This window comes from Dromiciops gliroides, chromosome 4 (genome assembly GCF_019393635.1).
Source record: "Dromiciops gliroides isolate mDroGli1 chromosome 4, mDroGli1.pri, whole genome shotgun sequence".
Lineage (NCBI taxonomy): Eukaryota > Metazoa > Chordata > Mammalia > Microbiotheria > Microbiotheriidae > Dromiciops > Dromiciops gliroides.
In genome coordinates, this window is record NC_057864.1 from 241,510,817 (window position 1) to 241,574,188 (window position 63,372).

General features: G+C 43.2%; 3 protein-coding genes across 6 annotated transcripts; all 3 read right to left on the reverse strand.

Moving 5' to 3' along the window:
* Nucleotides 1-23,162: 23,162 nt before the first annotated feature.
* Nucleotides 23,163-27,188, reverse strand: LOC122754007 (class I histocompatibility antigen, Non-RT1.A alpha-1 chain-like). Of its 3 annotated transcripts, none has more exons than XM_044001953.1 (7): nt 27,035-27,134; nt 25,844-26,113; nt 25,314-25,592; nt 24,823-25,098; nt 24,573-24,671; nt 23,783-23,826; nt 23,163-23,623 (listed from the first exon to the last, which is right to left on the reverse strand). In XM_044001953.1, exons 1-7 carry the CDS (start codon nt 27,096-27,098, stop codon nt 23,516-23,518), a joined length of 1,140 nt encoding a protein of 379 aa, XP_043857888.1. In that variant the 5' UTR covers nt 27,099-27,134; the 3' UTR covers nt 23,163-23,515. The 3 variants fall into 3 exon arrangements, with proteins under 3 accessions (XP_043857888.1, XP_043857886.1, XP_043857887.1); XM_044001951.1 differs by having other exon boundaries at nt 23,164-23,623; nt 25,314-25,478; nt 27,035-27,188; XM_044001952.1 differs by having other exon boundaries at nt 23,165-23,623; nt 25,844-26,001.
* An 8,889-nt stretch (nt 27,189-36,077) lies between these two features.
* LOC122754005 (antigen peptide transporter 1-like) lies at nt 36,078-46,393 on the reverse strand. 2 transcript variants are annotated; one of them, XM_044001949.1, is made up of 11 exons: nt 45,564-46,393; nt 44,417-44,531; nt 44,124-44,254; nt 42,731-42,936; nt 41,342-41,539; nt 40,604-40,732; nt 40,275-40,463; nt 39,621-39,794; nt 39,240-39,402; nt 37,840-37,976; nt 36,078-37,058 (listed from the first exon to the last, which is right to left on the reverse strand). In XM_044001949.1, the coding sequence occupies exons 1-11, from the start codon at nt 46,135-46,137 to the stop codon at nt 36,843-36,845; spliced, it is 2,232 nt and encodes a 743-aa protein (XP_043857884.1). In that variant the 5' UTR covers nt 46,138-46,393; the 3' UTR covers nt 36,078-36,842. The 2 variants fall into 2 exon arrangements, with proteins under 2 accessions (XP_043857884.1, XP_043857883.1); XM_044001948.1 differs by having other exon boundaries at nt 40,604-40,756.
* A 10,614-nt stretch (nt 46,394-57,007) lies between these two features.
* On the reverse strand, nt 57,008-60,126 carry LOC122754006 (patr class I histocompatibility antigen, A-2 alpha chain-like). Its single transcript, XM_044001950.1, has 8 exons — nt 60,063-60,126; nt 59,602-59,871; nt 59,101-59,379; nt 58,473-58,748; nt 58,210-58,311; nt 57,722-57,754; nt 57,336-57,380; nt 57,008-57,134 (listed from the first exon to the last, which is right to left on the reverse strand). Exons 1-8 carry the CDS (start codon nt 60,124-60,126, stop codon nt 57,130-57,132), a joined length of 1,074 nt encoding a protein of 357 aa, XP_043857885.1. The 3' UTR covers nt 57,008-57,129.
* Nucleotides 60,127-63,372: the final 3,246 nt, after the last annotated feature.

A 63,372-nucleotide genomic window follows, 5' to 3' on the forward strand; every position in this document is an offset into this window, starting at 1 on the left:
TACCAGCAGTTACCAACATGTTCCAGTCATTTTATCAGAGACAGCTGAGAAAAAAAAAAAAAACACCTTTACTGTTTATGAAAGAGCTGGGACTTGGACTCATTGACAAACTCTCTTCATATCTGGAATATGTCAGACTGAACTTCCCTTGAGAAGTTGTTCCTATCAGCAGGAAGGTAGATAGTGTAGCTCTGGTTGTCTAGATCCACCACATATCTGAAATGTCAACTCCACTGGAACCCAATTTAGTCTATTAAAAATGGAGTTAATAAAAATATTTGTAAAAAAAAGGGGGTCACAAGTGGATAAAGTACTGGCCTTGGATTCAGGAGTACCTGAGTTCAAAGCCGGCCTCAGACATTTGACACTTACTAGCTGTGTGGCCCTGGGCAAGTCACTTAACCCTCATTGCCCTGCAAAAATTCCCAAAAAACAAAAAACTAGGTCACAGGATAAAGCACTAGCCCTGGATTCAAGAGGACCTGAGTTCAAATCTGGCCTCAGACACTAGCTTTGTGACCCTCGAAAAGTTACTTAACCCTCATTGCCCCACAAAACAAAACAAAACAAATAAACAAACAAACAAACAAAAAAGTCACAGACCCCTGGTTAAAAACCCCTGTGCTGGAGGATCTGTGCCTTTTCCCTCTTTTAGCTGGGGAGGAGGCCTATAACTGGAGGGCAGGGGTAGGGTCTCCAAGGGCCTGTTTCAGGAGTGGCCTCAGCAGAGACTTCTTCATTGGCTATGTCCAAAAATATTAATAAAAATAGAGAAAAGAAAATATGCTTCAATCCTCATTCTGAGTACACTAGTTTCCTATCTGGAAGTGGACAGCATGCTTCATCTTTGACCCCTTTGGAATTATGGTTGGTCGCTGTGTTGATCGGAGTTATTAAGTCTTTCAATATTGATTATCTTTTTTAATCATAAAAGTATTTTATTATTTTCCAGTTACATGTAAAGATAGTTTTCAAAATTTCTTTTTGTAAGATTATTAGTTCCAAATTTTTCTCCCTCCTTCCCTTCCCTCCTCCCTCCCCAAGACAGAAAGCAATTTGATATAGATTGTATATATACAACCACATTAAACATATTATGAAAGAAGAATCAGAGCACAAGGGAAAAACTTCCCAAAAAAGCAGCCAAAAAGTACAAACAGTATATGGTTCAATCTGCATTCACTATCTCCAGTTCTTTTTTCTGAATGTGGAGAACATTTTCTATCATGAGTTTTGTGGAATTGTGTTGGATCATTGCACTGCTAAGAAGAGCCAAGTCTATCACAGTTGATCATCACACAATGTTGCTGTTACTGAGTACAATGTTCCCCTGGTTCTGCTCACTTCACTCAGCATCAGTCAACTTAATTCTTTCCAGGTTTTTCTGAAACCTGCCTGTTCATTTCTTACAGCACAATAGTATTCCATTACATTTATATACCACAACTTGTTTAGCCATTCCCCAATTGATGGACATTCCCTCGATTTCCAATTCTTTGCCACCACAAAGAGAGGTGCTATAAATATTTTTGTACATGTGGGTCCTTTTGCCCTTTCCATGATCTCTTTGGGATACAGACTCAGCAGTTGTACCACTGGGTCTAAGGGCATGCACAGTCCCATAGCCATTTGGGCACAGGTCCAAATTTCTCTCCAGAATGGTTATATCAGGTCACAATTCCACCAAAAATGCATTAGTGTTCCAATTTTCCCATTGCTTCTCCAACATTTATTATTTTCTTTTTTTGTCATATTACCCAATCTGATAGGTGTGAGGTGGTAGCTCAGAGTTGTTTTGATTTGCATCTCTCTAATCAATAGTGATTTAGAGCATTTTTTCATATGACAATAGCTTTGATTTCTTCATCTGAAAACTTCCTGTTCATATCCTTTGACCATTTCTCAACTGAGGAATGACTTGCATTCCTATAAAATTGATTTAGTTCCCCAATTATTTTAGAAATGAGGCCTTTATCAGAAACACTGGCTGTAAAAATTGTTTCTCAGTTTTCTGCCTCCCTTCTAATTTTGACCTCATTGCTTCTGTTTATACAAAAACTTTTTAATTTTATGTAATCAAAATCATCCATTTGCATTTCATAATATTCTCTATCTCTTGTTTGGTCATAAATTGTTCTCCTCTCCATAGGTCTAAGAGGTAAACTATTCCTTCCTCTCCTAATTTACCTTTATGTCTAAATCATGTACCCATTTTGACCTTATTTTGGTATATGATGTAAAATGTTGGTCTATGCCTAGTTTCTGCCATACTATCTTCCAGTTTTCCCAGCAGTTTTGGTCAAATACTAAGTTCCTATCCCAGAAGCTGGAGTTTTTGTGTTTATCAAATAGTAGATTACTATAGTCATTTACTACTGTGTCTAACCTATTCCATTGATCCACTACTCCATTTCTTAGCCAGTACCAAATAGTTTTGATGACTGCTGCTTTATAGTATAGCTTCAGATTTGGTATGGCTAACCCACCTTCCTGTGCATTTTTTTCCCTTAGTACCCTTGATATTTAGTTTCCTTGAACCTTTTGTTCTTCCAGATAAATTTTGTTATTATTCCTGGTCCCTGCTTCCTTCACTCCTTAGTGAGGCCTGGAGAGGCAGTAAGAATTACTAGATGGACCCACAGAGGCTCTAGTAGTAGGAGAGGGGACAAGACCAGGGTCATGATGAGCAAATGGAAATAGCTGGACAGACTAGAAGGAAAGTGGTCAGAGAGAGGCCCCTGGATGAGCCCTCCCTTCCTGTCTCTCAGGAAATGAGCCATTGAAAACACAGGACCAGAGCCTGGCCTGGCCCATTTTTCTAGAGATCTTCCATTAGTCTCCATTTTTCAAAGTAAGAGAAAGGGTAGAAACTTGCTCCAGGTTACACAGGGATGCAGAGATAAGATAGGAGAAGAATCACAAGATTTCAGAGTTAGAAGGCACAACAGTAGCCATTTAGTCTGGTCCATAGCTGGAAAGGTAGCTGGTAGCCCAGTGGATAGTGCACTGTGACTGAGGTCAGGAAGTTGTTGTTCAGTCATGTCTGACTCTCCTGACCCCATTTGGGGTTTTCTTGGCAAAGATTTGCCTTTTCCTTCTGCAGCCCATTTTACAGATGAGGAAACTGAGGAAGAAAATAGGGTTAAATGATTTGCCCAGGCTCAGAGTCTGAGGCCAGATTTGAACTCATGAAGAAGAGTCTTCCTGACTCCAGGCCAGGTACTCTATATACTGCACCAACTAGCTGCCCCAAAGTCAGGAAGACCTGAGTTCAAATCCAGTATCAGCCACTTCCAACCTGTGTGACCCTTAACTTAATGAGAAAATGGTTTCACTGCATCCAGTGGAGAAGGAAATGGCAATCTACTTCAGTATCTTTGTGAAGAAAAGTCCAAGGACAGCCATTGTCCATGGGGTCAGGAAGAGTCATCTATGACTGAACAATTGAACAATATACCTGAAAAAGGTCTCTCTTCTATAACAAGCAAAAAGTTATCTAGCCTTTGAAGACCAGCAATTATGGGAAACCTCTGATTTCCTGAGGTTTACCACTTTGGGAAAGGTGACAATTTTCAGGAAATGACAAACTTCAACTGACATCTTTGTGAAACCTACACTCTGCTCTTAGTTCTACTCCCTGAGGACAAACAGAACAACCCCTCTCCCAGTGCTCTGGGCCAGGCCTGACTCTGACTGGGCCATTGGTCAGGCTGGAGATGACAATGGAATGAGAAACTTGTAGAACAGAGAACAATTAATGAGAGGAAATTTGATCGACAATGGCATTGAAATGATTGTCAACAGAAACCCAGCATTGGAGCCGTGGGCTGTAGAGGCACCATCTCCAAACCTGAGCACACCTACTCAGAGAGATGTGGGGCCTCCCTCAGCACTGGGAGTTCCATCAATTCTCAGGGACACCAACTACTCATGGTTGGGCTTCTATGCCTCAGGTGACCAAGAAGCTAGAGCAGCTACGCCAACCTTCATTCCCTGAACCAATGAAGTTCTAAGGATCATTTCTGCAATCCAGCCATTCGTTCTGGGGTTGAGAGGAAATAGAGGGAAGACCACAGGATACTGGACCAATGGAGTAATGTGGAAGGACAACCCAACAGCCCTTCAAATATCTGAAGAGAGCAATCATGACCCTTCTTCTTGGTGTTTTCTTCTAAACATTTCTTTCATCCAGGCCTCACATGGCATGAGCTCACTGACTTTTGCCATCCTGGTTGCCCTTGGCTGGATCATCTCCAGTGCTCACATGTCTCTAGTAAATGTGGTACCTAGAGCTGGATATAATAAGACAGATGTGGTCCCGTAAGAGGACAACAGAACCCTTCCCCCCCTTCCTGAAGGCTTTGTCCTTGTGAGCTCAGCCCAAGTTTGCATCAGCTTTTCTGGCTGCTCTAGCACACAAGTATCTCATCTTAAGCAGGAAGTCAGTCCACTAAGACCTCCAGATATATTTTCAGATGAACTGCTATCCAGACAGGTCTCTTCATCTTATGCTTTTAAAATTAATTCCCTGAACTTACATGTTTTAGCCAATCAAGATGTTTTTTAATTCTAAATCTGTCATCCATGGCATAAATTATCCCTTGTTTTCCCCTAAAATCTGCTAACATGCCACTGATGATACTCATTGTTTCCCCTATTAAGTTATCATCTCCCTGAGGGCAAGGGCTCAATATTTCAATGACTGATTAACTTTTTTTTTTTTTGGTGAGGCAATTGGGGTTAAGTGACTTGCCCAGGGTCATACAGCTAGTAAGTGTCAAGGGTCTGAGGCTGGATTTGAACTCAGGTCCTCCTGAATCCAGGGCTGGTGCTCTATCCACTGTGCCACCTAGCTGCCCCAACTGATTAACTTATAAAACAGAAATTGACAGAACTTCATATTTGAGAACTACCAAGAAAAGAAGAGCAGTCTGACAGAAATTAGCCTTAGACCAGCATCCTATACCATGATCCATAATGAAGTTCAAAATGGGTATGTGACCTGAAGACTAAAGATCATATCATTTTCTTTTCTATTAGAAGAGAAATCATATTCATTTCAAAGCCTCCAGTAAGTGATGAATTATTTTTAAAAAAACATTTTCGTATAATATTTTGATTTCCAAATTCTAATTCTCCCTCCTTCCCTTCCTCTATCTCTTCCCCTCTCCCTAAGTCAATAAGCAATCAGATATAGGTTATACATGTGTAATTATGTAAAATCTTTCCATAGAAGTCATGTTGCTTAAATATGAGAAAAATGAAAGAAAGGAAAGGAAAAGTAGCATGCTTCAGTCTGTATTCAACGAATATCAGTTCTTTCTCTGGATGCGGATAGTATGCTTCATCATTAGTCCTTTAGATCGTCTTGAATCATTGTATTGCTGAGAACGGCTAAGTTATTCACAGTTCTTTATGAAACAATATTGCTGTTACTCTATAAAACATTCTCCTGCTTTGGTTCTCTTCACTATGCACCAGTTCATGTAAATCTTTCCAGGCCTTTCTGAAGTCATCATGCTTGTCACTTCTTATGGTACAATAATATTCCATTACAATCATTTACCACAGTTTCCAACTAATGGTCATCCCTTTGATTTCCAATTCTTAGCCACCATAAAAAGAGCTGCTATAGGGGCAGCTAGATGGCGCAGTGGTTAAAGCACCGGCCCTGGATTCAGGAGTACCTGAGTTCAAATCCGGCCTCAGACACTTGACACTTACTAGCTATGTGACCGTAGGCAAGTCACTTAACCCCCATTGCCTAAAAAAACAAACAAACAAAAAAAACAGCTGCTATAAATATTTTTGTACAAATAGGACATTTCCCCCTTTTTGGAATATCTTTGAGATATAAACCTAGTAGTGGCATTACTGGATCAAAGGGTATGCACAGTTCTGTAGCCCTTTGGTCATAGTTCCAAATTGCCCTCCAGAATGGTTAGATCATTTCACAACTCCACCACATCTCCTCCAATATCCAACATTTTCCTTTATTTAATCATATTAACCATTCTTATAGGTGTGAGGTGGTACCTCAGAATTGTTTTAATTTGCATTTCCCTGATCAATACTGATTTAGAGCATTTTTTTCATATTACTACAGATAGCTTTGATTGCTTTGTCTGAAAACTGTCTCTTCATATCCTTTGACCATTTTTCAATATTGAAATGGTTCGTATTTTTTATAAATGTGACTCAGTTCTCTATATATTTGAGAAATGGGACCTTTATGAGAGAGACTTGTTGCAAAAATTCTTTCCCAGTTTTCTGCTTCCCTATAAATTTGGTTTCATTGGTTTTGTTTTGCAAAAGCTTTTTAATTTTATATAATCAAAATTATCTACTTTATATTTTGTAATGTTCGCTTTATCTTCTTTGGTCCTAAATTCTTTCCCTGTCCATAAATCTAACAAATGAACTATTCCATTCTCTCTTAATTTGCTTATGGTATCGCACTTTATGTGTAAATCATATATCTATTTGGACCTTATTTTAGTATATGGCATGAGATATTGGTCTATACCTAGTTTCTGCTATACTGTTTTCCAGTTTTCCCAGAAGTTTTTTGTCAAATAATGGTTTTTTTTGTTCCAAAGGCTTGGATATTTGGGTTTATCAGATACTTGAATACTAAGGTCATTTACTATAGTGTAATTCATACCTATTCTATTCCACTGATCCACCACTCTATTCCTTAGCCAATACCAGATTGTTTTAATAATTGCCACTTCATTACACAGTTTGAGATCTGCTGCGACTAGAAAGAGAAGAATTCTTAACCAAACAAGGCAGAGAGGCAGTTACCAAAGATAAAATTGATAAAATAGGATGCATGAAATTGAAAAACTCACAAGCAAAACACATGCACAAAGTATAAGGAAGGAAGCACTGGTGGTTCCCCATCTCCGCCTCTGGAAACGGAGTTCCAAAGATCCCCTTTCATAGACAGGACTTTGTACAAAGGATGAGGTCATAACCGAAGATTGCCTTTAGCCAGCAGAGGGCACCAAAGACAAGCAATTGTAAGCTAAAGTAGCCTTAAACTTGTCAACATTCAGTGAGGGGTGGACTGATCATTTTAGCTTTCCTCTTCCAACTTTTGTTTCTTCTCGGAAGGGGAAGTTCTGTAAAATCCGGATTCAGTTCATTCTCCTCACCTCCCAAGCTCCTTCATCTAACTGAAAAGGCTCCCTCCTATAACATAAAAATGGCAGCTTAGGGGTGAAGGGAATTAGAGGAACACACAGTGTACCTTCATTGCTGTGTGACCTCGGACGGGTTACTTTCTCTCTCTGAACCTCAGTTCCCTCCTCTGTAAAACACGGTCTAACAGGCTGTGATTCTGAACGTGAGGCAGGATCGGGAAAATAAAGGGAGGCTGAAAGGAGAGAAGAGAAGAAAACTGCAGGGGAAAGAAGTCCTATCTGGAAAGATGAAGGGAATCTCAAGGGAAATCGGGATCATTGACTTCATAGCACGCAGCTTCCCTGCATCCTTCCGAAAACTTTGTTCCAGAAAACGCTCTGACTCGGGGAAGTGAAAGGAAAGAAGACAGGTTGAGGAAAGCGGGAAGGGGAGAGGAAAGGAGGATATAGAAACATTAATCCTGCCAGAAATTTTGGGTTTTTTGTTTTGTTTTGTTTTGTTTTGTTTTGTTTTGTTTTGTTTTGTTTTGTTTTGTTTTTGTGGGACAAAGAGGGTTAAGCGACTTGCCCAGGGTCACACAGCTAGTAAGTGTCAAGTGTCTGAAGCAGGATTTGAACTCAGGTCCTCCTGAATCCTGGGCCGTTGCTTCCTGCCTGAAATGTTGATAAATTTTTTACTTCCTCCATGTTCCAGGGACTGGCTTCCTGCCAGGATCTTAACACAGACTCAGGAAGGTCCAGAATCCTCGATAAATTGGCTGCATCTGCACCCCACATGCATAAATCCATAAACACGAGTTTACAGCAGCTCCGGAGGTATCAAAGCCACTGCTTCCACACTTGGCTTCCGAGGCTAGTTCCATTCCTGCTAAGGCCCAGGAGCCTTTTCACAGACCCCTTCCCAGGACCACCTGGCTCGACCTCTTAAGGTTGAACACCGGGCTAGGATTATTATAATTGTGCAGATGAGGATGGGGAGGGTAGGGTTAGACTTCCCGAGATACAGACCTTAAAAGTCATTGGGGGGACAGCTAGGTGGGGCACAGTGGATAATGCACTGGCCCTGGAGTCAGGAGGACCTGAGTTTGAATCTGACCTCAAAACACTTGACACTTACTAGCTGTGTGACCTGGGCAAGTCACTTAACCCTCATTTCCCTACAGAAGAAGAAAAAGAAGAAAAAGAAGTCAATGAGGGCCCCCAGTACCAGGAGCCAGTTGGAGTTTCACAGGTACTTATCTACTACAAGTCCCTGGGGTCCAAGACCCATCCCTCCTTCACCTGAGGGATCCAAGGATGGATATCAGGGGTTCTATGAACTTGGATGGATTGATGGTGCAGGGAATCTTATCTTTATTTCCGTGTAATTGACTTTTTTGTCATCCTATGTGTTTTATTGATGTATTTAAAAGAATTATTCCCAGAAAGGGTCCCCCCAAAAAACGGTTAAGCATCCCTCTAAATAAAGCTTACCTCCTAGTCCTGCTTCCTCTAACTTGGGGCTAAGAAAATTCCCAGGCCCACAGGTTTTCAGGTCAGAGTATTATCCCAGGATTTGGCCATGGGCTGGGAAGTCCCCGGCTTGAAGAGAAAGCCTGAGTTGATTTTTTCTAGAATAGGAACCTTCCCTAACCAGACCTGGTAGTAAGCTGTGATACTTCAGCATCTTACAGTGTTATTGGCTGGGATGGGACAAACTCTAGATTAAACAAATATTCTGGAAAATTAGGAATGCCTTCTTTCTCCACTCCTGGATCTCAGCTCTGCCTCCTGGTAAAGCAAAAGAAAGGGGAGAAAGCTGGAGTCTCGTTCCCTTTCTGACACCTTGTTGTGGAACAAGCGAGCAAGGTCACCTTAGGCCTAAATTTTCTCAAATATCATAAATGTTTTTTGATACATTGTAATTAGATTGCTTATGTAGACACTTATGAAGACGATGTCATTCTAAAAATGGTCTCTAAGTTCCTTTCATATCTCTCCTTTGCTCTGCCAGCCTCATTTCCAACGGCAGAAGCCAACTGTTTGCCTGGCCTTCATGAGGCTGGAACACCCAGGGCTTTGTCCAAGGTGGGTGCTTGGGATGAGACACCCTGTTGATCTCCTGCCAGCAATCCCCCTGCCTAGAGCCTCATATTTCCTAGATCTGGATGGAAAAAATACAGCAGGCTCCCTGAGACAGCTAAGTGAAGAAGCCCCATGGAAACTTAAAACCTCTGACAGGGAAGTGGAGTCACCCTATCAGTGTGAGACCAGCAGTAACACCCAAAGCTCTTTTTCTGCCAACAGGGAGTGTGAATATCAACTGGCCACCAGTTACCCACTAGCATGAATCAGCAGCAGCCTACAGGCTCCTTGGTCCTTGTTACACCCAAAAAACTCTTTAAAAACACACCATATATCCCTGGTTTAAGAAGAGGTACCCTGTTCCTACAGGGAGCCCACTGTGATGCCCATTTCCACCCAGGAGCTCAGCAGACCTGTTTCTCCATCTCCTCTCCATCCTTCTCTCTCACTGTTCTTCATTTTGTGACTTTCTTCCCTCAATAAAGCTGAAATACTTTAATATCTTGGGAATTCTGTATCTTTGCACTAGGTCCTTGGGATTCTGGGCCTTCCTTAATTTGTGTTAAGATCTTGGCAGGAAGAGAGTCTCTGGACATGGGGGAAGTCCAACGAGACAGCAGGTTCATTATGAACAGAGGTCAGGGAGGAGGAGAGAATGTCCACTTCACAGCTGCATTCCACATTGGGCTGTCTTTGATGGGCCCACTTGCCTTCTCAACCTTCCCTATCCTGTTTCATCCTTTTCTGCCCAAAATCCCTCACAGTTTTCAGGCTTCCCACTGTCTCCTTCACCACCTGTCCTGTGACTGCCACTACATCCTGCATCTGAGAGAACACTCCCTGGGGAGAAAGGAAAGTGAGGAAAGTTGAGTAAGGCCAAAGGACAGGAGACTCTTCCAGTATCTCATGTCCCACCTCAATCCCACCTCTCTCCTCTGACCTCTCCCTTGTGGCTCCTCCTACAGCCACCCACCATCTGCGGGTGGTGATGGTGACAGTAGTGGCAGTAGAAGTGGTTGCAGTTGGCTCTGACTTTTACTTCAGTTTGGCATGTGCACTATCTTCTTCTGTCCTCACAAGAACTCTGGGGTATACAAGCATTACCCTCTTTTTACAGAGGAAGCTCATGAGATTTAGAGCTTAAGAGGGCCCAGACATCATCTAGCCCAACCCACTCATTTTACAGGGGAAGAAGTTAAGGCCCAGGGAGGAGGAAAGTACCCTGAAACCTAATCCAGTGATCTTTCCACTATAACTCCATTGAACATGCCCTTTTCCACTCTTAATAGTATTTTATTTTTCCCAGTTACATGTAAAGATAGTTTTCAACATTTGTTTTCATGTTTACTTCCAAATTTTTCTCCCTCGCTCCCTTCCCTCCCTGCTCCTCAAGACAGAAAGCAATCTAATATAGTTTATATATGTACAATCACATTAAACATATTTCCACATTAGTCATGTTGTGAAATAAGAATCAGAACAAAAGGGAAAAACCTCAAGAAAGAAAAAAAGTAAATTAGTATGGTTCAATCTGCATTCAGATTCCACAGTTCGGGGGCAGCTAGGTGGTGCAGTGGACAAAGCACTGGCCCTGGATTCAGGAGTACCTGAGTTCAAATCCGGCCTCAGACCCTTGACACTTACTAGCTGTGTGACCCTGGGCAAGTCATTTAACCCTCATTGCCCCACAAAAACAAAACAAAACAAAAAAATAAACAGATTCCACAGTTCTTTTTTCTGGATGGGGAGAGCATTTTCCATCATGAGTTCTTTGGAACTGTCTTGGATCATTGTATTGCCGAGAAGAGCTAAATCTATCACAGTGGGCTGAGGATACAAAAACGAATATGAAAAATGGTTCCTGCCTACAGGAAGCTGACATTTAAGTGCAGAACGCAGCTTGTAAACAAGTGAGCACAAGATGATTTGAGGAGGGTGAGAATAGTAACAAGCAGGGCCAGCAGGGAGTGCCCCAGAAAAGAAGACACCTGAGGTGAATGTTTAAAGAAGCTAAAAGGGTTAGAGGGTGGAGAGGGAGCATTTCAAACATGGAAGACAGCTTATACAGAGGGATGGAGGTGGGAGACTGAGTGTCAAGGTCAGGAAACAGCAAGGAGGTCAGTCTGGCTAAAAGGACTCTGAATGGAGTATTGTTGCTTTTATGTCTTTTAATCACATATGACTCTTCATGACCCCATTTTTAAGGGGTTTTCTTGGCAAAGATATTATAGTGGTTTGTCATTTCCTTCTCCTTTTACAGTTGAGGAGACTGGGGGCAGGAAACAGAGGTTAACTGACTTGCCCAGGGTCATACAGTTAGTAAGTGTTTGAGTCTGAATTTGAACTCAGTTCCTCCTGATTCCAGACCCAGAACTCTATCCCGTTTACCACCTAGATGCCCCCATCAATGGAGTTTAGTCAAATGAAATGTCTTGGGGCAGCTAGGTGGTGCAGTGGATAAAGCACCAGCCTTTAATTCAGGAGGACCTGAGTTCAAATACAGGCTCAGACACTTGACACTTACTGACTGTGTAACTCTGAGCAAGTCACTTAACACTCATTTCCCTGCAAAAAAAAGAAAATCAAAACAAATGAAATGTCTGGAAAAGTTGGTGCTTTAAATGTCAAACATGGAAGTTTGCATTTTATAGTAGAATGAACAGGGGGCCATTGAAGAGGATATTACGGGCATGATCATGGCAATGGCAGATTTTTGCTTTCTTTTTTTAGGAGGAATGTTTTGGCAGTTGTGTGAAGGGTGGATGACAGAGCAGAGAGATTAAAAGCAAGGAGAAGGAAATGGAAGATAATCACACTCGTCCAGGCAAGAAGTGATGATAGCATAAATAGTCCTCTGGGTGGAGTGGAGATAGATACTAGAGATGCTATGGAGGTAGACTTGGTTAATGATTGGTTAAGGAAGAGTAGTAGGGAGAGCAGAGATGGAAAGATGACTCTAAATATGTGAACCTGTGTAAGTCAGAAATTTTGTTGTCCTCAACAGAAACTGGTTGCTTACCAACTAATGGGGGAGGCAACAAACAAACATATATATATACAAAACCAGCTATAAAAAATAAATGATAAATAATTAACAGAGGGAAGACATTAGAATTAAGAGGGATTGGGGAAGACTTCTGGTAAATGATAGGATCAATTTGGTGCTTAAAGGAAGCCAGGGAAGTGAATATAGATGGAGTGGAGAAGGGAGAATATTCCAGAGGCATGGGAATAACCTGTGAAAATGCCCAGAGCTGAAAGATGAAGTGGCGGAAGCAGCAGCAACAACAACAACAACAACAACACTAGTATAGCAGTAAGAGTAGTAATAGTAACAGGAGGAAGAGAAGTGCTGGTGGGAAGGAAGTGGAGGGTGGTTTTTCAGTGGAAAAATAATAATTTGGTTAAGTCCAGGTGAGACTTGGACACTTAGTTATGTAGGAGAAAGGTGTCAGTGGAGAGTCACTAAGGATGTACCAATTAGCTAGAGGGGATCCCTTTGGAAGTGTTCAGGAGGCCATTCATGATTTGGGCATTAAGATGAGGAAAGAAACCAGGGCTAGATATAGTAATCAGAGAAGTATGAAGGTGGGGTGGGCGAGTCTGACTGGGCATTATTTTCTAGAAGAAGAGGCTCCCAAACCATTTCTCTTTTGCTCTACTTGGGAGTGATGGGACCACTGAAAAGGGAGGTTGAGGTAGGAGTGAAGGGAAGCTATCTCTAGGGAGGAATCTTGCATGGGCAGGGGAAAACTGAGCCTGCAGTATTGGTGTCCTGGGTAAGTTAGATCTCATAATGGAGCGGGGCCAGATGTCTCAGGATCATCAGTCATCACACTGACTGCTTCCCAGGACACTTGTGAGAAAGAGAGCTCTGGGGGCAAATGGAGGAATTTCCCTGGGCTACTGGTGCTCTGCATACATGCTTTTCCCATGGGACCTGTGCTTGAGGGGCGTGGCTTTGTCCATGGAGTGAGGGCCTGGGAAGAGGAGCAGGAAGAAGCAGGGTGGCCACCAGCACCTGCACTCACTGCCACCATTCAAGGACTGGGGCAGGGGAAGCTCTGGGGCTCCCCAAGGACCCAGAGGAGGGAACTCCTCCTAGTCCCTAGCAGCTCTCTGCACGATCAGGTTAACCCAGGCTTTCCATAGAGTGCAGTGTCAGAAGCAATGAAGTGAGTACATGGGCCCTGCCCGGGTGGAGCTCCCAGTCTTGTCAGAGTCAATCACTCTAGACTACAAACAACTGTGATAACAGCCCACAGAAGCTTCCACAGAGGGCTACTACAGCCCTGTGGATAGAATAATCATTTCCAACTGAGGGGATCTGGGAAGCCTTCTTGGAAGAGGGCATCTTTGTTGTGCAGGGGCTAATAGGATGAGTAGGATTTTTACTAATTTAGTGATGGAAAGGCATTCAGGGCATAGGGAATAGTATGGACAAGGTACAGATGTAGGAAAGTATAGGACATGGACTCATAGGATAAAAATTGATTTTTTTCATGGAGGGATACTCCCCATTTAATAACAGCTTGGGTTGAGAGAAGATATTCAGGTTAGAGAACGTTTTTAAAGAAGAAATAATTTTAAAAATTTTTTAAAAGAAGAAATAAGTCTCTTTCCTACCTCTGGGGGCAGTGAAGGGGTCTCAGCCCATTGCCCCCAGGGAGGACCTGTCCCCTTTTAGAAGAAAAGTCACTGAATTCGTCTTCCCAGGATGCCCTGGTGATCACACAGGAGAAGAACCAGTTAAAGGGACTGTAGAGATAGCACCCTTTTCTGCAGTTAGAAAGATGAGGTCCAGAGAAGTGACATAATTTGCTAATATCCAAACATTAGTAGAAGAAGGAGATTCAACCTTGGCTCCTCTGCTTGCTGTTGGAGGGATAGTGAATAGAACAGCTTGGCTGAGGTAGAGAGAATTTGAGTAGTAGAAAATGAGGCTGGGAAGGCAGGTTGCTGCCAGATTGTGGATAGAGTCCCCAACTGGACAAAGTGTCACTGGGACAACAACATGGACTGGTTCTCTTGAGCTCAGCAGTAAAGTCTTTACCATAGTCAGCTGGAAGAATAATAGCAACAGCTCACAATAGAGAAAATCTAGGGGAGGAGACACAGTGTCTACCTTTGTTTTCTTTGGGCTAAGGCCTGGATTCTAGCCCTCTTTGGAATGAGGCCTCCACTCCAGGCCACCAGAGAAGAGGGTTTTCCTCCTGGTGAAAATGTTCTTAGCTAAACATCTTCATTCTTTTAAAACTGCCCTTCTCATTTCCCTCTTCTTTGCCTCTAGGCCCAGTGTCTGACAACTGGCTCCAAACTACCACCACCACTCCCCCATCCCGTTGTGTACACCAAATGAGCTATCTAGTCTCTTCTGGGGGAACCAAGAAACATTTCCTGCTTATCATATTCACAGTCAGCTCCCTGATTAGTACTGTAAGTGATCACTCAACTAATTAACAAGTACTTGCTACCTGCCAGGCTTTGTATATCAGGATCCCTGGTCTGAATATTGGCTTAGAAAAATACATATTAACATTATTTATGTTTTAATGTATCTTTGTTTATTTTGTTAAATATTTACCAATTACATTTTAATATGATTCCAGCCACGTATTTGACACCTGTGGTCTACATTATTAAGATGTGAGACTCATTGGCTAAACTGACAGAATAGGAAAATGACAAATGTTGGAGGGGATGTGGGAAAATAAAGACATTAATGCATTGTTGGTGGAGTTGTAAACTGATTCATCTATTCTGGAGGGCAGTTGGGAACTATGACTAAATGACTAAAATAACATAGATTTTTTGACCCAGCAATACCACTACTAGGTCATAGATGAGAGAAAAAGGATAAGGACCTATATGTACAAAATATTTATAAACAGTTTTTTGTGTGATAGCAAAGAAATGGAAATTGAGGGCATGCCCATGAGTTGGGAAATAGCTGAACAAGTTGTATATAATTGTGATGGAATACTAGTGTACTATAAGAAATATGATGTAAACAAGATATTTTCAGAAAACCCTAGAAAGACTTACATGAAATGATAAAAAATGAAGTGAGCAGAATCAGGGGAACATTGTACACAGTAACAGCAATATTGTATGATGATCACCTGTGAATGATTTGACCATTCTCAGCAATACAAAAATCCAAAATTATTCTTAAGGACATATGATAAAAAATGCTATCCATCTCCATAGTAGGAACTAATGGACTTCCCCAATTGATAAATGACCAAAGGATATGAACATGAAGTTTTCAGACTAAGAAATCAGTTATCCATAGTCATAGGAAAAACTGCACTAAATCACCATCGATCAGAGAAATGCAAGTTAAAACAACCCTGAGGTACCACCTCACATTTATCAGAATGGGAAATATAACCAAAAAAGGAAAATGTTGGGTGTTGAAGGGGCTGTTGGAAAATTGGAACACATCATCTGTTGGTGGAGTTGTGAACTGATCCAACAATTCTGGAGAGCAATTTGGAACTATGTCCAAAGGGCTATCAAACTGTGCAAACCCTTTTATCCAGCAATACCACTGCTAGTTTTATATCCCAAAGACAGTGCAAAAAAGAGGAAAATACCTATTTCTTAAAAATATTTATAGCAGTTCTTTTTGTGGTGACTAAGAATTAGAGATCAAAAGAATGCCCATCAATTCAGGAATGACTAAACAAGTTTTCATACCTGATTGTCATGGAATATTATCGTGGAATAAGAAATGACAAACAGAATGATTTCAGAAAGGTCTGAAAAAACTTATATGAACTGATATATAGTGAAGTGAGCAGAACCAGGAGAACATTGGTGCACAGTGACAGCAATATTATTCATTGAAGAACTGTGAATGACAACTATTTTCAGCAATATAATGATCCAAGACAATCTCAAAGGACTAATGATGTAGCATATTAACCACCTCCAAAGAAAGAACTGCTCTCTCTCTCTCTCTCTCTCTCTCTCTCTCTCTCTCTCTCTCTCTCTCTCTCTCTCTCTCTCTCTCTCTCCCTCTCTCTCTCATTCAGAGGGCAATGAGGGTTAAGTGCCTTGCCCAGGGTCACTCAGTTAGTAAGTGTTAAGTGTCTGAGATCAGATTTGAAATCAGGTCCTCCTGAATCCAGGGCTGGTTCTTTATCCATTATGCCACCTAGCTGCTCCCAAAGAACCGATCTTAATTGAACATAGACTGAGGCATGCAATTTTTCACTTTCTTTCTTTCATTTAAGTTGTTTACTGCCTCAGGGAGGGGAAAGGAAAGGGAGGGGAAGAGGGATAGAATTTGGAACTCAAAACTTTAATTAAAAATGTTTATTATGGTGGGAAAGAATATGGAATTCAAAACTTTAAATAAAAATGTTTATTATAGAGTCTGAATACAGATTGAAGTATAATTTTTTAAACTTTAAAAATTTTTCTTGGTGTTTTTTGTTTGCCTTTTCTTTTGTAACATGGCTACTCTAGAAATGTTTTGCATGATTGCACATGTATAATTTATGTCACATTGTTTGCCTTCTAAGTGAAGGTGGAGAAGAGCAAGAAAGAGAGATAATTTGGAACTAAAAAATTTTTAAAAACAAATGTGGAAAAAAATGTGGGGACAGCTAGGTGGCACAGTGAATAAAGCATCAGCCCTGGATTCAGGAGGACCTGAGTTCAAATCTGGTCTCAGACACTTGACATCGACTAGCTGTGTGACCCTGGGCAAGTCACTTAACCCTTATTGTCCTGCAAAAAAAAAGAAGACAAAAAATAGAAAAGAAATGTGGACATTTTTTACATGTTATTGAGGAAAAAAATAAACATAATTTTTTTAAGTTCCTGGGGTGGGCTTAAATCATCCAAAGGAAAGAGAAACATGTTAGGATTTCTGACATTTTCTTTTTTTTAAAGACTATTTTTATTTATTTTTTGGGGGGGGAGCAGGGCAATGAGGGTTAAGTGACTTGCGTAGGGTCACACAGCTAGTAAGTGTCAAGTGTCTGAGTCCAGATTTGAACTCAGGTCCTCCTGAATCCCGGGCCAGTGCTTTATCCACTGGGCCACCTAGCTGCCCCCGATTTCAGGCATTTTCAATCCTCCAAATTTTTTTTTCTTTTTCTTTTGGTTACTTTTCTGTGACACATAATAGTTTTTCTTTACTTCTTATATTATCTGGGGAAGGACAATTATCCAATAACGTTTTGGAAATATTGAAATATTGGAAGGTCCTTTAGAAGATCCATGGGTCTTTGGGGTGGTATGTGATGGGATCATGATTCCTCGTTTCCCAAAACAAGGATTGGTTTTTCTTAAAGGGCAACAAAGCTGTTCTTAGGATTCGATTGGTTCTTGTCTTCCTTAAAGTAGCTTCTTGGTAACCTAAAGGCACCAAAAGTCCCATCCACATGGAGCTGTGACTCCTCCGACTTGGTGGCTTTCCAGTCACCATCTCCTGCCCTGTTGAACAGACAAGTTTCCATAGGGAGATGAAAGGGGCCATTTCCAGAAAAGCTAAGTGTCACTGTGTCCTTGTTCCATATCCTTGCTGTGTTAGGGTAAAGTAAACCTCTTTCTTTTAAGTGTTCAGTGATGTGTGAGTGTCTCATTCCATCCAACTTTGACCTCAAAATAACAGATAGATCTTGGTAGGTAAGTCCCTAACATAAAGAGGGGACAAAATCCTGAATATCTTGTGAAGAATAAGGACTCCAGCATGGTACAGGGAATCACTGGAAAGAATGAAAAGACCATAGAGAGGCCTTTCACCCCATCCCTTTCCTCTATTATCTCCTCCCTTCCTCCTCACTCAGAGTGGTCCCAGACAACTGGGCTCTTGACAAGCTGACCAACCCAATCCCCACCAAGCTATGGCCTAGTGTCTGGTTTAGTCACTGGTTCCCAGCCTGTAGCTGACATGGAACAGGTGTAGCTTGATGGGAGTTAGACCAAACCAGTGTTGGCACTTCTCACTCTGCTCTCTTCACAGGCCCTTCCTATCCTCATGTAGAGTTGGGGGATTGTGTGTGTGTGGCGGGGAGTTAGAAAATCAGAGGAGATTGTGACAGTGATTACACATGGGGTTGGGTAGTTAGCATCCTTCAATAGAAACTGTTGAGGGAGAGGGGTGTGAAAAATCAGAAGCTTCAGGAAGCAATGGAACTTTGGCCTGGGAAGAAAAGTGGAATTTGGACTATTGTAGATACAAGGCTTTAGGTGTGCTTTGGCAAGAGTGATTGGAGAGGCAGAAGATCTGCACTTCAGGAAAGGGGAAAGGGATAACCATTTATTAAGTGCCTACTATGAGTCATGTGTAGGAGACTATTTCAATGTCCATTTTACTTTTGAGGAAACTGAGGCAAATATTGGTTAAGAGATTTAGCCAGGGTGATACAATTAATGAATGTCTGAGGATGGGTTTCTTATCTGTGTGGCACTGAAAAATTCATTTTATCTGTTTATCTCAGTTTCCTTGAAATGTGTGTATGCGAAATAATATCAGGATTGTTGTGAGAATCAAGTGAAATAATAATTTTAAGCACTTACCGCAGTGCCTGACACATAGTAAGCTTAAATGGGGATCCAGAGGGAAGATTTCAGTCAGATCTGCAGAGTTCTATCCATGTCATGCCTCAACCAGGGCTGCTGCTGGGATCTGGAGTGTTTGGGCATGAGAAACACTATGGGGAAGTGGAAGACCTGAGGTCAAGTCCTAACTCTGGCTTTCACGGGGTGTGAGGCTCTGAGCCCCTCACTGAACTCTCTGTACCTCGGTTTCTTCATATGTAAAATGATAATAACACTGGCAGCATCAGTGATACTAAGGCTAATAAGAAGCAAGATCTTTTACTTTGAACCTGTGAGCTACAGGGAGACTGTTAGGAAAGGAAGAAGAAGACAAAGCATAGATCCTTATAGGGCAAACTAATATCTGGCATTAGAAGCCCTTTGCTTGCCTGACCCTGGCCCCAGCACCCAAATACATGACTCTCTAGAATGATGTTGCCCCAACAATTGTTCACAATGGTCAGCCTCAATATCTTTACATGGTCCCATGTGTGTTGAGTGGGGAATAGCAAAGGGTCAGAGAACCCCTTGATATTAACCAGCCATAAGTGATTGGGAAATCAGAATCACAGAATTTGAGATTTGGTAGACCCCCCAGAGGTCAGCTAGTCTAACCATTGATGTCAAACTCAAATGGAAACTTCTGTTGCTATTAAGTCATGTCTGACACTTTGTGACCAAATTTGAGATTTTCTTGACAAATCGTGGAGTGGTTTGCCATTTCCTTCTCCAGTTCATATGACAGATGAAGAAACTGAGTGAAACAGGGTTAAGTGACTGGCCCAGCGTCTTATATCTAGTAAGCATCTGAACTCATATTTGAACTCAAGAGGTTGAATATTCCTGACTCCAGGCCCAGCACTCTATCCACTGTGCCACCTAGCTGCCCCCAAATAGAAATGGGATTCAAAAGTCTGTACATAAGGATCCCTGAAGACAATATATCAACTTAGTTTTAAAAGGAAATGTTACCTGCTTCGTTGTAATTTAGCTTCTTTTTAAAATATTTCCCAACTTTGCTTTCATCTTCTTCCAAAACACTCAAGAGCCTTGCAGCCAGTCAACAGGCTGTGTGCCTGACCCCTCTGGCCAATCCTCTACCTGCATGGAATCCATATGGTAATAAAGCCCATAAGATCTAGTCACTCAGTTTCTCCAAGGAGGGGCCTCCTGAAGCCTCCCCTCCTGCTCATAGGCATCTGTAACTGTTGAGAACGGATATGTGGAAAGGTGGACTCTGGGGGTCACAGGGTTTAGGGATCAGGGTCAGAAAAGCTGCTCCAGTTCTGTGAGAGGTTTCCTATTTCAGTGAACTAAGTATGCATCAGATACAAAAGAAAGATTTCTGTCCTGCTACTTTTTTTTTTTTTAGTGAGGCAATTGGGGTTAAGTGACTTACCCAGGGTCACACAGCTAGTAAGTGTTAAGTGTCTGAAGCCGGATTTGAACTCAGGTACTCCTGACTCCAGGGCTGGTGCTCTATCCATTGCGCCACCTAGCTGCCCCTGACCTGCTACTTTTAAGCCATAGGGGCACAGGGAGTCTTGTGGAGAGAGAGAAGGCAAGTCCCTCAAGCACACCCCTCTACAATGGGATGGCTTAGAGAAGAGGAAGCTTCTGGACTCAGAGAGGAATATAATTCCTCTAAGCTCTTTCCCCACTTAAACCATAGGGTCCCAAACTCATGTTTGGCCATAGTATAAGATGGCTTACACAGGATGATTTCAGAAAGACCTGGAAAGACTTGTATAAGCTGATGTATAGTGAAGTGAGCAGAACCAAGAGAATATTTTGTACTGAGACAGCAATATTGTCTGATGAAGAACAGTGAATGAAAATTATTCTAAGGAATACAATGATCCAAGACAATCTGAAAGGACCATTGATGAAACATACTATCCACCTCTAAAGAAAGAACTGATTGAACACAAAGTAAATGCATGCTATTTTTCACTCTTTCATTGGTTTTTTCCTTTTCTTCAAGTTTTATTGTGCAAAATGACTAATATGGTCATATTTTACATAATTGCACATGTAAAACCCATATTGGATTGCTTATTGGCTCAGAAAGAGGAGAAGGGAGTGAGGGAAGAAGGAATAAAATTTGGAACTCAAGACTATAAATAAAAATATTTATTATTTTTTAAACAGCAGAGAGGAAGATGTATCTTCAAATCTCTTCTTTCTAAATAATCTCAGGCATTAGCGTTTTATAGCAGTTGGTTTTAATTATTATTTTTGTTGTTTTCCTTTATTTTTTACATGTTTGTAATCATTATATATACAGAGTGGTCCAAAAGTCTTAGCTAAAAGAACACTAAGACATTTGGGACGCCCTATATCATTTTCTGGATTATGCATAATTTATTTTTGTCATGTGAATTGTTTAAAAGTAAATGCATTTATTATTTTTAAAATTTGTTTTCCTTTATGAGTTCATGCTCTTTAAAACTAAGATCCTCATGTAATAATGTCTCTAATAATGTAGAGCTAGCCATATTCATGTGTTTTGGATATCAAAGATAAGCATTTCTAAGTAAATATAATAAATGTGATGAAGCAAAAAAAAAAAAAAAAGATGGCTTACATGGTGGGGGGGGTGCACATCATCCACCTACTTATTATTACAAAATCCCTGACCTCCTTGGGAGATTGAACAGAAGCCTAGAGAGAGCCCTTTAACCTTCTGGTGCAAAAACTATGTGCTATCACTCAAAGTGTGGTATGAGCAACAAATGCCCCTCCATGACCCCAGGATCTGACGTATTTTTAGCATATGTTTTCTCTTAATTATTACATATCATTGAGGAGATAGTAAGGCCTAAGTCTCTGCCTGCTTCTACCACTTTATGACCACCTCCCTTAGATCAATTAATAATTACATTTGGAAATTCCCACATAGGGATTTTTAAACAAGTCAACAAAACTTGGGTGGCCTTGGATGAGAAAAATGAACAAATGTAGGATGCTAAGCTGAGATAGTGATTATAAGGTGGGAGAGAAATATAAATAATTTTTGAATTCCTCTTATTTGTGATTAATTAGGGCACAGCATCTGGCTCAATAGAGGGGATGAGGCACAGTTCAAATGCGATGCCCTGAAGTGTTTGTTTATTGGCTAGGGCAGCACACTTACCTGAAGAACAGCAGAACCAAATCTGATCTAAAGATTGGAGGTTTAGGAAATGGTTTATATGGTTTGGACACAAAGGGAGGCAGGAGAATAGGAGGAATACAGAGTGCCCAGAGCCAGAATGTTTGTGAGAGCTCTGTCCATTTGGGGAATGTATGGACCAGTCTGGGCAGGCCCTGTGGATGCTGGCACTGCAGAGGTGTTCTGGGTTCTCCTAGTGAACACTGCAAAGGATCACTGGTATGTCAAACTAGAGCCACACTTCTTCTTCCTCCTGATTGGCTGGTTTTTATTCCCAGGTTAGTTCAGCCTCTCCTGGATAATAAGGGAGCTCAAGAAAATCAAGGTGATTAGTAGACTCATTCTTCATTCCACTTCTACATTGGTAAAGAAATACTAGGGCAGAACAAAAGGGGGAAAGCCTGGTGTTTCCAGCAGTGTGCATTGGTCAAAAGGGGAAAGGAGAGTTAAGAAGGAAGGAAGTTATAGTAAGAGAGGGATAAACTTGCTCCAAACATGTAGGGTAAGGACCACAGTAAGGCAGAGAAGGGGAAAGGGCTCCTTCATATTTAGAAACCAAATGTTTCCCTATAATCCATTCCAAATTCACCCCCTTTCTTTCTTCAGAAGAAAAGCCCCAACCCTGGGAATAAAAAGGGGACCAGACAGTCACTCAGTGTAGTGGTCATCACCAACAGAGATGGAGCCCCAGGGTCCTGGACGGAACCCTGAGCAGAGGCCCCAGAAGCCCTTAGGGAGGTTCCTGCAAAGGAAGAAAAGCAGGGACACACACACCAGGGTGGAGGAAAATAACAACAAAACAGAAAGAACTGAAACTCTTTGAAATTGGGTGCTGGGGCAGCTAGGTGGCACAGTGGATAGAGCACTGGCCCTGGATTCAGGAGTACCTGAGTTCAAATCTGGCCTCAAACACTTGACATTTACTAGCTGTGTGACCCTGGGCAAATCACCTAACCCTCATTGCCCCACAAAAAAAGTGGATGCTGAGGGAAGGCCTGTGGGCTAAGGACCAATCAGCCTATTTGTGCATAGTTCCAGTTACAGGCGGAGTCTGTAGCCTAAGCTCTATCTGAAGCCCTAGAACAAGCTAGAACAGACCATGCCAACAAGTGCAGCCGAGTAATACAAATCAAGGACAAACATCTGCACACTCACGCATACACTGTCCTTCCCCCAGTCTCCTTCCTCTTTTTATCCCAGCCCCCACCAGCCATCGAAGACTCAGCTGAGCAAATGAAAGAATTCTTAGCAGTCTTCAAACTTTAATTTATTTTTGCCTTCATATGATCAGAACATATCCACATTGTTATCCTTTCTGCCAAACTGCACCCCCCTCTACCCCCCGCTCTACTGAGATTGTGGAGAAAATCTGAAGATTCAAGAAAAATAATTCATTGCCTATTTTTCTTGCAGGAGTACAAAGATGACAGAATTCAGTGCAACTCAAATGTGAAGATGGGCTCTTTCCCAACCCGATGGCCCTGACTGCTGGTTGTCTCCCTGCAAAGTGAGACAAGAAAAAAGAAAGAAGGCAGGGGTGGCAAGGCTTCCCTGGGGTTTGGCCGGTAGAGTACAGAGATGATCATAGGAGCTAGTTCTGGGGAGAAAAGCCAGAGAGGTAAACAGGAACAAGACAGGAATTGGAGACTTGCATGTTTTTGTTTTCTTTCTCAGGTCCATGTAAGGCAATTCTATCAAGCTGAAGAAAGAAAGACAGATTAAAGTGGATCCTCAAACTCACCTCTGGCCTCAAGCCTCTCATCATTCTGAAGAGTCGGCCTCACCCCAACACAATCCTCACCCCAAGTGCTCCCTTTACACCAGCCCCTCTCCAGCTCCAGGACCCCCAGAGTCTCACCTTTGGCTTTGAGAGAGACATCGACCCCTGGGCATTGTCATTGCCTGGAAACAAAGGAAGGAAACAACCCAATTAGGGGCCTATTTTCCAGAACTGGGGCATGGGAAGGGAAGAGAACACCAGGGAAAGGCTGCTGGGGTAAACCTCTCCTCTGCCTTCTCATTTCTCATGTCCCAGAGATACCATGGGCTGGCCCCTTCTTCCTACCCTCCACGACAACCCTGCACTTAGCTAAAGCCTGAACATAGTTCCCTCCTTTTCCACCTGGAAAAGAAAAGGAAATCCACTGGGGAGTCCAGGAGAGGAGACCATACTAAGGCCCCAGAAGTTCATGGATTTGTCTTGGAGACACATTAAATGACAATTGTGACTGCACCCCCCCCCACACACACACACACTCCAGTCCAGCATCTAGATCCAATAGGAAGAGAGAAAAGAGGCACCACCCATGGACACTTCCCAACCTCAGGTCCTGCATCAATGGGTGTCCAAGTCTGCTCTACAACCCCCAGCTGGGAGACACCCAGTTCCTTTGGCAGAAATCCCCATACTCCTTTTTGATCTGAAGCAGTTCCCCCTCAGACAGTCTGTTATAGCCACTGCAAGGCATCCTCCAGAAAAAAAAAATGTTTTCTATTTACAGTTCCTTTATCTAGAGTCTTAGGGCCTCTAACAGTCTCTTAGATGGGAAAGAGAGAACTTGGGGCCAGAAAGAGAAACTGTCAGGTCAGGGGAAGCCAGAATCTCCCCTGAGGCTGCTGGCTGGTGACCCCCTTCCAGTCTTGCCCACCTGACTTCCTGTGCCTCCAGATCACAACTCCAGCAATGACTGCAATGAGGACAGCAGCAGTGGCCCCCACAATGATCCAGATGGGTGAGGACTCTGGCTCTAAAATGGAAAAAGGAGATGAGAGCCCCTGAGCCTTCCCTGGCCTGAGAGTCACTAATCTCTTCCCCAACTCCCCCAAATAACTCCACATTCCTCTGCTCTTTCTGGGGGGGGGGTGGCCTTTCCCCCAGCCCCTCCTCACTGTCCTTACCCCATTTCAGGGTGAGGGGCTCAGGCAGCCCTACATGCTGAACTCGGCAGGTGTATCTCCCTTCCTGGCCTGAGGGCATCCTCACAGCTGCCCACTTCTGGAAGGTCCCATCTCCTGCAGGCCTGGTCTCAATGGACTCTGTGTCTTGGAGCTGCTCCTCCCCATCCCTGAGCCAAGTCAGGGAGATGTCCGCAGGGTAGAAATCCTGGGCCCGGCACCGAAGAGTCACCTCCCCATCGGGGGCAGTGTGCCGGGTCACTCTGGCAGAAGGTGGGTCTGAGGGCAAAGTTCCGAGGCATTTTCAGGTTCTCCCTTCTGAACTCCCTTCTCTCCAGAGGCACAAGGACAGATGGGGCAATAGGAAACCTAGAGACCCGACCCCATGTCCATGGGATCCCAGCAGAGTCGGGAGCCCGGGGCTGAGGCTGTAAGGGAGTCCGAGAAGGGCCAACCCCTGGCCTTCAGTGCCCTGGATCCGGGCCCGGCGGTACCTGCCCTATTCAGCGCCTCCTTCCCGATCTCCATGTACTTCTGAACCCACAGGACGCACTCCTCCTCCAGGTAGGCTTTCCATCTCTCTGCGATGCTCCTCTCCGCCTCTGTCTTGCTCTTGGAGTTGACAGCTTGGGGCACCGCCGCGGTCCACATGTAGGTATCTGTGTCCAGGGCGAGGTAGTCGTGCCCGTCGTAAGCGTATTGTTCAAATCCTCGCTTGAAAGTGAGGTCCGGAAAAACCTCGCAGCCGAACATGCGCTGGACTGTGTGGACCCCTGCCCCTCCCCCAGCCCCGGGGTCAGTATGGACGGACTCTCCGCACCACGGTTGACCCCGTAACCTGCTTGTGACCCGGGATAGCACCAGGACTAGTTCTTTCAACCTCTGGAGGACCCACGAACACCACTACCCCACCCTGTCCTCAGTGGGTGCTGCAGGTGATCGTGGAAGGGACCGACCCGGCCTCTGCTCCCCCCGCCCCCGTCCGTGGATCTGATCTGTGACCCCGGGGCACCCAGTCACTCACCGCTCTCGCTCTGGTTGTAATACCCGCGCAGGTTCTGCAAGGCCATTCGGTATTTCTCTGCGTTCTCCTTGGAGACGAGCGTGTTATATTCCCAGTAGTCCGAGTCCACCTTCTCCATCCAAGGCGCCCGAGGCTCCTCCCTCTGACTCTCACTGTTGCTGTCGAAGCGCACGAACTGCTGATCGTCCACGTAGCCCACGGAGATGAACCGCGGCTCCCCGAACTCTGGCCGGGACACCGCGGTGTGGAAATACCTCAGGGAGTGAGAGCCTGAGACATGGGGACCCAGGCCCGGGCTAAGGGAGGTGACCGCGTAGCCCCCATCCCGGTGACCTCGTGTCCGCGGCCAAGCTACAGTGTGATCCTTGACCTCGTCCCACCACCCCAGATGCCTCCTCAACCCTCGGTATCCCAAACCCTCGGCCCCCAATACTGCTGGTGCACTTCGCCCGGCCCTAGAAATTCTCTGGACTATAGCGCTTTGTAATCAGCAAGAAGTCTTCCCTGACAACAAACCCAGGCAGGTCCTAGTGCCCCTTTGGCTGGACGCTGCGCCACTCCGCTTTGGTAGGGTTCCCGGGTCTCTCACGCTCTTCACATTTAGCCTCCCGCTCCCTCCTTTTGTGTTCACCAGGCTCCGGTCTCATCCCACCCGCTCCCACGCTCCCTGTGAAGCTCTTTAACAAAGCTGCTCTGGGTTCTCTGCTCTTAGATGCCGGGGGGCTCCAAGACTGCTCTGATCCTTAACGCCTCCAGGACTGTCGCACCCTTTCTCCCTCCTGGCACCCCTGCCTCAGCGCCCCCTGTTCTCACACTCACTTAACAAATGACCCAACCCCCAAGCTCCCCCCCCCAAAAACCTGAGAGACTGACACCAAGACCCCTACCTTTCTACCAAAGCACAGCTAAGGGATGCCAGGCTACTGGTCCCCAAGTCACCTACACGCTTGTTCGTTGCTTCTTCCTTTCACCTCTACCTGGAATTCACCTAAGATTAAGCAGCTTTTCCTGGGACACCCACTCCGGGCTGGTGTTGGAGGAGCTTTCTGTAGCAAAACACCCTCCCCATCCACACATCTCCCCTGAATGCTTTGTCCACGCTCCAGGAGGCCTTTTTGTTGTTGTTGTTGTTGTTTGTTTGTTTGTTTTTCTATTTACCTTCCCAGGTATTTTCTACTATTCTCTACTTACCTGCCCAGGTCTCCGTCAGGGGCAGGGTCCACAACAAAAAGAGAGAGCGAATATAAGGGTCCATAGTCAACAGACAGAGAAGCACAAGAACGCAGAAACCAAATTTACACTGGGTTCATCTAGGACCCATCCTTAACTTCTGATTGGCTCCACCAAGGCTCAGTTACCCCATAGTAAATGTAAGTCCAAACGTCATTGGTGGATGGGCAGAATGAAACAGGTTGGGAGACTAAAACTGAAACTGACGCTGATGAAATCGCCAGGGTTAATTGCTGTGCAATAAGGTCCCGGCTCTCAGCCCTTTCCCCAACTTCCTCTGTCCTCCCTCTGAAGAGAGAAAAACACAATATTTCTTAAGAAGCCCAGTAGCCCAGGACAAAAAAAATAAATAAATAAAGAGGAGAGGGATGGCTGCATTGCCTGGGCTTTCCTGGAAACCTCTGACCATGGCTTTCCATCTTGGGCCACCAGTGAGCATTTCATTCACTCCTCTGGATGTGTGGGCCAAATGTTACCTGGTAGCATTTTGAAACTATACCTGAGAAATTTTCCAGTCTTCGCTTTTCTTGGGAATAATCCAGTAAAAAGAATTGGGAGGATATTATCCTATTAGAAACAATGCACATTTGTGACTAGACTTGTTACAGAATATTATAGAATATCTAAATATCATGATGATATCTTTCTGTTTCCTGAATTCCTCCTGCCAGGACGTCCTCCAACAAAATCACTCTATTTTAAAAAAAAAATCTCTCTATTTTGCATCAATCACACCTCTAATTATATTTTCAACTCATATTTCTACATTAATTGCTGTCCTCATTTCCAGAAATTTCTCAGTGTTACCAGGACTCAGTTACTACCCTTTTCAAAGAATTCATCATAAAATCAGAAGCCCCTTGAATAGCCATTCAGTCCAACCCAAACTTCCCTTAAAATCTCCTTTTATTGATTCTCTTCTTTTTTACCTAATTCTATTTCTCCCCCAAAATTTCTCCAGTCATTTTTATTGTCTTAAAAAATGTAAAGCTTTCTTGATTGTTGCTACTATTTTTCAATGCATTTTTCTTGGTACCTCAGCTATTTTTTTTATCCTCCTCCTCCTTTTTCTCCTCCTCCTCCTCTTTCTCTTCTTCCTTCTCCTTCTTACAGATCAGAACTCCTACCAGTTTGGGCTTTTCCAATAGTGGCTACTCCAGATTTCTGCCAGCAAGCCTTTCATCCCAGCTCCTTTTAATCCGAAATAATTTTCCCCATTGTGTTATAATTCTTTTGGTTCACATTTTCTCTTTTGCAAATTTCTGATACTTTTGCTTCTTTTGTCATTTTTATTACTCTTTTGAAGATATTTTTGATGCAACAGGCTCCCTTGTGTTTTCTCATTGTGCTCTTTTCCTGAAAGTCTTGATTACTAAGATACTTCAAATAGGGGAAGATTCCAAAAGAATGAAAAAGTTCAAAGTATTTCACCATCACCACCTCCCCAAATAAAGACAATGAAGAAGACAAAAATAACAACCCATGGACCTGTCTTTGCAAAATCTCTGTACACCATGGGGACAGTGTCTATTAAAAACTGAGAAAGGGCAAGACTTTGCAAAATAGTTTCGGAGAACACATCTTGAGTCAGGTAACTGACAGACATATGAGAGTCCACAATACCTACTGTTAATAATTTTTTAAGCATTTGACTCAGGAGATTCAAATGTACTCTTTCTTTCTTTTTCTTTTTTTTGGGGGGGAGGGGGGCAATGAGGGTTAAGTGACTTGCCCAGGGTCACACAGCTAGTGTCAAGTGTCTGAGGCTGGATTTGAACTCAGGTCCTCCAGAATCCAGGGCCAGTGCTTTTATCCACTGCGCCACCTAGCGGCCCCTCAAATGTACTCTTGAAGACTATCATCAAATCAGTCATCTTCCATCACGTGTTAAAAAGATAGATCCTTTGATAGACCCAGAGGAGAAATCTTACGTGAACTGCAGAACACTGCCATCCAACCAAATATAAAACAAATACATCTTCACCTCTACTCATATGACTTAGACATAAATGAAGTTTGAGATGTCATATATCCCAATCCTCTTATTTTGTAGGCAAGGAAACTGACTCTCAAGTAAGGTCATAGTAAATAAGAATGCCAGGATCCGAACCTAGAACACTTGGTTTCAAATATGATCTGTTCCACTACACTAATCTGGCATGGAGCAGGTTATGCCCTGAATCCAAACAAAGGGATATTCCTCTCTGGATGAAGGACTCTCCAATTCCTCCTATTCCCATATGACTTCACACAAATCAGATCAACACTACAGAGCCTGTGGAGGGGAATCTATAGCAATACCAAAGAGATTGCTTTAATTTTCTATACAATGAAAAGGAAAAAAAAAAGGCACAGTGCAGAAAATCTCCATATTGCCTTGACTCTGGATGACATGTATCATTCAGGCTTTCTGTTAGTCTCCTAGATAGGAATACCAAATGAACAATGAGCTGGATCCAGAATTGAATGGGAGGCGTACACTAGACTGTATTTCATTTGAGAAACTGTGTGGTGCTTTCAGTAATTACAAACTGGTCATCTCCTTAATACCTATTTCTACTGATGACATTTCATGCCTATGAATCATATGCCATGACCTAGTTGGGGGAGGAAATAAAATTGCAATTAAAACAACAGAGGGGGCAGCTAGGTGGCACATTGGATAAAACACTGGCCCTGGAGTTCAAATCTGGCCTCAGACACTTGACTTGTACTAGCTGTGTGACCCTGAGCAAGTCACTTAACCCTCATTGCCCCGCCAAAAAAAGTAAAGCAACAGAAAATAGAAAAAGGCATAATTTAATCATAAGTAGCCTTCAGTGGGTTTACCAACAATGTGCCCAGGAGAAGAGGCATAAAATCCATCGTGTTTATATATAGAGATATATATCCATCACATATATAGATATGATCATTTATATAAATAAAATATAGAGAGACCAGAAAGGACATGAGCAAGTCATATGGAGAGAATGAAAAACAACAGATGGGTGGACATTAGCAGGCTTATGGCAGATATGTTGAAAGAGAGACAAGCATCAAGGAAGAAAAAAAATCCAACTAATTCACTAAGTAACCATTTTACATGGACCATGGGTTCCTTACCCATAAAAGTATGAATCATCTTTCCCTTTTCCTTCAAGAAATCCCTCTTATCCCTGGAATATAAGTACTAGTTTAGGAAATGATAAGAAATCTCCCCATTATGAGAAATGCAATGATTTGCCTGCTTCAATCTCAAATCTAAAAGGTGTTTGTTCATTCCCTAACTTCAGTGAAGTCTAATTGCCCTTCTTGATAAGTTGGGGTGAGGAGCAAGGAGGAATAGTTTCATGAAAAGAGATTGCCAAAGTTCATCATTTTTACCTTCACAGCAGTTTGTCCCCTTCTCTCCATTCACACAGATGCCACCCTGGTGCAGAGCCTCATCACATCCCGCTTAGACTATTGCAGTAACCTACTGGTGGGTCTCCCTGCCTCAAGTCTCTCATCACTTAGGTCCATCCTCCATTCAGCTGCCCAAGTGATCTTCCTGAAGTAAAGGTCTGACCATATCACACACTCAACACCCTGCCCCCCACTCAATAAACTCTAGTGTCTCCCTGTCACCTCCAGAATCAAATACAAAATTCCCATTCAGGGCTTTAAAGCTCTTTACAACCTGGATGCTTCCAACCTTTGTACTTTAGTCCCTTACTCCCTATATTTTAGGACAAAGAGACTCTGAATGTTTTGTTGTTCTTCTCACAGGACTCCATCTCTCAACTCTGTGTCCTTTCATTGGCTCTCCCCCATATTTGGAATGTGTTGCCGCCTCACTTCTGTTCTCTGCCTTCTCTGGCTTCCTTCTAGTTACAATTCAAATCCCATCTTCAGCAAAGGGCCTTTCCTGGCACCTTGACCAACCACCCACTGCTTGTGCCTTCCCTCTGAGGTTACCTTCAATTTGCCCTGTATATATCTTGTATGCACATAATTGATTTCATGTTGTCTCTTCTATTAGGCTGTGTGCTCCTTGAGGGCAGGGCCTCTTTTTGCCTTTCTTTGTATTCCCACCACTTAGCACAGTGTCTGTCACATAGTAGGTGCTTGACAATTGCTTCTTGACTGTGGCTGGATTTACAATTCAAGGAGCTAGGTTAGAAATCAAGTTTGGATTAGTTTTACCTGTGTGACCTTGGGCAAGTCATTGATAAGTTCTGTACTTTAGTTTCCTCATCTATAAAATGAGGGAGTTGCACTGGAGGATCTCTAAGGTCCCTTCCACTTACAAATCTTATACATCTGTTAGTTGTTATACTCACGCAAAGGCAGTCATTACTCAGACTGTCAAATCTAATATAGACACAAGGTGGCGATATAGGATTGAGCTAAAGGCTCATGTAATTACAACTATAGATCACCTATCAGTTCCAGCACTGAGAGACCCAGTCCTTTGATATCTACCCCTGGTTTCCCTCCAGTGTTAAAGTCCTTACATTTTAATATTTTCTTAATAATCTGTAACTCAGGCAGCTTATTGCCCTCATCCCACTTGGTTCCCAGATCTCTATTTCCTTCACATTATGACCCCCAAAATAATACTAAAAAATTCAAAGAATTTTTACTACAATGAAAAGGAAAAAAACCCAAACTATTAGTAGCCTATCAGACTTCCATGTGGACAGCAGCTCCTCTGGTTAAAATACTAATTTCCCACTTCTATATACACCCTCTCTTGCACCTGTTTTGTTCTTTTGTTTGTTTTTTTGTTTGTTTTTTACAGATATATGGAAAGATCTGGGGAGGGGGTGATGGGGGAGGAGACAACTTGACCCCATGGGTCACCATCTTTCCCTCCAAAGTTTCCTGGGGAAAGGAACACATTGACATCAGCTTTTACCTCCTAGCCATCAATCAACAACTGCCTGCAAGAGACCGTCCTAAGCACTTAGGGATATTTTTTTTGTTTGTTTTTTGTTTTTTTAGTGAGGCAATTGGGGTTAAGTGACTTCCTCAGGGTCACACAGCTAGTAAGTGTTAAGTGTTTGAGGCCGGATTTGAACTCAGGTACTCCTGACTCCAGGGCTGGTGCTCTATCCACTGTGCCACCTAGCTGCCCCCATTACTTAGGGATATGAAGAAAGGCAAAACTTTATTTGCTCTCAAGGATCTCACAGTTTAATGTTTAAAATCATTTTCTAAAATGCCTAGCCCACCTCCAGCCTGGTGTCACAGATTTCTTCTGCTGACCTTCTAAGTTGTCTTGGGCTAGGAAAAAATTGTCACCCTGACCTTTTGTTGGCTTTGCCACTCCAGAATTCAATTTGAGGTGTTATTTGTTATTTGGAGAGGTTATTTGGAGGGGAGTGTTGGGAGAGCTCAGCTAAGTTGCTTCTTCTATTCTTGACTCCTCCCCCAACCCAACTTTTTTGAGTTGAGCCATCGAATAAGAACTTTTGTGCTAGATCCTTTTGTTTTAGACCTCTTTGTGTGTTTTTGTTTCAAGTTCATTTCTTGTACTGTGGTACTGTGTCTTCTAATGCATTCTGCTATCCTCTTCTGTTATATGGCTCCATTCATCTCATTTATATTCGAAGTTATGATCTTTAATTGTGCATTTTTCTCCATTCTATTCTCTTATCCTTTGTCCTCTATTCCCCTCCTTTCTTTACACAGAAGACAATTTAAGTCAGTACTACACTTGGTTCCCATGCATTGCACTTGATACAATATGCCTCTGCTACATTGTACCCTATCTACTGCCCTCACCTGGCCTCAATCTCAGGTTCTTGCCATTTCACTTTTTTTAAACCTCTCTTCATAATCACCACTCTAAACTTAGTTTTTGTTTTACTTATTTTTAATCAATCCCTCAATCCTTTCTACCTCTTTTCCTCCTCTCCCTATTCCTTTGTGTTATCCTGTAAAACTGATTGTATTTCTATACTACACAATGTGTGTGATGTGTTCTATACCAGTTCAAATAAAAATGAGGTTCAAGTGACACCCACTTTCCCCCACCCTTTCCTCATTTGTATTTGCACATCCTATCTACACATCTCAATTATGCAGAACTTGCCTAATTTTTCCCTTCTTTTTCTTCCATAGTGTCTTTTTTTTAACTTCCCTTTTCTTTCTCCTTTTAAGATCATCAAAATATAACAAAATCACTCCCAGACCCTCTATCTTATTTAATTCCTTCTGTGACTCTTGATGATATTATCATTCTGAAGGGGCATTTATATCATACCCTCCATCAGACTGTAAACACTTCATCCTTATAATGCCCCTTGGTATTGCTCACTCTTTAATGTTGCTCTTACTCTCTCTTTCCTTTCATAGTTTCTATTCAACTATGGCACTTTCTTTTTTTATAAATAATGAACATTTTTATTTAAAATTTTGAATTCCAAATTTTATCCTGCTTCCCTCCCTCCAATCTACCCTCCCTGATGTGACAGGTAAACCTAAATGTGTGGGGTTACCCTATCTGTCTCCTTTTGGGGAAAGCTAACTAGGACAACAGTTTCACAGTTCAGGTATTAAACATTTATTAAAATATATTAGAGGTTAACAGTCTATTTAGTCTATTTTCTAGGATTTTCTAAGTATAACATCATATCATCTGCAAAGAATGATAGTTTGATTTCCTCATTACCTATTCTATTTCCTTCAATTTCTTTTTTCTACTCTTATTGCTATAGCTAACATTTCTAGTACAATATTTAATAATAGAGGTGATAATGGTTATCCTTGCTTCACCCCTGATTGTACTGGGAAGACTTCAAGCTTATCCCCATTACAGATAATACTCACTGACAGCTTTAGATAAATATTACTTGGGCAGGTAGGTGGCACAGTGGATAAATCACTGGTCCTGGATTCAGGAGGACCTGAGTTCAAATCCAGTTTTAGACGCTTGACACTCACTAGCTGTGTGACTCTGGGCAAGTCACTTAGCCCTCACTGCCCTGCAGAAAAGAGAGAGAGAGAGAGAGAGAGAGAGAGAGAGAGAGAGAGAGAGAGAGAGAGAGAGAGGAGAGACAGGGAAGTTCATTGATGGTTTGTTCAATTGCTTTTTTTTTTAAATTGGGCTATTTAAATATTTTATTTCTTCTGCTACTCTGGATAATTTATATTTTTATAGATATTCATCCATTTCATTTAGGTTATCAAATTTATTGGCATATAACTGGGCAAAACAGTCCCTAATAATTGTCTTAATTTCCTCTTCATTGGTGGTGAGTTCACCCCTTTTATTTTTGATACCAGTAATTTGGTTTTCTTCTTTCCTTTTTTGATAAAACTAACCAATGATTTATCTATTTTTTTTCATAAAACCAACTTCTAGTTTCATTTATTAATTCAATGATCTTCTTACTTTCAAGTTTTTTAACCTCTCCTTTGATTTTCAGGATTTCTAATTTGGTGTTTACTTGGGGATTTTTAATTTGTTCATTTTCTAGTTTTTTTTGTTGTTGTTTGGGGGGGTTTGTTTTTCTTTTGTTGCATGCACAATTCATTGATCTGCTTTTTCTCTATTTTTTTTTAATGTAAGCAGTTAGTGATATAAATTTTCCCCTAAGAACTGCTTTGGCTGCATCCCATAAGTTTTGATATCTTGTCTCATCATTGTCATTTTCTTTAATGAAAGCATCAATTGTTTCTACAATTTGTTCTTTGACCCACTTGATGATGAGATAATATTTGTAAATGTTAACAGCTTTATTATAAGACCTTATTGAATTTCTTACAGTTTTTCTTTCTTGTTTCTTTTTTACATTTTTATGTTTCTCTTGAGTCTTGGATTTAGAGTTCAAATTTTTTATTCAACTTTGGCCTTTTAATCACAAATGCTTCAAAGTCCTCTATTTCTAAAAACTATCTTTACATGTAACTGGAAAAAAAAGAATACCATTAAGATTGAAAAAAGAAAAAGCTCTAGAACTAGGCTGTAATAAATTCCAGTCTTGTTGGGGACAGGGACTGTTTAGTTTATGTCTTCATATCCCAAATGCTGGCACATAGTTGGTGCTTAATAAATGCTTGTTGAAAGAATGATTTCCCACTAAGGGGTTCCTATTGCCTTACCCTCCATTAGTTGTTGTTGTTGTCGTTTGTCCTTCATTCTGGAAGTACACATTGGGGTGATGTCTTGACTTGCACTGAATTGGATCTCTTGCAGAGCCATCTAGATCCAGTGGCAAGATATACATCAGGATGACTGGAGATGGTTCTGGATATTTAATGCAATTGGGGTTAAGTGATTTGCCCAGGGTCACATAAGCTAGTAAATGGCTGAGATGAGATTTGAAGTCAGGTCCTTCTGACTTCAGGGTAATTGCTCTATCTGCTTCACCACCTAGCTGCCCCTCCACAAGTATTTGCAATTTTAATAAAAGGATACTGAAGAACACCTTTAACTGAAGGACTTATGTTGATGATGGAAATATAATTAGTAGGATGGGGGTGACTAGGTGGCACAGTGGATAAAGCACTGGCCTTGGATTCAGGAGGACCTGAGTTCAAATCCAGCCTCAGACACTTGACACTAGCTGTGTGACCTTGGGCAAGTCACTTAACCCTCATTGCCCTACAAAACAAAACAAAACAAAACAGAAATATAATTAGTAGGAATATAAATTTGGTGTGGAAAACCTTTGTAGAACTGCTAAATCATATCATGTGTCAAAAACAAGACACTGCTCGTGAATGACAGGATTTTAAGCAATGGGGAAGTAAGCAATAAGTATAGATTGAAAATGAAAGAGGGGAAGGGGGCTTAGAATCTAAGTGATTTGCCCAAGGACACACAACTATTAAATAATGAATATATGAATCCCCAAATCTTCTGACTCCAACAGTATAGTTCTAGGGACACTCTTATGGGATACCAGGAGTAAGAGGACAAGGAAAGCCAGGTTTGGGGGACCCCAGCACTTAGTTGGCATGGAATCTAGGAAAAGAGCTACAGACACTCTGGAAAAACAGAGGAAACACAAAACTTAACAAAATACCCAGTTTATTCTCAACACCATGTACTTCCAGAATACTTCTATGTCAACTGAATAGAGAATTGATCCTCAAATACCCCATCACCACTTTGTATATGGAGACAACCTCTCTGGTAACTTTCCCCCTCACTTTCAGTGCCCCTTGAATCCACAGGCCTTTGTATCTAAGAATGTGATTATAAGTACCGTTTTTATCCATCCTTTAAAAACCCTATGGTAGTCTTTTACATAATCACACTTGGATAACCCATATCTGATTACTTACTGCCTCAGGGATGGGGGAGGGGAGGTAGGGCAGGAGAGATAAAAATTGGAACTCAAAACTATAAATAAAAATGTTTATTATGTTTAAAAAAATAAAAATTAAAACTCTAGAGCTAGGCTGTAATAAAAGACAATCTCCTTAGGGACAAGGGCTGTTTAGTTTCTGTCTTTATAACTGCAGTGCTTAGAAAAGTGCTGGAACACAGTTGGTGTTTAATGAATGCTTGTTGAAAGAATGAATGATTTCCCACTAAGGTATTCCCATTGCCTTCCCCTCTACCAGTATGTGCAATTTAAAAGAGGGGCCTGAAGAAGAAAACTTTAAACCAAAGGAATTAATGTTGATGATGGGAATACAATTAGTAGGAATATAAATTTGGAGTGGAAAACCTATGTGGAACTGGTAAATCACATCATGTGGCAAAAAGAGGCTGAATTTCTTCCTCTGTCCCTCCATTTTCAGGAGAAGAGCTGTGGCTTCCCCCACAATGGAGATTCAAGTATGTCCCTCATGTCTGAGGAGCTCCGTTCCCACCCATGGCCTCCACCATGGTCCAGTATCGGCCCCTTTGCTCCATGAGCTGCCTGTGGGTGCCACTTTCCTGAATGAGCCCCTCCTCCAGGAAGAGTATGTGGTCAGCCCTTTCCACAGAGCTGAGGCGCTGGGTGATGAGTAGCACTGCCTGAGAGGCCCTCCTGGGGGCCTCATAGAGCAGCTGCTCCACCTGTAGGAAGAAGGCACAGATGCTATTAGTAAATAGTTCAGAAGTTCTCATGAACAAGTCATAGCATTAATGCCATTGGCATTAACTGTCTTATCCACAGTAACCCCTCATTGCCCTCCCTTCCCATAGAACTAGTTGTGAGGATCCTATGAGCTCTAGGGAAAGAAGAATACACCCAGAACATCCCTACACATATTTATTTGGCTTTGGTGGTGCTAATGGTAATGATGATGACAATGAAGGAAAAAGGAAAAGAAGTTAAATTTAAGGGTTTTTTCTGGAAGATCTGTATAGAATAGAATTCTCAAACAGAAAATTCTCCGGGTGAACCAGGAAGGGATTAGGGTTGCCTTCAGGTTGAAGGATTTGGAAATGAACTGTAACGATTGGAATGACACCACCTGCTGGAGACTTACTGTAGAAGAGTTCTGCCCATGAAGTGAAGGTCTTTGAGGGCAAGACCAGCAGTCTTTTCTTTGGCGTCAGGAAGTGACGCAGGCTAGTGGGAGGAGGAAGGAAGAGACTGGCGCTTGGACTCACGCTCTTTCCTGGGGACTCTGGCGGAGAAGGGAGCTAGAAACGTGCTCTCCCTTTAATAGATAGATGAATCTAGGCCTTTCTCTCTCTCTTTACCAAATTCTTATTCTCCTTAATAAATGCTTAAAAGTCTAACTCTTGCTAAAGCTTATAATTTATTGGTGACCACTCATTAGATATTTTAGACAGTTTAGCTAGAATTTTAGCCCTTAACAGAAGAAAGTTGGAGAAAGTGCTGTCTCACCCATAACTGGTTGTCTGTATCCAGGGCACTGGTGGCATCATCTAAGATGAGGACCCGGGGGTTCCGGATCAGAGCCCGGGCCAGGGCCACTGCCTGCCTCTGACCACCTGACAGCTGGCTCCCTGACTCTCCTATCTCTGGAGAGAGAACCAGATGCATTGAGAGCAGAACCATTACAGCCACACAAAATCAAAAGCTTTCTTCCTTGGATTAAAGGGAGGAGATGGGGCTGAGACCAGTTCCTCAACACAGTAGGGGGAGGGTAGACATTCTGGGATGGTCCATGGAAGCCAAGGAATGAGATTCCAAAGGCCTCAATCCATCCATCTTTCTAACTCCTGCCCTGGAAGGCTGGAGTCTCAACTGTCTAGGCTCTTGAATCAGTGGGAGCAAGATCAGCTAGCCCTCTCTATCTAGGCAGCCCAAGACCAACACCCATCTGCCATCCAGTCATCCATGTGAATGTCTTACCATGGGCCCTGCCACTGCATTTTCCACCTACCTGCCCTTTCCACCTCTTGCTTTGGACACTCATACTATCAATAGTACTATTATTTCTGAAAAGGGCTTCTCATCCAATTCTTCTATGGCTTACTCATCCTCCTTGTGATTCTACAGACTGAAATTCTCTTCCTTGGCTGCTACTCACCTATATGTGTTGCCTTCCTTTATTAGAATGTAAGCTAGTTGAGGGCAGGGGCTTTCTTTCTTTGGTATTTGTATCCCCAGTACTTAGCACAGCACTTGACACATAATTAGCACTTCGTAATAATAGCTAACATTTATATAGCACTTGTTATGTGCCAGACACTCTGCTAAGCCCTTTGCAATTATTATTTCATTTGATCCTCTGGAAATCCTGGGAGAGAGGGACTGTGATTATCCCCACTTTACAGAGGAGGAAATGGAATCCAACAGAGGTTAAGTGACTTGCCCTGTGTCACACAACTAGTAAGACTGAGACTGGATTTGAACATCTGTATCATTGAGGCAGCTAGGTAGCCTAGTGGATAGAGGCTGTCCATGGAGTTACAAAGAACTGAGTTTAAATAAGGCATTAAATAAGACATTTAACTAACTATGTAACTCTGGCAAGTCTGCCTCAGTTTCCTCAATAGCAAAAATGGAGATGATGATAGCACCTATCTTCCAGGGTTTTTATGAAGATCAAATGAGATCACATCTGCAAAGCAGTTAGTATAGTGCCTGGAAAATAGTAGGCACTTAATAAATTTTAATTGTTCACTTTTACTTGTTCTCTTTGTCTACTGTTGATTAAATATTTTTCATTGATTCATTTAGTCCTTGCCTGTCTCTGGTACAGGGTTGAGTTAAAGGTAAAATGGACTGAGCCAGGTTTGGGGGTAAAGGGCTGCTTAGGGAGTGACTATTCACAGTACCTGTGTAGTAGCCCTGGGGCAACTGGGAGATGAAACTGTGAGCTCCAGCCTCCCTGGCAGCCTCCATGATCTCCTCCAGCTCTGGCTTCCAGTCCAGCCCATAAGCTATGTTTTCATAGAGACTCCGTCCAAACAGCTGTGGCTCTTGGGACACTGCAGCCACCTGGGATGAGCCAGGAGGAAAGGAAGGGGAAGGCAGGAGGAGAAGGAGCTCAGGTCAGGGCTTGGGCATTTCCATTCCTCTGGGAAATTCCCCATCTCTATCATAGCCACCAACAAGGATGCTGCAGAAACTCTGCCTGGCTGTCATTCTCCTCTTCATTCCTTCATTGACCTATTCTTCCAAGGGTATTCTGCTCCAGGTGATCCTCCAGTACTCACCTGTGAGTGCAAGTATCGGTGTTGGTACTGGGGCAGTGACTCCCCATCCAGCAATAGCTGCCCCCTTGTGGGCTGATACAGATTCTGCAGCAGTGCAGCCACTGAGCTCTTCCCAGCCCCATTGGGCCCCACAAGGGCTGTCACCTGCCCAGGGAACAGAGTGAATGTCACTCCCTACAGGAACAAGAAAGGGAAGGCATTAGAGGAGATAGTTCATTCCCTGGTCAGGCAGATGCACACACAAAATCACCATTCCTCCACCACATACACATAGAGAGACATCCTCATATCATGAGACAGGGCCAGTGTGATCTCTGCATAAAAGGGAGGAGGAAAGAGAAGGGAGAATAGAATAGAGTTGAGAAGAAAAGTGGGATATTAGCTCCCACAGCCAGAGTAGGGAGAAAGTGGAAAAGTCTTTGAGATACCCAAGTAGATTTGTGAATTTGGGATGACCCTGTAGGTACTATCCTCTATAATCCTTTTCCTTCCTTTCCTAGAAAGATTGGGGGAGTTTAAGTTGATACCTGAAGCAAAACCATCTCATCTAGACCAGGAAGAAGGAGGGATTAATTCAGGTAGCATAATATCCCAGAGAGCATCTCATACGCTGGGAGTTGGAAAGAATGGAGTGTGAAAGGGAGGAGGTGATACCTGCAGGACCAAGACATCTGGCCGGCTGGGGTAAGCAAAGAAAACATCTTGGAACTCTACAAGGCCATGCAGGGTAGGAGGTGCCAGGGGACCACTGGAAGGGCATTGGGGTATCCGGTCTAAGTACTCAAAGATCTTCTCTGAGCATCCCACAGCCTTCTGTATACTGGGAATGGTAGAGAGCAATACCTGAAGGAAGAATGATGAGCCATGAAGAAGAGCAGGGGATACCATGTACTCTCTGGGATATTTGACAAGAATTCTGGGAAGAGGAGGCTGAAATTGATAGGAGGGGAGAAATAAGAAGCAATGGTCAAGGAGGGTCTTACCTCAACTGCAGTGGTAAGCTGGATCTGGTAAAGGACAAAGGTGACAAGGTCTCCTCTACTCACATCCCCTTGGGTCACCAGCTTTCCCCCCATGTACAGAATTCCCACCTTCAGCACCAGTCCTAAGAGCTGGGGGTAGATCAGAAGGTACACCTTGGGTACAGTAGAGGACGATAAGCATAACTATGTCACATTCATGGAAGTCATGGCATTGGAGCCTCAAGTATAGTCATAGCATCACATCATTAGCCATCATAAAATACCTGGAGCCCTGGACACCTGAGGCCAGCATTTCTGTTCTTCCATGTAAAAGTACCAGCCAGAAGAACAGGTGTGGGGTCTAGGGAAGGAACTAAAGGACCCTTTCTGAACTCTGAAGCTATTCATCCCCATTGAACAAAAAATATGATCCCTTATCCTCAAGTCCCCCCTTCATGTACCCTGCTGCCTGAGAGGCCCCAAGAAAGGGACAGACAAGATGCAGTGACCTTATAGCACCTCAAGGAGGCTGGGAAAAGAAGTATCCCAGAGCAGAAAGATGTTATTTTTCTATAAAGAAGGTAATCCTCTGGATTCCCTTGATGAAGGCAACTATCTAGAACCTCAAGGAAGTTTCTAGAGAATGGTAGTTTTATCTCAGGGTCTTAAAATGGTAAATATGGCCCAGGAGTCCCTGGATGGGGACTGGGTCTTTAAGTCCTAGGCTTGGAAGTAGCTCCTCTCTCCCCAGGTACTCACATTGGTGGTCCATATGTTGAAAGTATAAGCCAATGCCAACTTTTGGTTAAGTTTCTGTGTCTTCTGGAGCTGACAGGCAAACTTCTGGGCCTCTCCTTCCTCATTGGCAAAGCTTCTGACTGTGGGCATAGCAGACAAGGCCTCCATAGCCACCTGGCTTGATTCTGCCAGGGATGTCCGCACTTGGACTACCAGGGACTGTGGAGACAGAGGGCAGCAAGACAGTGTTGTGCAGAGAGGATTTTCTTAGTACATTTTCATGACTGTACAGAAATTGATGGTGTGAAAGGACAGGGAAGTAGGCCCTGTGGATCTGACCCTTCTCTATATCCCCAATCCACAAAAGGGACCAATGTCAGGGGATAGTCCAGAACCCTGCTGCATAAGAAGGCAGCATAGGGAGAGAGTGACAAGAGCAGTGCTGGGGGAGGTAGGAAGCCTGAATTCCAGTGTAAGCTTTGCTACGAGCTGGCTAACCATGGGATATGAGCAGTTATTTATGTTCTCTGGGCTTTTCTTTCCTTACCTGAAACAAAGAAATAACACTTGCACTAGGTAACTCACAGATGGGTATGAAGAAAGAGCTTTGGAATCTGTCAATGTCATTAAAAATAATATTACATGACATGTTAGTTGGCATAGTATATTGAGAATTGACTTTGGAGCCAAGGGGACATGAGTTTAAATAATCCCTCAGATACTAGCAGCGTGGCCCTAGACAAATCACTTAACCTCTCCCAGACTGTTCCCTCATCTGTAAATAGGAGATAATAATAGCCCTACCTCTCAGGAATGTTGTGAGGATCAAATAAGATAGTAAATGTAAAGTGCTTTGCAAATGCTAAAGCTCTATGTAAAGGTTAGAAAATATTATTATGATGATCACTATTATTCTTCCTATTGCTATTGTTGTTATTCTCTGATGTGAAAATATAGAAACACCAGTACCAAAGTCAAGGAATATAAAGACACAGAGGAAGAGTGAAACCAAGAAGAAGGAATATGCCAATCCTCTTAGAAACTCTAAGAACATAGGGATGCCAGAATTTGGGTACACAGAGAAGATAGAAGAATAGAGGTAAAGGGAAAGAATATCCTACAAAGGACAGAACAAGATTGGTGTGATAAGGGGACATGATGAAGAAAAACAGCTAGAGAATAACCTAGAGACAGAGGCTATTATAGAAAAGGGCCAGGGTTCAGGCAAGAGACCCATCAGGGCCACAGGGCAAATACTATATATCCTACAGTCTTCTTCACAATAGGGGGCAAGGGGAGGCAAGAGGAACTAACCTTGTCAAAGTTAAGTATAAAGAGCAGACTGGGGCTCATGAAAGTAGAACAAAAGTTGGGAAGAGATGGTGGAGAAGAGAGGCCCCCTGAACTTACCTGTTGCCATTTACCCAGCACCTTGGGCAGGAAGAAGAGCACAGGCAAAGCAATAAGTGTGACCAGGGTGAGGGTCAGGGACCCCCAGAGCATAAGTCCCAACAGACACAGTCCTCGAAACAAGTACCATAAGAGCAGGCTCAGCTTCTCACTCAGGGACTCACTCAGCATGGCTGTGTCCTCTGACACCCGAGAGGTGATGACACCTAAAGAGGAGGAGGAGGGAAAGTTGAGGGTAGGGCAAGAGATGAGGGTCTAGGGTAGTTGGGAGGGGGAAATGGAAATATAGAGAAAGGCTGAGGCTGATAGGAAAATATCTGGGAAAATATTGGAGTGAGGGTTGGGGGCTCATTAATTCAGTCACTAAGTGCACCTAAAGTGCTTAAGGAGCCCCAAGAAGATCGGAGAGAGGTGTGTGAGGTTGGCTGCTGGAGGGGGATCACAGCTGTCAAGTTCTCCTTGGGGATGTACTGCTGCCAGCTGTGCAGTCATGGAGCCCGAGGAACAGGGGTTCAAAGTCTAAATGTGCCAAGTTACTAGGGTTATAGGGGACACAGCTCGAGTATTAGGAGGCAGATCTCTCTGGTTCTGATAATGAAGGGAGGATGGGGTTAATATTTTTGTATAGATGGGATATATAACAGTGTGTCCTTTCTGATTTTTGGCTTAAAAGGCCAAAGAAAGTATGATGAGTATTCTGTAGGGTTGTATAAAAGGCAGAAGGAAAGAGGAGTGTATGGGGAGAGCTGTCCCCTTCCCTCTGCCAACACCCTGGGATAGACCTTCCCCCTAATTTCCACCCACTTGGACTATTGCAAGAGGCTTTTTGCCCCTACTCTCTTCTCCCTCCAGTCTATCCTTCATTCTGCTGCCAGAAGAATCATTCTTGTGCATAGATTTTATCATGTAAACTTCTCAGCTCAAGTTTTCCAAAGCTCCCTATTGTCTTCTAAATAACATTCATATTCCTCCAGTCTGTCATTCAAGGTCTTCCTCCATCCACCCTACTCTTTCACTCATTTAATAATATTCTCCTCTATATAATCTATGCTCCCTGTTTTCGTAAACTGTGCTCTCATGCTGACATGCCTTTTTCCCTCATGCTTATAATGTTTTCTTTCCCCCTTTGCCTTTGAATTAATTCCTTTCCATTCTTTCAAGATCAACTCCAGTCCTACCTCCCCCAAGAAGCCCAACCTGATTACCTCATATCCCTCAGAATGCAAGTAGCATTTTTCTTCCCCATAAATTTCTAATGTACTTATTATTTAACTGTGTATTGGAGCTAGCCATAGTAGTATTCTGTTCCTTGGATGCTATAGGACTTACTAAATATGGAAACCTCTTCAAGATTTTTGGCTCACCTTGTATAAATAAGGGAACAAGGACTTACCTGTTTGGTTCTGTTGAAAAAAATCAGTCTCCTGGGACAACACAGCCCGGAACACTTGTCTCTGAAGGTTGCTGTGGGCTAGGCCCATTATGTAATTATAAATTCCATCACCTAAGAACTCTAACAAAGCACTGGGAAGAAATGATGAAGTGAGGGCAATTACTAGGAAGCTTAATATTTGGGGGGGAGGGAATCTTCTAGGGTATCAACCTGCCCAGAGTGCAACCCTAGCTTCCAGCTCCCTCAGTTCCCTAGTTCCCCATTCTCGGAGTTTCCAAGCCCAGTTCCCAGACCTGGTTAGTGTGAGTATCGACATGAAAGCTATGTTGTGGGTGAAGATGGCAGCTGATTTATCCTGTACCATCCAGTCTGTGAGTCGACCAGTGAAGAATGGGATAGCCATCTCTCCTGGAGGTGTTGAGGTATTATTGGGGAGGAAGAGAGTGTCAATTAGTCAACTAATAGAGGGTTTTTGGTGGTTTACTTCATCAAGGCTGGTGACTTCCAGCTGGACTACCGCCCCATCTTTTCTAATATAGAAATAGAAAGCAATCCCCTCACCAGAAGTCACACAGTTACATCCCAATACTCTTACTATTTTTTCCCATAAAAGTATTTCATCATTTTCCAGTTACATGTAGAGATAGTTTTCAACATTTGTTTTTATAAGATTTCTAGTTTCAAATTTTTCTCCCTCCCTCTCCTCCCTCCCCCCTCCCCAAAACAGCAAATAATCTGATATAGGTTTTATATGTACAATCACATTAAATATATTTCTGCAATAGTCATGCCGTGAAAGAAGAATCAGAGCAAAAAGGAAAAACCTCAAAAAAGAAAAACAACAAAAACAATAGAGGGGGCAGCTGGGTGGCGCAATGGATAGAGCACAGGCCCTGGATTCAGGAGTACCTGAGTTCAAATCCAGTCTCAGACACTTGACACTTACTAGCTGTGTGACCCTGGGCAAGTCACCTAACCCCCACTGCCCCGAAAAAAAGAAAAACAACAAAACAATAGAGATAGTATGGTTCAATCTGCATCTAGATTCCACAATTTTTTTTTTCTGGATTTGGAGAGCATTTTCCATCATGAGTCCTTTGGAACTATCTTGGGCCATTGTATTGCTGCCAATACTCTCACTGTTTCCACTAATCATAGGAAGATAAACCTCCTGTGTTAGACCATTATGAGATTACACAGTCCAAGACCACATTTAAGACAGAAGCTCGGAGAGGTAACATGGATTTCCCAAAGGTGTAAAGCAATAGGACCCAGGTCTCTTGACTCCTAGGCAGTGGTGGTGTAAAGGCAAGATCACTAGATTTGAAGTCAGAGGCTCTACTACTGACCCTCTCGCGCCTCCCCCCACCCAGACTCAGGGCCCATAATAATCAATTCTCCCAAATTTGCCCAGGCCCTTGCATCCCTCCCTCTCCTCACCTAGACAGGACAACAGGAGGAAGAACATCACTAATGGGAAGCTACGCACTTCTGGGCCCAGGAAACTCAGCAGCCGGCGCATGATAGACCCCGAGACAATGGGACCCGTCGGCTCCCAAAGTTTTCCAAGCTTCTGCCACAGGACTAAGGCCGGCAGTGCTGCGGCATAGCTGAGAGCGAAAGCGTCCAGCCGGCTCCCCCAGTGGAGAGGTCCGGGCCCGCCTCCACCCCCGGCAGCCTCCCTCCCTCCCAGAACCCTGAACGAGGCGAGCCCGGGAAGCGCCAGCCCCAGCGCGGCCGCCAGGAGCCCCAGCTCAGACCTCCAACTTTTAGCGCCAGCCCCTTCCTGGCTGGTGACCCAACGCACCCCCAGCCACAACACGCCCCAACGGCCCAGACCGGCCCCCCAGACTCGGAGCAGAGGGTGCCCAGTGGGCAGGAGCACGAGCAGGAGCTGAGGAAGCGCGGGTCGGAACAGCGCCCAGTCCATGAGCAGCAAGAGCAGCAGCGCCTGCAGCCCCCCAGAAGGGGCTCGGGGACATAGGAGCGACCCAGGAGACCTAGAGCCAGCCATGCGCGGGGCACTGTCAGGGTTACTGATCCTGTTTGTTCTGAGGCTCTCTGCCCTTTAGTTAATGGTCTGGGCTCAGGCGGTGCTGGTGTCGGTGTCCCGAGCAGGCTCTTGGGATGGGCCAGGGCTAGGGGCAAGTAAAAGCAGGAGGGGCAGGCTGCAACCGGAGTCTCGGGGAACCCCAGGCAGCGAACTGCGCCAGGCTGCTCAGTAGCGAGAAGTGTTTCCAGAAAAAGAAAGCGAAAGCTGCCGTGGTTGCTTGAATCCGTCCTAGCAAGATGGCCCCGCTCCCCCCCCCCACCCCACCCCCCAAGAGATGCCAGACCTGGGTCTGAGACTTAAAATAAATGGGAGAAGGAAGCCACCTTGAGTTTCCCCTAACGGCTCCTCTCCAATCGCAACCTCAACCTTCCCCAAATTGCTCAGTTCTCGGCTCAGAAGAACCGCTCCCTCCCATTGACTCTCGCAAGGGCTGTTGGATTGCATCTAGGTGGCACAGTGGATAGAGCATTGGCCCTGGAGTCAAGAGGACCTGAGTTTAAATCTCACCCAGACACTTACTAGCTGTGTGACTCTGGGAAAGTCACTTAACCACAATTGCTTTAAGCATCATGGTGCTCTTCGAGAACGAAAAACCAACAACAATGGAAGAGCTGTGGTGTCACTAGTCACCGAGCAGATCAGTCCTGAACAAGTTAGGAGCTGAACTGGACTGCAGCCGGGTACTACGGAGGCGTCCCCTGGAGGGAAGCGGAGTAAGGAGGGGCGAGACTGCTGCGGGATTCTTGGTCAGAAAGCAGTGCCTGGGGGCGAAGAGGAGCCTTAGAGCTGGCAGGATGAGGGAGAGCTCTTACTTTGGGGGTCTTCCCGGAGTCAAAGAAGTCCATACAGGGTAAGAGACCCGAGGGACGGCAAAGAAGAATGGAGAAGCGGTACAGCTTTTTAAGCCCAAAGTCACGGACCAAACCGTAGAATACACATGGAAGCAACCCTTCACCACCGTTCCTCGCTCAGCCCACCATAGGAGGTGGCCTCATTTATGGAAAGGCAGTTTAGGGGTTTGGAGTGCTGCCAGAGGCGGTCTAGGAGGGGCGTCCAGACTCTGCAGCTGTGCAGAAGAAGCGACTCCCAATCCCTTTCGCTTTCACTTCCCTAGGGAAACTTGTCAGGGGTGGGTTGGGGGAGATTTGGAGTACGAGAGAAGGTAGACTCCATGAAGGAGCCCTGATCACTTGGCCCATGGGAGCTGGGTGAGTGAAACCCTGGGTGATGGGAAATGATTTTTTAAGAACGATTAAATTCACCACATAGACTGCTTTTAGATGTACTCATGGGGAGACGGATAGCTGTAGGGGCTAGTGGAGAGTACCCCTGGTCTGATGGTGCCCCCAGGTAATCCTCATCCTTGGCAGCGCTAATCTATGCTCACTCTGGCTACTTTGCTCCATAAACTCACTGCCTAGGGAAGGTGGGGATGAGGAAGGAAAACGGCAGCAGTTGACCAGCATTCATTGCCACTACTCAAGGACTGAAGTAGGTACAGAGGCAGAGGCCTATGATCAAGACCACCTCATTCCTCCTCGTGATCGATTTAATGCAGCAGACATTTCATCAGCACCTGGACAGAGCCTGATGCATCAGGTGAACTAAGAAAGGAAGGAAAACTTGGTCTCTGTCTTTGTGGAGCTTACAGTCTAATGGGAATAGCACTATACAATATCTACATAAAAAATGTAGTTCTGAGGAGGGAATGAGGTGATCAATGTGCTGAAAAATTCTTGGGGGAAATGACATTCATTCCTAAGCCAAGGATCTCCAGAGATATTTGGGACTGTTCTCTTGGATGGATTCAGAGGAGTTTCTTTCTCCCTTCAAAACCATAAGTGGCAAGAAAGAGGAAGACAGTGAAACCTCTGAGGGGTTTTGATTTGCTCAAGCCATAGGTGGTAGTAAAAGGGAAAGCCAGAAAACCCTCATCTTTTCCTAGCCAGCTCTATCTTCTTCCTCCTATCAGCTCCCAGCAGTGAAGTTTTTCCTCCCTTTAACTCAGCACCCAACAACACATGCAAAACCTCTTTTCTTTCTTTCAGGTCATCAGGGAAAGGGGGTTGAGAAATGCAAGCTCTAAGTTCTGCTACTAAATAGCTGTATGATCTTGGGCTAATTATCCTCACTCTTCCCAACAATAAATAAGGAATTATTCTCTAAAGTCCCTTCTGATCCTATGTTCTGAACTTTCTTACTTCAATTCCTTTCTTTATGTCTTTATGGCTTAGGAAAACTGCCCTTCGGGGAGTGAGGGGGAACACAATACTTCATGAGAGTCCAGTCAAGGAGTGTACAAACAGCCAGTGGAGAAGTAGCATGCCCAGCAGATGAATTATGATGCACATGATTCCCCAAGGAGATGAAGGATATCAGGGACTGAAGTCTAGAGTTGTGGGTTACCCCAGGTATATAAATATTCATTAATATGCCTCCTTGATAGCTTTCTATAATTTTGCATCTACTCTTTCCCACAGACATTGTATAAATTGGTGAAAGAGTGTGACTTAGGTTTAGGAGAGGAATGTTGTTATAATTATTCATTTTGCATTCTATTTAGTAGTGTTTTCATGATTAAAACTTAATTGTGTCATTTTGGTTGATTTGTTTAAATGGGAAGAACATATGGAAGGAATGAGAAAAAAGCATGTTTTAAGTGCTTTCTATGTTACAGGTAATGTGCTAATGTGCTTCATAAACGAATACAAGCAAAAGAAAGACAGTCTTACCATCAAGGAGCTTACATTCCAATAGGTGAATACACATACACACACACACACACACACACACACACACACACAAACACTGAAGATCAGAGGAAGGTGATATGATTTTGAATTTCAGAAGCCAGGAACAGGATCAAGAGGAGATGGAAGGCCAGCCTAAACCTCTCCATAAAATGGAGGAACCAACACGAACTCATCAATGAGAGAAAGGGGTTGGCCTTACAGAGGAATATTCCAAGTAGAGAGAGTCACAGGGATAATCGAATGTTCCAGGGTGGGAATGAGCTGAAGAAAGTTCTAGGATAGACAGCTTAGAGAGGCATGATTTTGAAGGCCAGAAGCCAGGAACAGGCCTTAGGAAGATGAGAGCTCAGGACCTTCACCTATGCATAGCAGATACAAAGCTTCATCACATTCAAATTACCCTATACTCTGCAAGTGAGATGTAGCTGTGTATCTTTTGCTTCTGGGGAAACACCCTAGCCTGCCAGCATCCCTGCCAGGATAGGCACAGGTGAGATAAGTGAGCCAATCCCAGCCCAGAGAGAGAATCTAAAGAGAAAGGTCAAGCACAATGACACTGTGGGATGTCATTTATATTGGCAGGGAATCCCTGGAGAGATTCTCAGTCTGAGACTTCTTGAATACCTAGTTTTGCAGATGCATTTGAATGAAATGAACAGAACCAGAATAAAAGACAAATGTTATACACAGTATTAGCAATATCATTCTATGAAGAATTATAAATGATTTAGCTATTCTTAGCAATACAATGGATCACTCCAAAAAACTCCAAATAATTCCATAAGCAATACAATGATCCAAGATAATCCCAAAAGACTAATGAATCATACTATCTCCCTCCAGAGAAAACTGATATTGATTGAACTCAGACTGAAGTATGCTATTTTTCACTTTCATTTTTATCTTTTGAGTCTTCTTATACAAAATCACAAATATGGAAATGTTTTACATAATTGTACATGTATAACCTATATCTAATTGTTTACTGCTTCATGGAGGGGGGAGGGGAGGAAGGGAAGAGGGAGGGATAGAATTTGAAACTTAAAATTTTTTAAATGTTAATTTAAAAAAAAATGGACTCTTGTTATTACTGGTGAAAAATGGCAAACAGGGGCAGCTAGGTGGCACAGTGGATAAAGCACTGGCCCTGGATTCAGGAGGACCTGAGTTCAAATCCAGGCTCAGACACTTGACACTTACTAGCTGTGTGACCCTGGGCAAGTCACTTAACCCTCATTGCCCCACCAATGAGATACAATTTAAAATTAAGAATACAGGGAAATAAAATGTACAACCTGACTGCGTTCTGGAGAGTCTCTTTCCACCTGCTGTGCCTGGAACTTTTTTAGCCTCCTCCTGCATACCAACGGACTTTCTTCTAGCATTCTCCTTGTACTCCAGCATCCCTGTTCTCTTAATCTTTGCTTTCTCCAACCTGTACCCTGTGCTGACCACTTCTGTGCTCTCTGCTGCCTCCTTGTCCTCTGACCCCCTTTCTGTCCGTCCCTTAATCTTCATTTTCCAGCCTCTCCCTTCCTCCTAGTCCTTTGGCATTCTCCCTTTATATATGTTCCTTCTCACACCTCAAATCTCGGGCTCCCTGTGCCCCCACATATACCAAGCTAATGTGCCAGCCACACTAGGGCTGAGGCTGGGGGGGATGCTCCAGTGTCCCGTGAATATCACACTCAGGGCTCCAGGGGCACGTGCCCCCTGCTGTGCACCCAGGTACCTCTGCACAGACTATGCCAGAGGCTGGCCTGGATGAGCCCAGGATCTCTCAGATAGATCCTCTCAGGGAGGAGGGAGTTGGGGCTTTTCCGCCCCAGCTGTCTGACCTGGTGTCTCAGCCCATGAGCCTTTTTGGCTCAGCTGAAGTGGAGGGGGAGGGGCACCAGCCCCTTACACGGAAAAGAAAAACCTGAGGGCCTAAGGCTTTCCAATCTCAGCCCAAAAGTAGGGTCCCCAAATCAAAATAAATTTCCACACAGGAGAATCTCTGCCCCTTCCCCATCTGAGTCACTGCCACTCAAGACTACTTCCTGGTTCCCAGCACTGGCAAAACAACCAAGTTCTGCCTCAGCACCAGCAGAGACCCTTGTAATCTCCCTCTGGCTAACACTTTCACCAGACCATGAGCTGAATTCCAGAAGAAGCCACCACTGCATCCAATTCAGAGGCTCCAGAGGTCTCTTTCTCTGGTGTGGCCTGCCTGTGGCTGGATCTGTGTCATTGTGGCTGCAGGGCTATGCTCCCCTCCCACCCTGGTACAACAGACCTTTCCTGCCGACCTTCTAAGCCATCTTTGGCTGGAAAATGATTTCACCCTGTTCTTTTGTGGGTTCTGCAGCTCCAGGAATTGTCTTTTGGAATTACTTAGAGGTTTTCAGAGTGATCATGTGGGGAGCTCTGAGAAGTTACTGCCTTTCCTCCTCCATCTTGGCTCTGCCCCCCTGATCCCAGACCTTGGTATACTTATCAGTGTTAGATCCTATACAGAAACACTCCTTGCTCATTCAAGAACTGATACATCCTACATGAAGTCTTTTCTAATTGCTCAGTTGCTAGTGCTTTTCTGCCCAAATTACTTTCATCTTTAGTTTGTATATTCTTAAATATAGGAACATGTTTTCTTCCCTGGTAGAGTGTAAAGTCTGTGAGGACAGGGACTGTTGTTTTTTTAATCTTTGTTTAGAAGCATCTGTCACAGTGCTTGGCACATAGTAGGTGCTAAATTAATTATAAGTGATTGGTTAAGAAATTGAGGAAATTAGAGAAGCAGGGTCAGTTTAAGAAAGAAAATTCACTAACTTTTTTGGAAGCAAATAGGGCTTGTTTGGGCTTCTTTCCCTCTGAAGCTGATGTGACCTTATGAATACTGGCCTTAGTTCTTTATCTGGGTCTGTTATATTATAAAATAGCCTTGTAGAAGTATTTATATCCAAAGTTCTTAGTTTCTCTTAAATCAAGGATTTAGTCTTTCTTGAATAGGGGACTTAATTGGGAAGGAACATAAAGGTATCTTGATTCCCTGAAACTAAAATAATTAGAATTTGTTTGTGTTTTGGCTATGGTGACCAAGTCAAGAATAGGGACTTCTTATGATTAATTCAAATAAGATAAATTTTTCTTTTGTGGCAGAGGCCTGGCCAATGAGCACAGTGCCCACCAGTCTGTGCATATTACATCAGCATGCTTGGTTGACATACTTCCTGTCAGGGTCCCCACCCCAAGACCACTCCTCCTTTTGCTCTTCTTTTTTCTTAATATTGGGAAGCACCTTGTTTTCCAAAGCTAATGCCCAGCAAGCAAGCTGTGCCCTGAGCTGGCACAACAACAATCCTTTGCACCCACACTCTGGATGAACTCTCTGCAGCGAAATCACAGAACTGAGAGAACCTGAGCTTGGACAACAACCAGTCATGAAACCCTGCTGTGAACAGACTTTTTGCTTCATTGTTGCTATTGTGCCTCAATACTGTAGCTACACCTCACTGTTTGGTTCTTCATCTAGCCACAACTATATGTATCAAGGTTTAGCTAAACTGCTATGGGTCTCCTCAGTACTAGAGGAGACCCCAACACACATGTCTAGTTTCTCTCCTCCAACAGAATAAAGAAGGCTTTCTCTCCATAACCTCTCTAAGCTCTGTGGTATTTTATTTTTCATAGTTAACAGTTGGTGAATAACTTCAGTGGTTCTTTGATAATTTATTTTCAGTGTTGATATTCCCCATATGGAAGAGGCTGAGGAGGCTACTTCTAGAATAGTCATGCTGACATATAATGGTAGTGCTTTGGAGAGACATTGAAGCATCTATAGACATTCTGTAATTGGTCCCAGTCTGCTAATAATGTACTAAATAGTAGCCATTTTGATTGGCTCCGCTTGCAGAACTGGAATGGGGGATATTTTCAAAAGACCTTCTTTGGCCTTGACCCTTTCTCAAGGTTAGAACTCTACCCTTGGTTTTTTCCTTCACTGGTGGCATTCAGTGAGAGACAAGGATGGAAATGGAGAGACTTTGGGCTTCTTTCCCTCTGAAGCTGATGTGACCTTATGAATACTGGCCTTAGTTCTTTATCAGGCTTGTTGATTTTTCTTTAACATTTTCAGTGAAAGATGTTGGATGTTATGACCTTATAAGTTTCCAAAGGTCAGGAGAGCAAGCTGTTCAGGAATCTGGGGGTCTGGGAGCCCATGTCAGGTTTTGCTACTAGCTCAGTATTGATTCCCTAAGGAGGGAAGAGAAACATTTGGGAATCAGAACTGCAGGAACTGAAACAAAGACTTATCTGGATCAATGCTGCATTTACATGTAAATTTGGTGGGACAAAAGTTATATAGAAACTTATGTTAAGTCTGAGTCCACTCTCCCCACAGAATGAGGAGGTTTCAGGAAAGAGCGAGCTCTCAAGGTGTTGGGGAGAAATTATTTGTACTTTTGTCCTTATTATGTCTTCCAATTAACTATTTATTTGTAAAAAGCTAATTGATGCTCACTGCTTAAGTAGAACAAGGTCCCTAGTCACTGGTAACTAGTGGGAGGACACCCTGAATGGAGAAAAGTTTGAGTTAATGGCATTCAAGAAGACACACCCCAGTCTGCTAGGGATATCACTAGGACCCTGATCAGCAGTTGTAAGAGTCTGACTCCAGAATAGTGAATCCAGAGCAATACTTGCTACATTTTATTCACATTTGACCAAATTGAAAGGGGTATAGTTAAAGAGGAAAATTAGTTTCTGGAAGATATTTCTAAAAAAGCTAAAAACCCTTCAATTTAAACTGCTTGCTTTTGTTTTACTTTGTTGTGGCATTTTGTATTTTCTTCATAGTCACTATAAACTATAAATGAAAACTGCTTGAGTCAGATAATATTCTGATTAGGAAGGAGAATTCTGGCATTTGAACTTTTCTCAAAGCAGACATACCTGAATTATAGTAATGAATTGTGTCTGACACAGTGTGACTTAAAATGAAAGAAGAGAGTTTTTCCTTTATACTTGTATAATGGGCTGCCCACAAACATAAGTCACAGGCTCTGGGCTATGCACTAAAGACAACATCTTTCTCTGGCAATGGAGTGACACCCCAGCAGATACTTACCATGTCAAGAACATAAAGAAGAGTTAATAAAACTCAGAGGGTTAAGGAGAGAGTGGATAGTGGAGAGGGCTAAGGCTGGAGTATATACAACTTTTCAAAGTTTAGCACTGAGTTGGAGAAAAGAATTGGTACAAAACAAAACTTAAGGAAGCTATGATCAGGATGAGCCATTTAACATTCTAATAAGCTTCTCTTTTCCACACGTGTCCTACACAGTTTGCCCAGGATTCATAATACCATTCTGCTTTAGAAGTTAAACATACTCCAAAGGCTGCTTAACAAGCAATCTCTTGGGGGCAGCTAGGTGGCACAGTGGATAGAGCACCGGCCCTGGAGTCTGGAGTACCTGAGTTCAAATCCGGCCTCAGACACTTAACACTTACTAGCTGTGTGACCCTGGGCAAGTCACTTAACCCCAATTGCCTCACTAAAACAAAACAAAACAAAACAAAAAAAAACAAGCAATCTCTTCCCCCAATCAACTTGCACTAAGGAAGTCACAGTAAAAACGTGTGTACAGGGGATAGAGTCTAGGATGATGTGAGATGAGATATGTAAGGCATCTTGCAAATGTAAAGCAGAATTTGTGTAAAGGCTTTAAGAAGGCCATTGTACAAGATCCACAATTATCTTCCTTCCCCAAGGAACACACTGCACCAGGAAAGCCTCTTTGTTCTCTAGAAAGTCAAATCCCTGAATTCTTAAACATGGGCAAAAGAAGGCAGAGGAAGGCTTAGGAATTCCTGGAAAATGTCAGTTACATCACATACTCAGACTAACAGAACAGACTGCATGGGAGAGAAATGATGAAATAAAACCAAATATTTGAGTAGCTACTATGCATGAGGCATTGTCCTTGGTTTCTCCTACCTCTTTAATTCTGATAAACAACATATCTTCGGACTTGTTTTTCATTCCATTGTTCCTGTTTTGTGTGGCAATAGTACTAATAACCATCCACTAGCCTTCTCTAGGAGATTACACAGATTAATTCATAGATTAAACCAATGTTGCTCTTAACTGCCATTTCTGCTTGGCAAGAAGATTAAGTGTAGTGACTTTGGAGATTTTCAGATTGCTCTCATCACAGCAACTTCCCTACAGAATTGTTACAATTGTTCTTCAGAATGTTCTACAGTTCTCTGGAGAATTGTTAAAAAACCTTTTTTCCAATGTTTTTTTTTATCAATAACCAATTTACATACCTCAGATGGAGGGAGAAAAAGGAGGATGAAGGCAAAGAAGAGATGTATTATGGAACAGCTCTACAGTAGGCTTAGTTATTTGGAGCATAGACTATGAGGTAACTTATCAGAGATAGTAAGACTATTTGAAAACAAAATACTTACCACCCTTCAATTTGTAAGCCAGTGGGAAATCAAGTAGGAAGAGGAGAGAAGTAGTATTGCACTTACTCTTATAAGTCAGATTAATAGTCAGTGGCCCAGGCCCTTTATTTCTCACCTCATACCCCTATACCCTAGGCCTATTACTGCATGGTAATGCATAAGCTTTTTACAATGAAGAGCCTCAGCATCCATACATGGTCCTATGGGTGTGTTGGGTGGGTGGGTAGTGGAGTTCCCGGGACATCCTCGATAATACTTAGTCCCAGGAGAAGTAGTGACAGATGAAGGATGGGTATGTGGACACTTGTACTCTGGGTATTGGAGAGTTTAGCAACCAGGGTTTAGCTGTTCCAGTTGAGGAGAATTATTCATCAGAGATTCTGAAGAATGATTTCTCATCTTCAAACTGTGGATCAAAGGAAGTATGGGATATCTGTGGGGAGAAGTCCCCCACAATCAGACCTTTCCTCTACCTTAATGATCTAAAAAAAAGTTTAAGACTCTAGGCCCAAGTGTGTGAGAAATTTGGGAGAGAAAACAAGAGGTCTACCATCTCTGAGCTCCTTTCCCTACTTCAGTTCCAGTATCCCAGAGTCATTTCTCTAGCCATGGGCCAGATGGGTTAGCCATGGGTTAAGACAGCTCCCTTAGGGTTGGGAGGAAGTGGGGTGTTGATTCACCTATTCACTCTTGCTTACCACATTAAACTCTTTATCATCTCTTTGGGATAAAGTCTTAAAGAGATTTCCTTATGCCTTTGTGGCAAAAACAATATGCCATTCAATATTTGTCATGAGGGACACTTAACCTACATTGCCCATGAAAAAAAAAAAAAAAAGAAACAAAAAAAACCCTCCAAACTTGGGAGTCTACCTACCAAGACAAACTCAGGAACTCTATGAACACGATTACAAAACTTTTCATACAAATAAAACCAGATCTAAATAATTGGGACAATATTGATTGCTCATGGATGGGCTGAGCTAATATAATAAAAATGACAATTCTACCTAAATTAATTTACTTATTCAGTGCTGTCCCAATCAGATTACCTAAAAATTATTTCATAGAGCTAGAAAAAATAACAAAAGTCATCTGGAAGAATAAAAGGTCAATAATAACAAGGAAACTAATGAAGAAAAATGCACAAGGAGATGGGCTAGCCATACCAAATCTGAAGCTACGCTATAAAGTGGCAGTCATCAGAACTATTTGGTACTGGCTAAGAAATAGTGTCATGGATTAATGGAATAGGTTAAGCACAGGAGACACAGCAGTAAATGACTACAGTAATCTACTGTTTGATAAACCCAAAGACTCCAGCTTCTGGGATTATAACTCACTATTTTACAAAAACTGCTGGGAAAACTGGGAGATAGTATGGCAGAAACTAGGCATAGACCAACATCTTGCACCATATACCAAAATAAGGTCAAAATAGGTACATGATTTAAACATAAAGGGTAATACCAAAAGGTAAATTAAGGCATAAAAGAATAGCTAACCTCTCAGATCTATGGATAGGAGAATTTATGACCAAACAAGATATAGAGAATATTATGAAATTCAAATTGGGTTATTTTGATTACATTAAATTAAAAAGGTTTTGTACAAACAGAAGCAATGTATCCAAAATTAGAAGGGAAGCAGAAATCTGGGAAACAGTGGGGCAGACAAAGGAAATGGAGAAATAGATTCCTCTATTCTTTTTTTTCCCTCTGTCCCAAACATGGTAGGTTCCTTATTCTGAAAAAGGAAACAGATTAAAGAAAGACATGAAAAAAGTCAACCCTACCATCAAGCACCTCATTACTTTGAACAGCCTATCTCATCACCCCTCCCAAAATCAGGGACTCCCTTAACACCAACCACTGACACACTCATCTTCATTGCATTTGCCACCTTTACACCAGCCCCTCTCCAACTCTAGAACCACCAGAGGCTCACCTTTTGCTGTAAGAGAGACATCTGATCCCTGGGCACTATCACTACCTGGAGAAAGAGGAGAGAGATTACCTAATAAGGAATATATTGCTCAGAACAAGAGCATGGGGGGCAGCTAGGTGGTGCAGTGGATAAAGCACCGGCCCTGGATTCAGGAGTACCTGAGTTCAAATCCAGCCTCAGATACTTGACACTTACTACCTGTGTGACCCTGGGCAAGTCACTTAACCCCCATTGCCCCGGTTAAAAAAAAAAAAAAAGAACAAGAGTATGGTAAAGGATAGGGAGAGGTGAACAGAGAGGAGAGTCTCTGGATTCCCATTTCCCATGTCCCAAGGTTTACATGAACCAGCCCCTCTCATCTATCCCCATGTGGACCCTTTACTTACTTGTAGTTGCAGTATAGCTCCCTCTTTTTCCATCTAGAAGTAAATAACAACAACAACAATACAGTGGGAAAGTGCAGGAAAAGCAAGTATCCTTGAAATTCAATTGGTCTGCCATTTACCTAGGACAAATTCATATAACTTTGACTCTAACTATTGCAGAACCAGGATCCAACAGGAAGAGAAGAAAGATTTTAGTCCTGGTCACCATTGGGCAGGCATTCAATTCTTTTGATGTAAATTTCTAGATCTATTTTTGTTCTGAGTCTGAAGTACCCTGCTCACTGACCCTATTGTACTCCAAATGGACCATCTGTAAAAATGGTGTTCCTTTATAAGTTTGTTCATCTACAATCCCAGGGGTTCTTATCCTCAGTCTTTATTATGAAGAATAGGAGACTTGTTGGGTGGGACAGATAGAAGCCAGGGTGGGACAAGCCAGAATCCCTATCATGCCTGCTGCCTCCTGAGGCCCTTTCACCCTTCTTTACCTGAACTATTTTTCCTCCAGATCACAACTCCAGCAATGACTGCAATGAGGAGAAGGAGAGCAGTGATGACCCCTGCAGATAGCCCTATGGAGGGCTGTGGCTCTAAATAGAAAACACAAAGTGAGAGACCTTGCCCCCTCTTTAGACGCAGGTCTGTCTCCCTCCACAGTCTCACTGTCCCTCTCAAGAATAGGTCCAAATCCTTCTGTCACTGGGAGTGGGAAGGGACAGAGAACTCCCCATCTCCACCTCACTGTGCTTACCCCATTTCAGGAAGAGCGGCTCAGGTAGTCCCTCGTGCTGCACTCGGCAGGTATATTTCTGTTCATTTCCAGAGAGCATCCTCACAGCTGCCCACTTCTGGAAGGTTCCATCTCCAGCAGGTCTGGTCTCAATGAGCTCTGTGTCCTGGAGCTGTTCTTCTCCATCCCTTAGCCAAGTCAGTGAGATCTTCGCAGGGTAAAAGCCCTGGGCCCGGCACCGCAATGTCACCTCCCCGTCAGAAGTTGTGTGTCGGGTCACTCGTACGGAGGGTGGGTCTGTGGGGCCGAGATCAGAGGCATGCTGCGGGTCGCCTTTTGCCGGTTGGCTGAAAGTCTGATCCTCCTCCAGGTACACAAGGATGGACTGAACACAGGGCTAGGGCTCACAGTCCAGGCTTGGACAGATTCTGACCCGGACCTTACGTCAAGGGGGCGACTGTGAGATCGGAGCCTAAGACTGCGGTTACAGGGGAGGCAGAGAAGGGCTAGAGGCTCCCTCATTCAAGCAAAGGGAAGCTGAGCCCCACTTCGGTTCGCAGCACAGAGGCTGGAGCCATGGCCGTAGGGTGAGGAAGCGGAATGGGCCAGTTAGAGAGGTGGTGCGCTGGGCGGAAAGGTAGGAAGGTACCTGTCCGAAGTAGCGTCTCCTTTCCGTTCTCCAGGTGTCTCTGAAGCCAGTACACGCACTCCTCCTCCATATAGACCTTCCAATATTCCGCAATGCTTTGATCCGCTTCCCACTTGCGTTTATTGTTCAGGGCTCCTACATCCCCCGCGATCCAGCGCAGGGTCTCGGTATCTAGAGCTAGGTAGTCCTGTCCATCGTAGGCATATTGCACGTAGCCGCGGCTGAAGCTCCCGTTGGAGAACACCTCGCAGCCTGACAGCCTCTGGTATGTGTGAACCCCTGGGACCCCCAGAAGATTCAGCCCGGCCCAGAGGGCGGCGTTGCACCAAGATTACACAGCACCTCGGCTCCAAAGACCGTTTCCACAGGATCAGAAATATTGCTCCTCTCTAGCTGAGGCCACACCCCCTCCCACCTCCCACCTACCACGCACACATCTCGTATGTAAGCGGTCCCAGTACCTACTGGACTTGTAACCCGCGGTCCCTTCTTGTCACTTACCTCCCTCACTGTGGTTGTAGTATGTGGGTACTTTCTGCAAGCACATTCGGTAACGCTGGGTGGCTTCCCTGGAAATCCGCGTCTCTCGTTCCCAGTAGTCGGGGGTCTCCCGCTGGATCCACTGCGTCCTGGGCTCCATGCTCTGGCTGTTGCTGTCGCTGTCGAAGCTCAAGACCAGCTGATCGTCCACGTAGGTTACGGCGATGAACCTTGGTTCTCCTAGCCCGGGTCGAGACATGGCGGTGTAGAAATACTTCAGAGAGTGAGAGCCTGAGTCGGGAATATCGGAGACCTTGGCCAAGGCTCAGGATGGACCTTGGGTCCCCGAGTGTATCAGGGAACCCCCTGCCCCAGTCCACCCTGTTCTCAAAATTTGCAGCAAAGCCGAGGTGAGGAGCAAACCCGTCCCAGTCCCCTAGACATTGTCTCCAGGCAGATGTTTAACCTTCCGCTACACTTACCAGCCCAAGTCTCTCTAAGAACCAGGACACTTAACAAAAGTAGAGGCAGCACATACATTTCCATGGTCGTGAATCACAAAACATTGTGACTAACTCACATCGGCTTTATATAAAAACAGAACCTTAACTCTGATTGGCTGCAGAGAAGTTTTGCTACCCAACGACAAATGAAAACAGAAAAATATGCGTAGATGATCAGAATAAAGACAGGTTGTAGAAAGAAAACCGAAAGAGATTCTCAGGGAATCCCCAGCATTAGAATCAGTCACCATTCTCTGGTGTCCAATGACAACACCTAACATCCTTCAGTTACCTTCCGCACACAGCTCTTGTGCTCTGAACTTGAAAGTGAGAATTACCCCTGGGTTCCTCAAAACTTTTCTCAATGTCTTTTCTGTCTTCTATGGTCTTCTTACCTCTGATCCTCTTCAGTTTGTCCCTCTTCCTTCCTTGGCAAATATAGAAATAAACACCGCCCCCCCCCCTTCGGATTAAGAATATTTGAAGATTTAAGGCAACAATAATTTTGTAGAACATTTGGGGGGGAGTTGGTTGTTGACATTTCCATTTAATTATAGGACAAATATTCCAGTTATGTAAATGATTAGCTCAGGCAAGTAATCTCAGCTCTTCAGATCTGGCAAAAGGGTACAAAGCCAAAGAAAGAAAAATGGTAATTGAAATACAGTATTTGAAATTTTGATACAAAAGTGGAGGTAGGTTTGATCACCAAAAAAGAAGCTTAGTTACTAAAACTGAGGTACAAAAATACCCCCCCCCAAAAAAAGGTTGATGATTCTGAGCTGATTAGAATATGAAGATGTAGATTCCTAGAAATCCTTGTTTATGTCAGAAACTCTCATGATAGAAAGGATGTAGGTACATTTTTAAGAGGGGATTTTCTCCCTTTCTTGTCTCATAGCCCCAACTAAGAAACTCTTTATCTAAAAGATGTATGGAAAGCATTAATTTAGCTCTGGAGACAGTATCAGAGGCCATCTAGACCAACCTTCTTGTTCTATATATGAACCTACATATGGTCTAATTCCAAATTGAGTCATCTTTGCTGCACATTAGTTCAATTAGTCCTGAACTCTTCTGCTGTTGGAGACCATCTTATCTCTTCAAGTCATGTTGAAGTCATTTCTGGTTGAAGGGAAATGAGACCATAGATAGAGCACTGGGCCTGGAGTCAGGAAGACCTGAATTCAAATCTGACCTCAGACACTTAGTTGTATGACCCTGGGTAAACCACTTAACTTTTGTTTGCCTCAATTTTCTTAACTGTAAAATGGGGATAATAATAGCACCTATCTCAAAGGGTTGTTGTGAGGATCAAATGAAGTATTTGTAAAGTGCTTAGCACAGTGTCTCTACCACCGAGTAGGTGCTATATAAATCCTTATTCCATTCCTTTTCCTATTCAACCCATACAATGGTCCTATCCTATCTTTCACCTTTTTCTTGATCACAGTATAGTTTTAAAAAAAATCCCAGGGGTAGCTAGTTGATGCAGTGGATAAAGCACTGGCCCTGGATTCAGGAGGACCTGAGTTCAAATCCAGCCTCAAATAATTGACACTAGCTGTGTGACCCTGGGCAAGTCACTTAACCCGCATTGCCCTGCAAAAATAAATCCCCTTACCTTCTTGACATTTTCATAATGCTTCTCACACCCATAGAACAACTACCTGGTCCTCCAGTTTTGCTTGAAAAATCAAGATAAATGCCTAGTTTTCCAGTCTTCCTGTGCCATTGCCACTGTAAAAGATGATGATGAAGTATCCATAATCCTTATCTTTCTCAGTCTCCTCTCTCTTTCTCTCTCTTTTTAACTTATTTCTTTACTTACTTGTCTGTTTGCTGTTGTTTTGCCAGTCTCCCGAAGGTAATAGTTCTGTGCCACTCCGTCTTGAACAGGCAATATCTGGAGTAATATGTTTGGTTTGGGCCCTTGACAATTTGGAGAATGTCTAGCAAAGAGAGATCAGGGTGGTGAGAGGACAAGAGGACATGCTTAAGAGGATCATTTGAAGGGATTAGGGGTGTTTAATATGGAGAAGTGAAGGCATAGTGTGGACATGATAGGAGACATCATAGTGTTGGAAAGGCTCCCATTTGGAAGCAGAACTAGATCTATGTTAAAGAGGGCACAACTAGAAACAAGAGTGAAAGCTGCAGGTGGACCAATTTCCTTTTGCCCTAAGGGAAAACTTCCTAGCAATTAGAGCCATCCGAAATAGGCTTTCTCTGGAAACAATGGATTCTCCCTCTTTAGAAGTCTTCAAATTGAGATTAAACCATCACTTGGGGGGACATTGTAGAAAGGATTATTTTTCAGATACAAATTGGATTAAATGTTATCTAAAGTCTCTTCCGGGTCTTAGAGTCTGTGACTCTGAATTAACAACTATAGGATTGGCATCCTTCCTTTCTGGTGAAAACATGATTTTCTCTACTCATTCAAATGGAAGAGAAGTGGAGAAAGGGAAACTATCCTACTACCTAATACATACTGTCATCTGGATCAGAACCAGTCTCTAGCCTGTGAGTGTCCAGAGCTGAACAGAGCAAGCTAGAGACATGAAAGTCAGAAATTAAATAGTTTTCTTTTCAGAGTGAGAAAAAGAAAAAGAAAAAGGCTTGCAAGCAAGGAGGAGCTATAGACAAACGTGCTGTGGTCCCACCCTTAGTGGGTGGATCTGAGGTAATGTGAGGCGTTCTCAATACTTAGGCTACTGGCTGCCCAGTGAGCTGTAGCTCTGACAATGAGAGAGCATCAAACATTTGACAAGTTTGATTCATTGCAGGACTTTCTGAATTTGTCCAGTGTTTGTCTTTGATTAGAATACACCTGGTGAATCTTGTGACTAGCCCAGAGAGTGATAGAAAAGGATGGTTGTCCTGCCAAGCTCAGGGCATAGCTTATTTGCTGGGTCTAAGCTTTTGAAAACAGGGGGTCTAAATTTTATTTTGTTAATACATACAAACATACACATACATATTTATGTTGTGTAATAAGTCACTGGACTAAGATAGAAGATGGCGTTCAGTGGCTTTAGCTACAGGAAACAGAGGGATGTAGGGAGCCAAGTCAATCACTGTCATCTCTGGGCCCTCGAAAAATCTAGAGATAGAACTAATAGAAAAGAGTGAGAAACTGAGTGCAGAAAGTGCTGGGAGGGAAATAATCAAAATTTTTCTAGCTGGGAAAACATACTTGGAGAATACAGTGATTCTGGAAAGTAATTGGGAACTATACCTCAAAGTCACTAAATTGTATACCTTCTAACTCAAAGCCACAAATACT

What these genes read in the sequence shown, in the direction of transcription:
- LOC122754007 (XM_044001953.1), bottom strand. Translation starts at nt 27,098, where the DNA reads ATGGACCCTTATATTCGCTCTCTCTTTTTGTTGTGGACCCTGCCCCTG. An exon ending in TTACAACCAGAGCGAGAGCG is followed by an intron (nt 25,593 to 25,843) that starts GTGAGTGACTGG and finishes GGGGAGGGGCAG; the next exon opens with GGGTCCACACAGTCCAGCGC. An exon ending in GCCCCTCACCCTGAAATGGG is followed by an intron (nt 24,672 to 24,822) that starts GTAAGGACAGTG and finishes TTTCCATTTTAG; the next exon opens with AGCCAGAGTCCTCACCCATC.
- LOC122754005 (XM_044001948.1), bottom strand. Translation starts at nt 46,137, where the DNA reads ATGGCTGGCTCTAGGTCTCCTGGGTCGCTCCTATGTCCCCGAGCCCCT. An exon ending in CCTCCTGTTGTCCTGTCTAG is followed by an intron (nt 44,532 to 45,563) that starts GTGAGGAGAGGG and finishes CAACACCTCCAG; the next exon opens with GAGAGATGGCTATCCCATTC. An exon ending in CAGATGTCTTGGTCCTGCAG is followed by an intron (nt 39,795 to 40,274) that starts GTATCACCTCCT and finishes TTGTTCCTGTAG; the next exon opens with GGAGTGACATTCACTCTGTT.
- LOC122754006 (XM_044001950.1), bottom strand. Translation starts at nt 60,126, where the DNA reads ATGGAAATGTATGTGCTGCCTCTACTTTTGTTAAGTGTCCTGGTTCTT. An exon ending in GGAGACGCTACTTCGGACAG is followed by an intron (nt 58,749 to 59,100) that starts GTACCTTCCTAC and finishes TCGGCCCCACAG; the next exon opens with ACCCACCCTCCGTACGAGTG. An exon ending in GCCGCTCTTCCTGAAATGGG is followed by an intron (nt 58,312 to 58,472) that starts GTAAGCACAGTG and finishes TTTTCTATTTAG; the next exon opens with AGCCACAGCCCTCCATAGGG.